General features: G+C 44.4%; 2 protein-coding genes across 3 annotated transcripts; one reads left to right on the forward strand and one right to left on the reverse strand.

The window, feature by feature from the left end:
* Positions 1-220: 220 nt before the first annotated feature.
* On the reverse strand, positions 221-31,025 carry AIFM1 (apoptosis inducing factor mitochondria associated 1). 2 transcript variants are annotated; one of them, XM_070784619.1, is made up of 16 exons: positions 30,741-31,025; positions 22,644-22,774; positions 17,919-18,018; positions 16,559-16,683; positions 16,301-16,431; positions 14,719-14,809; positions 9,911-9,995; positions 9,251-9,327; positions 8,252-8,360; positions 7,398-7,505; positions 6,976-7,064; positions 6,383-6,523; positions 4,617-4,759; positions 3,032-3,156; positions 815-1,011; positions 221-488 (listed from the first exon to the last, which is right to left on the reverse strand). In XM_070784619.1, the coding sequence occupies exons 1-16, from the start codon at positions 30,844-30,846 to the stop codon at positions 417-419; spliced, it is 1,830 nt and encodes a 609-aa protein (XP_070640720.1). In that variant the 5' UTR covers positions 30,847-31,025; the 3' UTR covers positions 221-416. The 2 variants fall into 2 exon arrangements, with proteins under 2 accessions (XP_070640720.1, XP_019811563.1); XM_019956004.2 differs by lacking the exon at positions 22,644-22,774 and adding an exon at positions 23,959-24,101 and having other exon boundaries at positions 30,741-31,022.
* A 4,732-nt stretch (positions 31,026-35,757) lies between these two features.
* Positions 35,758-46,380, forward strand: RAB33A (RAB33A, member RAS oncogene family). Its single transcript, XM_019955397.2, has 2 exons — positions 35,758-36,890; positions 45,793-46,380. The coding sequence occupies exons 1-2, from the start codon at positions 36,633-36,635 to the stop codon at positions 46,246-46,248; spliced, it is 714 nt and encodes a 237-aa protein (XP_019810956.2). The 5' UTR covers positions 35,758-36,632; the 3' UTR covers positions 46,249-46,380.
* Positions 46,381-55,235: the final 8,855 nt, after the last annotated feature.

Raw genomic sequence — 55,235 nt, forward strand, 5'->3', positions numbered from 1 at the left:
GGAGAGGGGTCAAGTTCTGCGGGAAGAGGCCATAGCAGGTCTGTACAAAGAGGTCTGGAAGGCGAGAGAGTTCAGGAAACTGAAAGAAGCTGAGAGTGTGAAGCAAGGAGAAGGAGGCCAAGAAAGATGGTCTATTTGGGAACGCTTCCAACTGGCCTGCTCTCTCATTCGCACAGCTTTCCTCCCTTCACCCACTCGCTCCCTTTCAAAGAGAAGAGAATTTAGAAGAATCAGGTTTTATTTAATGATGTGAACATTAAGAATTTGCCTACATGGTTGAAATATTCACAAAGGACTTGATCATTCATACCCATACATTCAGAGGAAGTCTGCTGAATAAAAAAAAATGCTCCTTTACTCATCTAAGCTGTTCTCAGGGACAGCCAAGAGCCTGCCTGCTACTCAGGGCGAGGGCTTCAGTCTTCATGAATGTTGAAGAGCTTGGCTACTTCATTGAGATCTTCATGTTGCTCACCGTCCTTAATAATCTGAGGGACAGAGGAACAAGGAGTCTAACTCACTTCGTGTGTGTGCGGGCCAGGCCAGCCCCCACTCCACACCGGGAGGGAGTTGTGGGAAGGGCTTTCTGCAAAGCCCAAGTGAGGACGCCACCCAACCATGTCCTGAGTGAAAAAGAAACATTCCTTTTATAAAAAAAGAAAGAAAGAAACATTCCTGAGCCAAGGTGACACCTTGTTCTGCTCAGGCCCAGTCTGACCTGGGAGGACAGTGCCTGGCAGGACAGCTGATGAAGTCCCAGGAGCAGCTTCCGCCCACACCCCTATCTTCCTCTCAGAGCTGTGCCGGCACCTACCTTCCGTGCTATTGGCATCCGGTTGAAGATGTTCCACAGCACGATCCCCACCACCACTTTGTCCCTGAGGTAGAAGATGACACCTTTGCCGTAGTCCTCCCCTTGGGTGGGGACCTGGGGGACTGCAGGGTTGCTGGGAGGAACAGGGATGTCCGAGGCCTCAGACTCTGTCTCGCTCTCTGATCGGATACCAGTGCCTGTGGTCAACCCCCCAAACAAACAAGCAAAGTCAAAACAAAACAAAGTCACTTATTATGCGCTTGGAAATTCTAGAAGGCAAGTATCTTTCAACACCTGCTTCAGGCTGCTTCTAGATGATTTGTTTTTCTACGCTGCCTCAGTAAACACTGGTCTTCTCCAGCTCCTCTCCATTGACAGAGCCAACAAAAGCTCTTCCTTGCCAGTTGCTGGGCACTGGGTCAGTCTGACCCCAAACTTTCTATCTCATTTTAAATTGACTCTACGGATATTTCCTGGTATCTTTTTCAAATTACAGAAGACTTATTCTTGTCGTCTGAGAAACATCCTAGAGCTATGGTCAGTACAATAGCCACTAGTTAGGTATAGTTATCCTAATTAAAATTAATTCACAATTGAAGTTTAATTTTCATTAAAATTGAACAAAAAATGTAAAGTCCAGTTCCTCATTTGCCAAACCAGTTCATTTGTGAAACCCAACGCTCCCTGGTGATCTAGTGGTTAGGATTAGCTGCTCTCACCACTGAAGCTCTGGTTTGATTCCCAGTCAGGGAAGCCTTTCTTCTTGAGCTTCCCAGGTGGCGCTAGTGGTAAAGAACCTGCCTACCAGTGCCAGAGTCATAAGAGATGTGGGTTTGATACCTGGGTTGCGAAGATCCCCTGGAGGAGGGAAATGACAATCCACTCCAGTATTCTGGCCTGGGAAATTCCTAGGATGTGACTGAAGCAATGTAGCACGTTTGCACTAACCACATTTCAAGTGCTGAAGAGCCATATGTGCCGAGTGGCTAATGTTTCGGACAGAAGACAGAACACTGCCACTATGGCAGAAAGTTCTCTTAGCATCATTAGAGACACTCTGGCCAAAGCAGAAGGCACTTCTAAAGGGAAAAACCGTAGTGCAAGTGTTTCCTCCTGGGTGGGGTGGTGGCAGCAGCCTGGGGAGAGGGTACTTTGTCTTCTGAGAACCAGGCTTCAGGTAATACTGCCTGGTGGACAGAGCAGTGACCTGCAGTTTATAAGTCCCTGGGTCCTCCTCCGGGGATCCACTTCCCAGGAGAGGTCCAAATTAAGGAGTAATAATGTAATCCACTTAGATTATACATGAACAAGACCCTTATATCCATATGTCTTGCTTTCTCCTTAAAGAGCAATTTGTCCTTAAAATGCCTCTAATAGGAGGACACAGAGGTTAAATAACTTCAGCCAAGGTCACGAAGGGAGAGAGAAGAGGCCTGGGAGTTAATGAAAGAGATGTGTGTGGGAGAGACATTCATTTCAAGAGAGATATTCTTTGCTTCCTGTCTAAAGAAAACCTGGTGTTCAGATCTGACAACTGGAACTAGAGGCGGCTTAAGAACTACCTGGGCTTCCCAGGTGGCCCTGTAAAGACTCTGTCTGCCCATACAGGAGATATGGGTTCAATCCCTGGGTCAGAAGATCCCCTGGAGGAGGGCATGGCAACCCACTCCAATATTCTTGTCTGGGAAATCCCAGGAGCCTGGCAGGCTACAGTCCATGGGGTTGTGAAGAATCAGACATGACTGAGCGACTGAGTATGGAAGAACTACTCAGCCCAGTTCTTCACTGTCCAAGGCACAAGGAAGGGAGCAGGTCCCACACTAAGGTTCTTGGGCCTCATTCTTGGGATCAGCAGGAAGCAAAAAAAAGAGGGGGTGGCACTGAAAAAGTACAAGTTTTCTTCATCACACCAGTCTTCCTAGTCCATCCAGAAAAACTAGACTTTCAGTCATTGAGTTACCTACCGTCCAGAGTCTAGGATAACACCCACTATAACCATCTATGCTCTGACCAGGATACCTGATTTCACCAGCTCTCAGACCACTGAAGAGTAAGGACTTTGGGTCTGGTGTGTTTTAAAGCACACCATGAAGAGTGGCTTTCACAGGTTCCCCCTGGCCAATACAGAAAGCCCTTGTTTGGGAGGATTTGGACCACGGCTTAATACTCTTCAATACTCTTCAATACTCTTCACGAGAAGAGGCTGGGCTTCCTTACCTGACTGCTCTGTGGCAGATTTGGGGTTGTCCTGTGCAGTTGCTTTTGCAAAAACACCGACTGTGGGCAAGCTACTGTCCACCAGACCAATCGCTTCATAGCCAACATCGGGGCCCAAATCACTCCTGAGGAAGGACAAAGAAGGTATTCTGTCAGAGTACTGTCAAGAATGGTGTGGCAGAATGTTTTCTCTATGACAACAACCATGCTTTCGTGCCAACCAAAGAACCTGGTGGCAAGAGAAATCCCAAAGTGATCTCTCGCCTGCTAGGGCATCTGGGGACAACTGTGAGAAAGCACGATTATCCCCAACAGTTTTTATTTTTCCTTAACAAGCCACTATGCATATTGCAGATCCATACTGTAATCTATATGTTTTAAAATTTTATCATGTGTTTATACCATACACCACATCTGGGGCGGGATGACATCCCCACATTTACTATTCACTACTTCCCTTTACCTCTTTTCAAAGCTGCCTTTTTGAAACTTTAAAGAGTGCTCCATATCTATGGAACTCAGAATGTGAGATATTTTGTGGTTTTATTAACTGATAAACTTCCTTACTTTACTTTGCATCATTTCCTCTTAGCTTCCATTTTTTCAAAGCTGAAATGCTTTCTATACAGAGGCACCTTGGCTCACTTGGTCATTTTATTTTCTTTGTTCTTCTTGGAAACTTTTCCTATCATCATCATGCTAGGAAGTTCATGGAATATTGGTGGCAGAGGCACGCCATGGTTTTGTAATCATCTCAGTGACTTGAGCTGTTTTGTTTCTGGGGCCCTATATTTTGTTATCTTCTTGGCCAAAGAAGCTCATTGGACTGGTGTCTTCAGGGAACAGTCTACAATGACTTCTTGGATTCTGTTCATGGAAACTGACAATTGTAGAGCTATTCTTTTCCTAAGTATATTATCTTACACATGTTGACCCCGAGATCCATCTATTATTTGTTTTGCTGCCCACTCATGAAACTGTGTGTGATCATCCTGAAATGTACTGCCATCAGCTGAGAATTTTCTCAACAGAAACGGCTTAGAGGTTTCTGAAACCTTGAAGTTTTTTTTTTTTTTTTTTAATGTATCCCATCTTTCAAATCAACAAGATGAGAGTGGGCCAAACAGGGCCAGCTCCAGTACTCAGGAATATCCATCACTAACTTTTCATTATCCAGAAAGCTGCCTATATTTGTCTGACTCTGAATTGCTTATTTTAAGAGTTACATGAGTGGGCTGTCTTTGTCCGTAGGTTGGGCTCCTGAGCATCAGCAGCAAAGAACAAAGAAAATATACTTCTGTCTTTATCTAAGAGCACACTTCTGTCCTACCTACTGTAGCTCCAACTCTGAGTTATTTTAGCAGAAGTTCTAGTGCCATCTCCATTCATTCACCTGTTCAAACTTAGGTCGAATGGAGTCCTTTTACCAGAAGATGGCTCAGGGGTAGAAAGCACAGACATGAGATGCAATTTTTTTACCCTCTGTATGAAGCTAACTGGCCCACAAGGAAACCAAACCATATGCTTCTGGCTCCATTAATTCTGTGTTCTAACCGACTGAGTCCTCAAAGCACAAAACTATTACCAGAACATTGACTGATGCCAGTACGGCTTAGCAGCTCCAGTCATATTCTCTCCAGCCAATCTTCCGCTCACAACAGCATGATCATGGTGCTCTACCCGCCTTCTACCCAACTTTATATCGTAGAAACATGCGGCATCTCCTGCCTTTGGAGACAAATATGTTACATGACACATGATTAAAGAAAAAAAGCAAGTTAAGGACAGAACATAAACTTTGGGGGTTCAAAAAAATGCTTGTGATGTTAACTAACATTTTCCATCCACAGGTTGGAATCATACCTACAGTATCAAAAACAGATACGCTTCCATTTTTAAAAAAACATCAGATGCTTCCTCAAAGCTAACCTCAGTTCTGCATGCTCCAGCTTGCACTTTCTTCTGGTTCTGCCCTTTAGCAGAAACAGGGTATTTAATAACCAGGATTTGCAGAATATTTTTTCCTGTGTGGAAACCAGTTTTTAGATGTGACTGCCTCTTACCTAGAAATCTTTTCCAAGGTGAGATTTTTTTTTTGATCATTCAATATTCATTCATTCATTCAGCAAGTATTTCCAGAGTATTTACTCTGTACAGCGCATCATACTGTCTGGGCTGCAGAGACATGCCTGACACAGACCCTGCCCACATGGAGTGTACAAGCACTGAGGAAGGTGTGGCACTGTTGCACTGATGGTGTGCCATACAAGAGGAATGCAGTGAGTGAGCTCAGGGTTTCAAGCAGAGAGAGAACCCCCTGCTGGCTGGAGGTGAACAAGGCCAGCTTCACGGAGGATGTGGTGGCTTGTTAGCTCTCTCACTCTTTGTTCATCTTTGTGGCTATTCAGATACCCCCAAAGCAACCTAAAAATCCAACATATGAGCAGTGGGGAGATAAATTCTGAGATCCACCAAATGGAGTATTATACAGTCACTACACTGTTCACAGAATTGGAAGCAATGTGGAAAAAACTTACATTTGAACGTTAAGTGAAAGAGAAAAGAATACAAAGGTTTATACGTAGTATGCTTGTCATGACTGTCTACAACAAAGAAAAACACCTATGTGCTAGGAAATGAAGGGAAGGAAATACACCCAAATATCCGTGGCTGCTGCCGAGGACTCCCTTTCTCCTTTTTGGCTGCGTTTTCCACACAGATTATGTATGGCTTTTATAACAATTGTAAAAAAATCCAGTACAATGTATCTTTAAAAAAAAAAAAAGAGCTTTAAGGGAAAAACACCCTTCAAAGTTCCTACGTCCTTGGTTGCAGAGTCCATAATCAAACACAATACACTTGTTATGATCTAACAATAGGGAAATTACCTCATGTTCCTACATACTATAGTCCTGTTTGTGTTGTAACAGATTTTTAAAAACACCTAAAAATAGTACTCAAGGAAAATGAAAATGGAGTAATTTTCCTTTCCAGAGAATGTTACAAAACTGGACTCGTGTTCAGGCAAAAGGAACAGCAGATCAGTCTGAAAGCTGCACACACGCCTATCAAGGGGATGCTGATGGCTGCTGCCAACAGCGGAACCGGGAGAGGCCTACTTCTGTGGCCATGTGCACCATTCACTTCCTTTTCCAGAAGCCTGTGGCATGAGGCCAGACCTGATCCTGTAAACTGAACAGTTCACAAGCTTCTGCTGTCTACCCTCAGCTTCCAAACACAGAGACCCTTTTTGAGCAAGCTGCTGCTAAATCTCTGAGCAACACCAGGCAGACTTGCGCCCAGGCCCGAGCCAACGCACTGCATCTGGTCAGGCCATCACCGCACACTTACCACCCAGATGTTAGAGCGGGCCTGGAGCTCTGCATTTACCCGGAAGCCACCAAAATCAGAGTCTATCTCTAATCCACCAGTCTTGGCCAACTCAACATTGGGCTCCAGGCCCACGGCTGCCACTATGTGGTCAGTTTCTACCTGAGGACAGAAAGAATTCAGTCAATGATCACAGTTTCCTCGTATACCTATGGTTGGAGCAACTGTATATCACGTCACTAAAAATTGGGGCTTTATCAAAAAATCACTGATTAACTCTGATAAAGAGGTTCTAAGTTCCATTTCATAAAGTGTCACGCCTGCACACATACATACCCCCTTCCATCCGAACAGAAATCTGCCACCGTAGAAGGTCTCAAAAGTGTGTGACATACACAAGAAGGGGATATGGGAAATGGTTCCCAGGTGTCTATGCCGGCTCCCATCATTTTTATTTTAGTAGAGGACAGTTCATTCAGAAAATTATGACAGGTCAATGGCAACTGCCAAGACAACTAATCTATGGGTATCAAATGAAGGAGTAAGAATGAGGAAACAGGGCAGGGCAGGGCAGGGTTGGAAGGTCTTCTGGCAGCCTGTCTTCCCCTCCTTACCTTCCGGCCATCTTTCAGCTTGATGAGTAACCTGCCAGCGCTGACTCCAACTGATTGCACAATAGCACTAGGCAGCACCTTAACCCCCTCTGGAAGGCAAACGAGACATGAGGCTGAGCCTGTGAGCCCACCACCCTCACAACAGACGAGAGGCATCCCCCACAAAACCAGGACTCGTCAGCACCACGGGCGGCCTTGGAGAGCCACAGGCACCCACACCCACAGTTCATTTCCGGCACTTCCAGGAATCTGCTGCATCAGATTCATAACACCTACATGAAGCCAGCTGACAGGAGAATGGTGGAAACTTTTCACCTGGCAGCCGGTAAGGCTTATGTACAGGGGGTTCCCAAAGAAGCAAACTCTGCCAGTTCTAACTAACTCCAGACAAGAGTGGGAGCATATGGAAAGAGTGTCTCTACCTCGTCGGACTTTTTCCATGGTCCAGTTGCTGAGGTATTCGGGGAGGACCTTCCCCATATTTCCTTTCTCAGGAAAAAGCTGAATCACTTCTGTGCCTGAGGCTCGAGCTGGGAAGAAGAAACAGAGTAGGTAAAGCAGGAGGCAAAGGCCAACCCCAGGAAGAGAAGTAAAGGGGCCAGCGATAGCCATCTACTGCACACAAGGCAAGGCCACGACCTGGGCCAGAGCACCCATTTCTGGGCCACTAGGGCACAAGGGCATCCATCCACATGGCAAACACAACAGGTGCCAGAACTTGTCCCGGGATTCAGGGACATACAGTGAAGTCGGTGCACATACACCCAGGCTTACACAAGTGCCTTCCAAGCTCTGAATAGTATGCACCCTCCTGAGAAGATGCTCTGATTTCACACAGCTGAAAAACCACGGTAAGAAAACAAATGACTGCTGTGAAACATTCGAACTGGAACTCACAGATAAGTCAAGCTGCGAACCATCATGTGTCGGAAAGAAGTCTTTGACTTTTACGGGGAGCAGCAGTTCAAAGATACATGCAGTTCTTTAGTCTACACTGCCCCTACCATCTTAATAACTCACTTTCCTTAATATTTTATTTCTAAGGAGTTCTGGCCTAGAGGTGAGAGGAAAAGGAAAGAAAGCAGCACTGCTCAGCTGCTTGGATGAAAGCCTTTCAATCACTAAGGTGACCCACATCAGAGCTAAGCTCTGTGATTAGTTTTTCATCATGTAAACATTAATCGACCCCTTTCTACTGATGCTGGCAAATGCATCTCTGAAAAGCATGTGCTATAAGGCCAGAGAAAGAAAATGGAGGTCACTCCCCAATACTCACCCTTTCTGCCAAGAGCACAGGCCAGTTCGCTACCAAGAAAGCCTCCACCAATAATCGTAATTGACTTGACTTCTCGGGAAATCTTCTCTAAGGTTCTAAAGTCTTCGATCTGTAGAATCACACCAGTTTAATCCATTGATTTCCCAAAGGGGTATACAATGATAATACTAGGAAATATTTTCTGATAAATCTTTGACAACAGTAATTTGCACATAAAATCTTCTCCTTGTATGAAGTGGCTCAATTACAGCTTCTATTTTATTGATGCAAATTTCTTTCTCCAATGTAACACTCTATTAACAGTAGTTCTCAACTGGGGACAGGCATGCCCCCTCTCCCCCAGGGAATATCTGACATTGTCTGTGGCGTTTTTGGCTGTCACAGGTACTACCTGAAGCTAGTGGGTGGAGTCCATGGACACTGCTAAACACCCTACAGTCCATCCCCTCACCACAAACAGTTATCCGGTCCAAAATGCCAAGAGTGCCAAGGCTGACAAACCTTGTTGTATTAAGAATTTAAAGGATAGTAAAAATCTTTCCCAATACCTATAGAAGTGGCTGGAAATTTTCAGTTTTCATAAGTAGAACATTGTGTTAAGACGCAACTCCTTCCTCTTTTTCACTTAGGTACTCTTAACTTTTCTCCCCAAAGTCTCCACAGTAGCATTTGCAGTGAAAAATGCCAAGGGGCTCTAAGGAGTTCCAATGACTCAAGTGCATCAGAAAAAAAGAAAAAAAACAACTGTGGAAGGGACATCGGAAGGAACTATAACAAGCAATAAAAAACGCTAAATGTATTTTTTACCTAGGAGCTCAAAACTCTTGAGTGAGGTATTTGAGGTGCAGAGAGAGGAAGTGATTTGCTCAAGGCCAGATAATAAGTCTGCGGAAGAGCCATAGATAGAACCCGGATCTCCCAATTCCCAGGTGGGTACTTGGGGCCACGAGATTATGCTACCTCTTCAAAACCGACAAAAGCACTAAAGCTGACAATTACCTTTCTGAAAAGTGTTGTTCTACTCTTCACCTCTGCTCCAGCCCTATCAATGGCAGAGAGACTTCTTGGAGTGCCTCCTGGAAATCAGAGGAGAAAAACCCTTTAGCCCAACAAGCAGAAGCTGGCCCAACAGAAGCATCAACTCGCAACAAGGCTTTGTTTTCCTTCCACTCGTCCCCGCAGTAGGCTTATATCAATTTCCTTTGAAAAGCAGATTTGAGAGTCTCTCCTCAAAGGGCCCACCCTCCCTGTAGATGGCCAGAAGGCCTCACTTTTTGCTCCCATTCTCTCCTACTTTTTCACGAGGATTCACCAGAAAGCACAGTCATGTTTGTTGAAGCAACTGCTTCAAACCCCTCTCTTGATTTCTGGTTGAAAGTGGCAATGAAGCCATGAGGTTATATCACTTTCAGGGCAGAGGACAAAGGCTAAGAAGGGAAAGGCAATCCTTTTCAATAGCCATCCCTGCCTTTAGCAGAGGGAACAGTAAGGACTGTCCAGAGGGGCTATTGCTCAGATGCTTGTAGTTAGATAGCCATGCTTTGCACCAAGGGAAGACATCCACTTCAGAGTCTGGGTTTCAGTTTTCTTAGTAATGTCTTTACAGTAAAACTCAAGGTAGCTCTATCAGGGAATGAAGCTATCTCCAGAAGTACTCACCTGTTGCAATCAAGCACTTTTCGTAGGTTATTTGAGAGCCATCATTAAGTTTTGCCACATTGCCTCTCACATCCAGCTGTACTACCTGGTCCCGCCAAACATACACACACAGAAAGGGATAAATTCACTTTAAAAATGTTTATTGAGATATCACTCATACAACATACAATTCACCATTTTTAAGTGTACAATTCAGTGGGTTTTAGTATATTCATAAGTTGTGTGGCCATCATCACTATATAATTCTGGAACACTTCCATCACCCTCCAAAAAAACCTGAACCTGGCAGTCATCAGCCCAATGAGAAGAGTTACTTCTTGACCTAAAGTGATCCTTAAGAAACCTAATTACTGGTACCAATTTCTTCAAGGAGTCATAATTTCCTAAGTGGCCAACATCACAGTAAGTTCCTAGTGTCCCAAAGCTCATGCCCAATTTGTGGGAATGGAGAATAGGGACAGACTTTTCTGCCTGGCTCTTTGGAACCCTTCTTTAAAAAAAAAAAAAAGTGGCAGCTCTGGGTCCTAGTTGTGGCCTCCAAACTCTTAGTTGTGGCACGGAGGATCTAGTTCCGTGACCAGGGATTGAACCCGGGCCCCTTGCATTGGGAGCACGGTGAACACCAGCGAAGTCCAGGGACCCTTACTTCTTTGTTAACAACTCTCTCCTATCCTTAACATTCTTGTAGGATGCTTTCTCCCAATTTCTAGCTTTCACTAAACCTGAGCTCCCCCCGCCGGCACAGGACAGCTCATATGTAGAGATTGCTCACTCGCTCACACTCCTCCCCATCACAAGGAAAGGATTATAGCTGCTGATGGTTCCAAGGTACTCTCGTGCCCTCATTCCCTCTGAAGGACACTGACCTATATCCCCTACAACTCAAGTGTTATCCGGCCTGCTCTTGGTCACCCCTCAGTCACTGAAGTCCTCGGCACCTGGCTCATATTTTTCCTCTAAGCCACATCCAAATCCTCTCTCTCAAACTTCTACATCAAATATCTCACGCTTTGGTCACAGTCTGCCATCCTTCCAGCTTTCTCTCAGTCCCACTGGCACCTTTCCTTGTTTCTGATTTTCTCCATTTACCCAGTGGGCTGTTCCATTCCATCTAATCTGGGCCAATGGTAGATTTCTCAAACTGTGCTCTTGCCAGCATCCCTCATTTCCATGCACCCTGCTCCTTATGATGAAGAGCTTGAGTTTTGCAGTCAGGGAGACTGGGGTTTCTGGCTCCACTCCACTCCTTACGAGTAGTGAGACCATTCATTCAAGACATATTTATTAAACACCTAGTATGTGTTGGGCTTCCCTGGTGGCTCAGATGGTAAGGAATCTGTCTGCAATGTGGGAGACATGGGTTCGATCCCTGGGCCGGGAAGTTCCCCTGGAAAAGAGAATGGCAACCCACTCCAGTATTCTTGCCTGGAGAATTCCATGGACAGAGGAGACTGGTGGGCTATATAGTCATGACGTCATGAAGAGTTGGACATGACTGAGTGACTAGCACTTTCATGTGTCAAGTGCTGTGCTAAGTGCTGGGGACACAATGTTGAGAAAAACTGATACCTTGCTGCCTTCAGAGTGCAGCAGCCAAGACAGATAATTTAATAAGCACTGTAATTAAGCATGAGAAACGCTCTAATAAGGACAGTGCAAGTAGTGCTAGAAACATATGACAGGTGCACTGGGTCAAGCTGTCCAGGGGGCCATGATATAAACAGATGGGATGGGTGAGTAGCTACTTTAGCCACCTTTGATTTGTCCTGGATAAGCTCCCTCCTCAATCCAACCCATTGACTCAAACCTCTCAGGTAACCCACCTGGTATCCTGCTGCTGCTGCTGCTGCTAAGTCGCTTCAGTCGTGTCTGACTCTGTGCGACCCCATAGATGGCAGACCACCAGGCTCCCCTGTCCCTGGGATTCTCCAGGCAAGAACACTGGAGTGGGTTGCTATTTCCTTCTCCAATGCGTGAAAGTAAAAAGTCAAAGTAAAGTCGCTCAGTCGTGTCCGACTCTTAGCGACCCCATGGACTGCAGCCTACCAGGCTCCTCCATCCATGGGATTTTCCAGGCAAGAGATCTAGAGTGGGGTGCCACTGCCCTCTCCAACCTGGTATCCTAGTTTACTGCAAACACAAGTGAAGCCATTAGATGTGAACTTCCTCAGCTTCCCATAATAGTTCCCACCTCCTAACCCCTGAATACAGACTTCACTTCCTCTCTGCCAGTTACTGGGATGAGGTAGCCTTTCTGTCTCGTTTCTATGCCTGACTCTTACCCTTCCTCTCTCTCCTGTTAGTCAGCCACTCACTCCCCCATCTCTCTCGTGACATCTTCTACCTTAGCCCACTGACATGTTTAAGTCTGCCCCATCCTAAATGTACCACTTTTGATTCTATGTATGTCCTCCTCCAGCTGTTGCCCAATGCCATCTCCGTTTTGTCATTTAAACTTTCTGAACGAGTAGTTTCTCCTCTTTTCTAACTTCACAATGATATCTGAACAGCTAAATGTAATGGGTCATTTTAGAATTCCTTTGTTAGCAGATTCTTTTGCTGTGGTAATACCCTGGCTCACATCCTCCTCCTTGAAACTCTCTCCAACCCTGGCCCTGGCCCTGGGCTCGTCTCATCCTGCCCTTTTAATACTTCTTTCCTAGTCTCCTTTTAGGACACTTTTTCTTAAGCCTGTTTCCTGAAATTTGGGTTCCACAGGGCTCCATCTTTGCTTCACTCCTCTTCTGACATGACTACCTCAGTTCTCCATGGGGGGGCCTCACTTACTCTCATGGTCTCAATTCTGACTCGTACGTGGACGATTCCCCATCCATATCTGAGCCCAGAACTCTACTCTGAACATTACAGTCATGTCTCCAACACTGCCCTTAGGGCATATCCACACAGATATTCTAGTTCATACTTAACAGTCCCAAATGAAATGTCATGTCCCCCTTAAACTAGGTCTTCCTCTTGCAATGTCTCTTATGTGGGGGTATACTACCATCTACCACACAAGCTGAAAATCAGAAAGTCATCTTCGCCTCTCTCCTCTTTCATGTTCTTCCTCCAATCGGTCACCACCACACCCCACCAAGTTTGACTTTATGCTTTTAGTCTGTTCCCTACTCTTCATCACCTTTCTGTTAGGAAGCTATACAATGATGGTATTAAGAGCTTGGGCTCTGGAATCAGAATTCTCCAATCAGAGAGATCTGGGGCTCAAATTCTGCCTCTACTACTTATTAACTATGTAATCTCAAGCAAGATACTTCACCTCTTTTAAATCTCCATTTCTTTCTCTATAAAATGGAAATATTAATAGTGCCCACCTCATAAGATTATTGTGAAGGGCACCATGATGTAATTGAATGCACATAAAGCATTTTCATACTGTGCTTACTTCTTCTTAATCACCATCAGCACTATTGCCCTTATGTGGACTCCCACCATCTTTCACATGGATTATTAAAAAAGTCTTTGAAATGGTCTCTTTCTAGTCTTGTTTTCCTGAAATCCATTCTCTTCACAGCCAACCGAGTGATTACTTAAAATTCAACCCAACTGCTTTATATTCTTGTCTAAAACTCAACAACTCCTCAGGGTCAATGCCATAAAACTCAAGATCTTTCACACGACAGAGCTCAACCATCAGGCCCCTAACTTCCTGCTTTCTCATCTCCTGTCACTCCTTAGCTTCCTGCTCTATCAGTCCCGAGCTGCTTGTATTTCCCTGCACCAAACACGCTTTTTCACCCCTTTGTGCCTTTGCTTATGTTATTCTTTTTCACTTGAATGTTCTTCACTTTTCTCTAAGCTGGTGAATGCTACTTCATTTCATCATATTCCCCATTCTATAGAAGGAGACTGCTTTCTCCAGGAAGCTTTTCCATCATTATACTGGGCACACTTCCCAGTAATTCCCACAATACACCAAATTTCTTTCTTATTCCAAATCTATGTTATGATTATCTGCTCACATTTTTGCCTAATACTGTTAGCCCCTAGAAGGCAGGGCCTGTGTGCTACACATAGGGGATACTTAATACAGTCTTCTTACCAGCTTATCCACCAACCCATATCCATCTTCTCCACCTAACATCCCCGTATAGGAGAAATGAACCTGTCCTTATCAAAGGTCAGTACTTCCACTCAAGCTCTGGATCCCATCTCTTCTGGGCCTTGCTACTTCTGATAGCCCTTCCCTCTCTACTGGAATGTTGCCAGTAGTTTACAGACACATTCTAGACTTCCCTCCTGTTAACAAACACAAAACAAAATGCAAGCAAACAAAACCCTCCCTGAACCCTAACAGTCACTGCCCACCCCCGTATTCCAGTCACTGCCCACCCCCGTATTCAGGCACTCACCTTTGTAAAATCCAACAATATTTTCCATGCTGATGTCATGCCTGAATTTTTTTTACTATCCTGAATAATATACATTTGTCAATCTCCTGTCATCAATAATCCCAAAGAAATGTTAGTGTGGAAAAACAGAAAGAAGGAGGAAAGGCAGAGGAGCCAATCAGGAGAAGGAACAGCCTCAGAGTCATGGTCTCCAATGACCTGACTTCCCTGGGAAGGTTTAGCTAGCCTGCTACTCTAGGCTAGAGACAGTGCTTTCCCCTGGGAGACACACTAATTAGTACCGACTGGCAATATTAAACCTTAAAATGACTTGCTCTTTCTTTGATGAACTACAGTGACAGACAGACGGAAGGGCCAGTGGGAATGCAAGTCACCATCCTTGCTGCCCCTGTGGGCACATAGGTGGAGCTTGACTAAGAAAGCAGCCTACTAGCTCACCTTCTTCCCAGTGAGGACGGCCACACCACCATTTTCAACACGAGGCAGGTCCTGAGCAGAGACGTAAAAAGAAGGTGGCTGGAAATATATGCTGTACAGAGAAAAGAGAGAAAAAGTTATAAGTACGTGGAATGGCTATCAACTTCCCCCAGAGGTTCAGAAAAATTGGTTCCACCACGGAAAGCTTTCAGGAATATTTTCTCAAGTAGGTGCCCAAGGGCACTAAATCTTGGTCATGGGAACAATCTGGATACATTCTTGGCTCCAACAGCTTTGCTGGAGGGATGGTTCTGGTATCTAGGGGGTAGAAGCCAGGGATGCTGTGAAACATCCAACAGTATGCAGACCAGGCCCCTAAAGCAAAAAAGTATCCAACCTTCCATGTCAATAGTGCCGAGGTTGAGAAATCGTGCTCTGCATTTAGGTTCCTTTCAAAGTCAGGACTTGAGGAGTGGCCGAGGTGCTGGTACTCACATCCACCCACACAAGCTGTCCAGGATGGCACTGATCACTGGACAACTTGGTCTAGCTCCTGAGATGATCTCACACCAAATAGCAGATACCGTCTATGAGGGATTAATTAAGGGATGGGTAACCTGGAGAATCCCATGGACAGAGGAGCTGAGGAGAGTGCTACAGTTTGTGGGACTGCACAGAGTCAGATGCGACTGAGCACAACAACCTAATTGGAGGGCTTCCCAGGTGGCTCAGTGGTAAAGAATCCACCTGCCAATGCAGGAGATGCAGGAAACGTGGGTTCGATCCCTGGGTCAAGAAGATCCCCTAGAAGAGTAAATGGCAACCCACTCCAGTATTCTTGCCTAGAGAGTCCCATAGACAGAGGAGACTTTAGTCCAAGGGGTTGCAAAGAATTGGACACAACTAACCAATTAAGCATACACACATAATTGGAAGTATGCATCCTGCTTGATAACAGGACATGATACAAGTGAGGGAGGCAGGTAGATTTATAAAATTTAGTCCAGTGTCAAAGGGATCCACTAACAAGGAAAAAAACTGATACCCAAGAACATGGTACTGGACTCAGGAGATCCAAGGAGCCTTTTAAAGGAAAGGGCTTCTTGACTTGTATTCCTAAGTCTCTCATGCAAAGATTTTAATAAAGAGTTTCTTCCTTAGTGTTCCCACTGTATCCCTGCAATCTGAATGTCTCCTGGGGTGTCAAAGAAAGTGCCATAGAACAGTGTCTTTTGTTCTGCTTTTATGGGACATGCCTAGGCAAGTGTGAAGACGTGACAACACAGGCTGAGCTGCTCTTCGAAGTCTAATACAAGGTCCTGGGAACAGGGGCATGAGTACTTCAGAGGCCAACATTATAACTTCAGCTATTGGTAGCACTGGTTAACAGAATCCAGGACTCTTGCCACTACAGCCTGATGTTCGCTCTAAGCTATACACTTGCTCTAAGTGTGTACTACAGCGGACTCCGGAGTGCTGCCAAGTCACCTGTCTTATGTGCTGTGTGCAGTTCCTGCTAAATCCTGTCTTACTCTCTGTGCTGAAGAGACAGTACAACCAGCTGAAGTTGCTGGTTGGGCCCATTTTACATAAGTGAACACACCTTCGCTCTTTTCCATTCCATTGTTTGAATCGTAGTGTCTTTGTGACATTCGGGTCATCTGAAAACCACAGTTCTTTTGAAAGAGGAGGTCTCATGTAAGGCAGCTCAGGATCTTCAGATACAATCAGTACCTTTGGACACAAAATAATGATACTTATCACAGCCAAGTTGTTTAAGAGGCAAATGTCAAAGTGCTCATGTTGGCTAAGTGCTTGTGGACCACACCTTCCATGTCAAGCAAGACAGTGTGTGCCTTACCCTGGCTCCAGGATCCCGAGCCCGGATGGATCTGGCTGCAGCAAAAGCAGCAGTGCCTCCACCGATGAGCAGGAACGGAACATGACTTGGTATCCTCACTTGGGGTTCTGGCTCTCCTTCCAGAGCTATAAGCAGAAGATCAGACAAGGTGAGTATTTTTTAAGTCTCAGATGACTCCTTGCCACTATTAAAAAAAAATCACCTTGAACTTGACTCAATCCTTTATATAAAAAGCTAGTAAAACACTGCAAGTACATTAATCTTAACAAACGTCACATCTTCTGAAACGACAGGAACAGGAAGCATCCCTGTGATAAGTGAAGAATACTCAAAAAAAGAGGTGAATGATGTGGCCAAGGTCATTGACTCACTAAGCCTCTCAGAACTAGAACCTGCTGCTGCTGCTAAGTTGCTTCAGTCGTGTCCGACTCTGTGCGACCCCACAGACGGCAGCCCACCAGGCTCCCCTGTCCCTGGGATTGTCCAGGCAAGAACACTGGAGTGGGTTGCCATTTCTTCCTCCAATGTATGAAAATGATAAGTGAAAATGAAGTTGCTCAGTCGTGTCTGACTCTTAGCCACCCCATGGACTACAGTGCACCAGGCTCCTCCATCCATGGACTTTCCAGGCAAGAGCACTGGAGTGGGGTGCCACTGCCTGCTTCAATGTTTAGCTATTTCTCAAATATACTAGAAAGTATATATTCGAAGGCTTCTGTCCTGCCCATTTAATTTCTTAATGGCCAACAGGAAAATATCAAGTTCAGTTTCACCTTTTATTAGTAATAATGGGGGAAAACTGAGCAGATCAATTGGGGATTACTAAACAGTGTTCAAGAATAAGGAGGTGTTATGGAGGAAAGTGATGGAAATGGCCTACCTGGAGTTGTGGGGTTTATTAAAGGATTAAAACATTCCTGAGAATGTTTTCATTCATTTTCATTCATTTTCAAGCCAGAAGTGTGGGATGGAAATGATGGCTAGTGCTACATGCTTTAGGCAAACAAACACATCTTGAACAACTCTGAACTCCAAAGACTCACAAGGGGAACAAAACAGACCAAAAGAATATCCTCACTGGGGGAAAAAAAGGCTTTCATCTCTTTTCCAATAAGTATCTTTGCCAAGCTTGCATTTTTTAATTTAAAGCTTGCCTTTTAAGAGTTTAATATAAAGAAAAACAACCAATCACTAATCACTAAGTTTATTCTCAAACCTAAATTACAGTCAAACACTTGTAATACCATAGTTTCTGGAAGTTTACAATCTCACAGTATCATCATGTCCACAAGATACCTGCAAAACATAGCAAATTGTCTATAATTTTCCCTTTATATATTGAGTCTCAAATCATACTCACCAGATGATGTGGCTCTTTTCTGTTTCTCTTCTGGTGTCAGCCCTAACCCTGAAATTCTTTCATTGTATCTTTTTTTGTCATCTTTTATTGTCTTGTAGGCCTGTAGACCCAAACATGGAGAAAATTTATTTCATCATACAGCTAGCTAGCACACATCATAAGTAACATTCATTATCTTTCAATTAAATGAGAAGCTTTTGTCTATATGAAGTTAGTTCTTCTGTGTTAGAATCACTAAGGCAAAAATGTTTTCTTAAGAAATAAAAAAAATATTTAGTGTGTACACACTTGGTGTGGAAAGAATACAGGTAAACAGATGAAAATGTTCCAGTTTCAGATTTCCTTAGGCTCTATGTGAAGAATTTTCCTCATGTTTAATTCTGAAGGTACAGCTGAAGAAAAAAGAAAAATACTTTATACTGGAAGAATAAAGTGCTAGGAAGAGCTAAACTTTATAAAAGAGGTTTTGGACTCTGCTGGATACTAGCTGTGAAACCAACCTATAGGGTCCTGGGTAGGAAGCTGGGCCATAAGTTATCTTGGAAGATGTCCCAAGTTATCTAAGTATCACAGGACTTAGATAACGTCCTGAAGCATGACCACCAATAAGCCTAGTCTCATAGAGCAACCCATCTTTCCCTCAAAGGCCTGTTCTTTAATGACACTCAGATACTTAATGGGCAAACATCTCACTTAAACAACTACTGTATTTAAAATATACTATCTGGTGGCAAGAATACACAGAAGAACTGTACAAAAAAGATCTTCACGACCCAGATAATCACGATGGTGTGATCACTCATCTAGAGCCAGTCATCCTGGAATGTGAAGTCAAGTGGGCCTTAGAAAGCATCACTACGAACAAAGCTAGTGGAGGTGATGGAATTCCAGTTGAGCTATTCCAAATCCTGAAAGATGATGCTGTGAAAGTGCTGCACTCAATATGCCAGCAAATTTGGAAAACTCAGCAGTGGCCACAGGACTGGAAAAGGTCAGTTTTCATTCCAATCCCAAAGAAAGGCAATGCCAAAGAATGCTCAAACTACTGCACAATTGCACTCATCTCACACGCTAGTAAAGTAATGCTCAAAATTCTCCAAGCCAGGCTTTAGCAATATGTGAACCGTGAACTTCCTGATGTTTAAGCTGGTTTTAGAAAAGGCAGAGGAACCAGAGATCAAATTGCCAACATCCACTGGATCATGGAAAAAGCAAGAGAGTTCCAGAAAAACATCTATTTCTGCTTTATTGACTATACCAAAACCTTTGACTGTGTGGATCACAATAAACTGTGGGAAATTCTGAAAGATATGGGAATACCAGACCATCTGACCTGCCTCTTGAGAAATCTGTATGCAGGTCAGGAAGCAACAGTTAGAACTGGACATGGAACAACAGACTGGTTCCAAATAGGAAAAGGAGTATGTCAAGGCTGTATATTATCACCCTGCTTATTTAACTTATATGCAGAGTACATCATGAGAAACTCTGGACTGGAAGAAACACAAGCTGGAATCAAGATTGCCAGGAGAAATATCAATAACCTCAGATATGCAGATGACACTACCCTTATGGCAGAAAGTAAAGACGAACTAAAAAGCCTCTTGATGAAAGTGAAAGAGGAGAGTGAAAAAGTTTGGCTTAAAGCTCAACATTCAGAAAACGAAGATCATGGCATCCAGTCCCATCACTTCATGGGAAATAGATGGGGAAACAGTGGAAACAGTGATAGACTTTATTTTTTTGGGCTCCAAAATCACTGCAGATGGTGACTGCAGCCATGAAATTAAAAGATGCTTACTCCTTGGAAGGAAGGTTATGACCAACCTAGACAGCATATTAAAAAGCAGAGACATTACTTTGCCAACAAAGGTCCATCTAGTCAAGGCTATGGTTTTTCCTGTGGTCATGTATGGATGTGAGAGTTGGACTGTGAAGAAGGCTGAGCGCCGAAGAATTGATGCTTTTGAAGTGTGGTGTTGGAGAAGACTCTTGAGAGTCCCTTGGACTGCAAGGAGATCCAACCAGTCCATTCTGAAGGCGATCAGTCCTGGGATGTCTTTGGAAGGAATGATGCTAAAGCTGAAACTCCAATACTTTGGCCACCTCACGCCAAGAGTTGACTCATTGGAAAAGACTCTGATGCTGGGAGGGATTGGGGGCAGGAGGAGAAGGGGATGACAGAGGATGAGATGGCTGGATGGCATCACTGACTCGATGGACGTGAGTCTGAGTGAACTCCGGGAGCTCGTGATGGACAGGGAGGCCTGGCGTGCTGCAATTCATGGGGTCGCAAAAAGTCGGACACGACTGAGCAACTGAACTGAACTGAACTGAACTGATCTTCTCTATCCTTTCAAATTGAAGGGCTAGGTTTTTTTTTAACACAGCATTAGAACTGACTAGTTTTCTTTTTTTAATTCAGCATCAGAATTTATTGAAGATATTTTAAAAAGCAGTAGGCAAGAACGACTTTTTTTCATTATAACACTTTTGCTCTTTTTGTAACCCACAGGGTCAACAAGACAGAAATTTAAGTGACCATATGTCAGCTGAAATCCCACATTATTAATTAATTGGAGGAAAAAGTAAGGATAATCAGAGGAAGTAGCATAAAAACATGTTTTAAGAATAATATGATTCTCTTACAGAGTAATCCACTAGGCAATGTACTGCATTAAGGAACCTGAATTCTCAGATTTGCAATTGACATTTATCAGCCTGGAAACATCTAATATACAACATGAATGGATTAGAAAATTAAGTGCTGTATGTTAAAAGATAATGGTTATTCCTTGAATTTACCACTAAATTCATCAAATTCATAAACTGAATTCAAGTAACACTAATTTCAGGAAGAGTTTTTATTTTAAATCTTGGCAATATATACAAGTCCAGCATTTACTCATTCCTTGAAAAAATATTTAAGAAAGGGATTTCTACCTAAAAAGATGGCTTTAAGCTGATCACTGCGAGTGAACAGAGAAGTAAACTGAGGTCATGTTCACACTGAGACAGATATCCAATAATAGCCTAGGCCCTCTCACACCTCCTATTGGTTCACACATCAGGGAAGAGGAGACCAAGAAATACCTTGAGGTTTACTGGGGAAAGAACAAGAAAGAGGTTTGTCATATATTTATATATTTAGCTTTTAAGTAAATGTTCTGATATAAAAATAAGTTACAGACCTACTAAATAAAAATTAACTTTTCCCCCAAGGGTCTCTGTCTCCCCAGTTTGCAGATTTCCAGTCAGTGACATGAATACATGTCAGGTTAAAAAAAAAAAAAAAAACTACAAAATCCTGAAATACGTTAGCAGACAACTGTTCTAAACAGATGAATATAATGGCATCTATTCCACTTAAACGAATATGAAAGGTAACAGTTCATTTTCTGAGTGAGGCAATGTGGTCCTATCAGTTGAACAATGGCTCAACTACTAAATCTCATTAAATATTCTAAAGGCCACTTTGGCTCTGTGTGTGTGTGTGTGTGTGTGCACGCGTGCGTGCACACTCAGCAGTGTCTGCCTCTTTGCAACCCCATGGACTGTATGTAGCTCACCAGGCTCCTCTGCTCACTGACAAATCTAAGTCACCTCAGATCATGTTTTAAATGATTTAAAATGGAATCTAAAACAAAACACAATAGTTTGATAAGTTGTAGGTAGACAAAAGCTTATCATTTAACCTAAAACCACCATAATACAGCAGCTTTATTATTACCAGTGTTGGATAAACACAGAGGGCAATGAGGCATTTAACTGAATGGCTTGAGAGGAACTTGTGCTTCACAGACATTTCTAAGACAAGAGGAAGCAACAGTATGAGTGGCCCTGTTCTGTGGCCTGGCATTAAGAGATTCGCCTGGCCAGCTCTGTGGAGGCCATCCAACTCTGGTACAGCAACATGAACCAGAGGTTTAATGGGTTTCAAATGTTACAAACATATCAGATATGAACACCTAAAATCTATTTCTGAATGAATGGGGTGGAACTGATGGGAAAAGTTGAGAGAGCTATGAAATGGAAAAGTTAAAGGCTTAGAGGGTAGTATCTAAATAATGAGAGAGGCATTTAAGAAAGCAGTTGACACAAATGCATTAGCTTATACCACTTCAGCCACTAGTTTGACCAAATTACATACAGATTACAAAAGGGACACTGCCAAATGAACTTAGTTGAAATAGAGGCTGGGGGTGAGTGTGGAGAACACTGCAATTTTTATGGCTTTTTGGACCTCCTCAGAAGCATTCAATAAAATGCCCTTTCGCAGTAAAAGTAGGGTTAATTTGCTGTTTCCCACAAAACACAGAAATTATATTTTACCTAAAATGATTCAAAATGGATGATGTTCAAGTCATCTTTACTTGCTTACTCAGTGTTTACTCTTTGAGACTATCTTGTTAGGTATGCAGCACTAAAGCACAATATAATTCAGCATCATAAAAAAAGAATTATGAAATTGGCAAAAGTTTCAAAGACAGGGTTGATGACAAGGATTTATAGCAATCATTAAATATATGGCTTTAGATATTTCCAGTAAGACTTTAACAGTTTGAAGAATAAAGGACTCCCTAGTGACTGACAATGTCCCTTTAATAAATACCTAGAAAGCACATGCCATGAATGTTTCATCATGTTCTAATGGATCAAGTTTTCATTAGTGCCATGGTCTCACCCACCCTACCCCCAAAATATATTTGAGTGTAAGTATCTTACATAATAAACTCCTGCCCCAGTGACTGTTGCTCCTACAATTAAGAAGTATACTAGGCTGCTGCCATCTTTCCCAGAAGCACCTGTAGACGCTAGTGATCTAGAAGGGGGTCCTAGATGATGACACTGCACAACTGTAGGTAAAGATAAGGCCAAGAAAGAAACAAAGGGAAATAGAAAAAGCACTAAGTATTAATGAAGAAACATTCAATATAAAGGCAGGGAAGTGTTTTTGGTTACCCTGTGCTAAAAAGAAAAACAAATGCTGTTCCAGGATTGGAGGAGAATGTATATATCCTCAAAGTCTGTCACCAGACAGAGCTCACCTAGTTCTTACTCTGATTCACCTCACAGCTGGCAAGAACTATCTACTTTGCTTGTGCATTTGGAGTTAGGTCAGAGAATGATCATCTAAGTGACGTCAAATAATTTTCATGTCCCCCCCCTTTTTTAATGCAGTGATCCAGTAACAAAGATAAGTTCACCCTCTTACCAATGTAGAAAGAACTAAAATTGTAATGTTGTTCAACCATTTGCTCTCAATAAGTAAAATAAACAGCTTCCTTCAATCAAGGGCATTACTAAGTGTTATCTAAGTTGGTTCACTCAACCTTACATGATCCAGCTTTAGACTGATCTGCTTAGTCACAGTAAACTCTGCCAAGTTAAAAATGCCCACAGAATAATTCCTCTGTCACCAGCTAAGCTGATCACAGTTCATTTAAGGGGATATTATTGTGGTAATACTATATAGCAGTTTAAAGCACATTTCTCACCTCACACAAACTCCATCTTAAACCTGGAGTATACTAGACCTACTTCTAGAATTTAGTCTTTGGATGAGGTTCCTGGATAAGTTTTTCTTTCAGGGAATGCTGAACTGAAGATTATTGTTTTTAAATGTTTATTATCCCAAGCCAAGGAAAAATACAATATTTGGCAAATGGGTCAAAATCAAATATTGTGCTAAGGAGCTGCAATGAATTTTGACCTTATTCATAGGTTAGTGCATTATATCCAAGAGAAAATATACAATTCCATAGATTAGTCAAATCTAAGGAAACGCAGAAGCTTTCAAGTAAAGAGTAAAAAGACAAGTGCAAAGAGCAAAGATCATCAATGAGAGATGAAATTTCAGTCATTCTCAAATTGGTTCTCACAGACTATTAGATAGTAGGCACTCTAAAGAAGGCTCTTTGGAAATTCTTCCAAAAAGAGAAAGGAGAATTAGTTGTAAAAGTCTTAAAGCAGAGTAGTACTGAGTCTATTAATGGGAGCTGTTTGGCAGCTTCTTTACACAAGGTGCTTTTCTACTTACATATGCACCAGCTCCTATTGTTGATAAGCCCACAATAAGGACTAATACAGAATTATCGATTTTGCCCCCTGATGGACCAGAGCTAGCCATTTGTCTTGTCATCTGGAGTTCTAGAGGAACATGCCATCGCTGGAACAAGTTGCCTAAGGAACACAATTTATTAAGACACACACACATACAAAAATAAAATAGTTAATACATGTTTATGACTAAATGTCAATGCATTGCACAAGTAAAGACTTAAATGCACATTGGGCTGTGTCATATTCACTGTTAAATGACCAAGGGGAAAAAAAACTTAAAACTGTACACACAAATACAACAGATATCAGAATGTACACTCTAAAGTTGTTGGAGTTTTACAAGTATAATTTAATGCTGTCCAGGGAGGAATTTATCACTTCCAGAAAAGGTAATGAAAAACCCGGGCAGTTCATCAAATACGTCTCTCTTCACATCTTCACCGTAAATGAAGCAAACATGGAGAGATGACTGAATAGACAGATATAACAAGTTAACTACAGGCTACCTGGGACACTCTAACAATCACTTAAGGAGTAATTTAAATGGCTGGCTCAAACCTTGCACACATAGACTCCAGCAACACAATCTAACCAGAAAAGACTTTAGCCTTGTGTGAAAGGCAATGTGTCCTGGAAGACAGAAATGCTAAATCTCAGAAGAAAACCACAAAAAAAAAATTAGGTAAATTTATCTCCCCCAAAGAACTGAAGAATTTTGGATTTTATTTTTTAGAATGACAAAATTTAAAATATCCACTGGCTACTTGGCTCTTAGTCCTCCAAAATAATACAAAGATTATGTTGATGTAGAAACTCAGAATGCCTATTAAGAATCTGAGGATCGTAACAGCGTTCACACATGGAAATGTCAGAGTTTCACAGACTTCTTTCTCCAGGAGGATGCTGGCATTTTCAAATGAAGGAAGACGGTCCCAGCACCTTCCCTGCTTGTGACAGTCTTCATGTTGACTACTGACCTAGAACAGGGGTTTGCAAATTTTTCTGTAAAGAGGGATGGTATGGGGAGGGAGGAGGGAGGAGGGTTCAGGATGGGGAACACATGTATACCTGTGGCGGATTCATTTTGATATTTGGCAAAACTAATACAATTATGTAAAGTTTAAAAAATAAAAAAATAAATAAAATAAAAAGAAAACAACTTACAGCACATTAAACAATTAAACAAGCTCCTGAGTAAAAAGTTTGATATGATTTTATTTTGCATTTTGTGATGACACAGGAGTAATCAAGGTGCTCTGGATAGATGGGATCCTCCTCCAAAGTTAACAAGACATGGGGAAAAAAAAAAAAAAAGAACCAGATAGAAAATATTTTCAGATTTGCAGGCCACACAGTCTCTGCTGTAACGACTTAATTCTGCTGATGTTGTGCCAAAGCAACCACAACATAAAAATGAATGGGTGTGATTGTGTCCCAACAAAACTTTGTTAGTGGACACTGAAATGTGAATTTTAAATAATTTTCAAAAAATTGTCTATTAAAAATTTTTTGAGCCATCTCAAAAATGTAAAAACCAATTTTAGCTCAAGGGGCATAGGAAAGCATGTGGGTTTGGCCTGTGGACTGTAGTTTGCCAATCCTGATCTACAGCAGTGGTTCTAAAACTTGAGTGGGCATCAAAGTCCCCCAGAGGGTTTATTAAAGCATGGAAGGCCAGACCTACACCACCCCCACCCCAGAGTCTCTGAGCTGGAGGATCTGGGATAGGGCTCAAGAAATAGCATTTCTAATGTGTTCCCAGGTGATACTGATGCTGCCAGTCTACACTTCGAGAATCACTGGTCTAGAGGCAAGTAGCTATGTTCTGATGTGACCAAGCTTTAAAAGACAAACAGAACAGCGCTGGTAGCTGGTCCATATGTACTTGCAGAAATTCGAAATAGGGAGCTTTTCCCCAGCTTTCAAAATTACAGGGCTCAGAGGGGTATAAACATGTCCAAAACGCAGCTGCATTCTCTTACCTGAAATCCTTGGGAACACGGGCATCCCAGAACTTAGAATTATTAGGTGCTAAGTATATATTACATATACCATATAGTAAGTAACACCCAGCACAATAAGGGGCAGCAACCCAGTCACACGCATTAATGTTTCTATGACCGATCACAATGAAGAGAATAAACAAAAGATTCTAAGTTAACTTCTCTCCAGTTCAGGTTCCAAAAACTTGATTTTTTTAGTCCTATTTTCTTTGCTAAATTATAGATAAGAAACTATGGATCTATATTCTTAGAACTGGAAATGTATTTTTCTCTACTGTTTTTCTTTCTTACCTGTTTTAGAATCTTTCATCACTGAATGAAATAAAATGGCTTATATTTGGGAACAACAACAAATCATGAAAATAAAAACACGGGCAAGGGTTGAGAAGCTTATCTCAATCTGGGCAAGCTTTTGATTTTCAGAAGTCCATAAAAATGATGAAGCATCAGAAATAGAAACTGACAAATCTCAGAGCTTAGAAAATGAAACTGGGTAGAAAAAGTTCCACATGGTTAGATATAGTACAATGAATTTAGTTGTCTCTTACCTCCATCCCAAGTTTTTTTTTAACCAAAAATAAATGTTTTTAAAATTCCACTTATTCCTCTAGAAGATCCTAAATCTAAAAACCATAACAACTTTGTTTTAATATAATAATTTAAGTTCAGCAGTTTTTGCCTCAATTTGAAAAAAAAAAGACATTTAAAAGCAAATTGACTTTTAAAAAAGGAAATGGGTTTACATTTACACTATTGCTTGAAAAGAAATATAACACAATACAGTCATTAACAAACCAACTTTTTATATATCTAGTGACTTTAATTTTGTAAAAGGTGATAATATGGTATGGATATTCATATTTCCCTCGAGTTTTCTTTTACCTATAAAATTATTCCCACACCTTTCCTACCACAGCCTCAGAATTTTAGGAAATCTTATATAAAGACTGAAACATGCCTTTTCACCTGTCTTACTAATGTGGGAAAGCCCCCTTACTCCTTGACTTCTCATTGCACCAATCTACTTATTTTAGATTTTCTGCAGTCAGACCACATGTACCAAAGTAGAGCTTTCTTCCTCACACTTACGATTTTTTTAAACTGATCATTTATACATAATACTATGATTGCCATTTTTGTGGTAATTAGAACCTCTACCATGTCATATAATTATCATTTCTTTGTAGTTGTTGGAATAATTAAGATCTAGTTTCTTAGCAAGTCTGATACTATAATACAATATTATTGTCTATATTCATTATATCATGGAAAGATTCAATTCCTGTAGGAGTTTGCTCAATAAATATTTCATGAATTAATGAATAAGATAAATAGAAACTCACCCCAGTTCTACTGATAAGGACTGAACATTTTGAAGAAATTTTTGCAAAGAAGTTTTGAATACCACAGGCTAGCATTAGAATAGTATCTAAATCAACAAATTCACTGCTGTAGATTTCATAATCTCCTATTTTTCCATACACCCAGAAGCCCTTTTCCACAAATACATCCATACAATTGAGGCACCCAGAAATTTCAAGTGGTTAGGAGGTCTAATATTGTCTTGAATCTTGTTTTCTGAACATCAAACTTACTCTTCTGACATGTCTAAAACACAGGATCGGACAAGCCTAGGTGATCTGTCCATTGCAGCTAAATGCCTCTTGTGTGAAACACTCCGAAGAACGGCACCAGAAGAAAAATGATTTTGATGACACACAAAAAATCTAACTCTATTCTCCAAAGTTAAGTCCTTCACAGTACTAGGGTTCAGTCACTGAGGATTTACCATGTACCAGACTGTACAAAATGCTGAGGACACAAAACTAAATGTGACACAATTCCTGTCCTCGGGTAGTGTATAGTTTAGGAGGGGAGAATGGCTATAACTATTCTGAATATCAGAAAAATGGGCTTGACACAAATCACAAGAGATTCAAGGTTGCTCAGTTTGGCTTTTTAATCCTTAGGTCAGTGGAACAGAAGGGAGTCATTATTCATTCAGAATAGCAGCTTCCAAACTTGCCTGATCATTCGAATTACATCAGCAGCCTTGTTAAATATAAATTCCCACGGCTCTCTTCCAAAGATTATCATTTGGTACAGTTGGGGTTGGCCTTCCACTTTAACTTATTCAACCAGGCAAGTTTTGGAAACATGAAAGTTACAATATACAGCAACTCCCTTAAAATAATAGCAAATGTCTATAAGAAAATGTTGACTTGCTAAAATTTTCTTCTGGAAAGTTCTGTCCCAGCAATAGGAGTAGATAAAGGCTTGTCTTCTAGGCTTCAAAAAAGTGTCATTTGGCAGTGTCCAGGAAGTCTGGATCATTGCCCACAAGGAATCCAGTTTCTTTTTTAAGAGAGTGAAAAGGGTTCTGAACAGAGCAAAATGTTCAAACATCTGACCCTCAGGTCGGGGGTCAGTGATGAGTTTGATCACATCGATAGCACAATGTTTGATAACCAAATAAAAAACTACAGAACAGAAAACATCTATTACCTACCTAACCCATATGCTCCTCAATTCTGAATGCCGACACAAAGTGGTTACTATAAATTACCTTCAATCATTTCTGGAAAGAGGCAGAGCATCCAAATATAGTAAATAACCAGATAGTAGCAATTATCGTTTTAAGGCAAAAGGCAATATATAATGCAAATGAACTTGACAATAGTGACAGATGTGGATGACATGTTCCAAAGTAGGTTTAAAGTTTGCTATAATCCTGGCAAAAACTAGTGGGGAGGGAGGGGAAAACAGGAAGGGGAAATGGCCTGTCTACAAACATGCCTCTCCCTGATCTATGTAAAAACCTATGGTAAACTATGGCTACTATGGGCAAAAGAATTCAGATTAAGAGCAATTAGTCATCAAGCCACAAGACAAAGTTGATTCCTACAACGACAGAATCATTTCTTTTTGAAATTGTAACCCAACCCCCACCCACTGCTAAAGATAATAAGGTTATCCTCTGGTGCTTGGCCAAAGGACAAATAACTGTATACAAAGAGATGGATGGAATCTGTCGAGAAGTCAGAATATACTCTACAGCAGACTGCCTTAAAACAAGTCATGCAATGGAAAAGAACACTTTTAGTGAGTATTTTTCAATAGTTCTAATATCACCAACCATCTCAAACCAAAGGTGGATATCATCTTTGCAAATCCACACTTAATTGATGAGAACGTTTGTTCAGACTTCAGAATGCTGGCAAAAGTTGTGCGTTTTAGGCAAAATAAGTACACAGAGTTTGAAAGCCCAGTCTGCATGAAAATCTTCAGCTTACCTAAATTTCTGTGTAAATTTCTGTCCAACTTAAATACAGCATCCTCAATTTAACGCACAAAACCCATGCAGATGACATCATAGACAGGATGCTAGTTTTTCAAACCTAATCTAGTTTTTCAAACTTCTGCAAAGGCAGAAGTGCTAAGTTTCAAGAGCAACACGCCTTAGGACATACCTCAGGTACACCCATCAGGAAACATTTTCTTGAGGGATAGCAACTGGAAAAACTATTCAAATGTACATTTATAAGACTCTCACAATCTAAGGGAAATATTTTCTACTTTTTAAAAAGCACCCAGCAAGCAGTTCCACGTTGAAAAGGCCTCAAGGCAGTTCTATATTGACACTGCTAATATGAATATCCTTGGGTGACCGTTCAAAGATTATTGATGAAAAAATAAATAAACCAACAAAACCAAGCACCTTGTACTGGTGGATAATTCTTTACCCCCTTGAAGTTGTGCAGGTTGAAAACTGGCAGGTTCAAGACATGTTTAGATAAATTCAAGGATATCTGATGCCCAATGGGCTTAAAGGGGAACCAGATTTATCCTTAAGAGATAAAACTTTAGCAAAGAGATAAAACCAGATTTATCCTTTTGAGATAAAACTTTAGCAAACAGTGTGGAGTTGGGGCAAGAGGATTAGGAACCTAGAGACCGGCAAACTATCCTCTGCTCTACCTATTAATTAGGTATATGACCTTGAGCAAGTAATTTCACCTCTCTGTGCTTCGGTTTATTATCTATAAAACGAGTGGGTTGAATTTTACCATGAAATCCCTTCCAGCTCTAAAATTTGCTGAAACAAGTTCACGGGCGGGCGGGGTAAATACAACGTGTTCTGCAAACTGTTTCTTCAAAAGATTAGAGACCATCAAGAATTTCACTGACCAGACAACTCAACTCAAATTAATTCTGGGCCAACTCTTTCTGGTGGCTGGCGCACAGCGGACAGACTTCTTACTTGCATTGCACTATTTCTGTTTCCCAAGGGACTCAAATCTGTGAATCTCATCTGGGGTTTTTAAGGTTACATGCTCATTTACAGAAGAACTGAGGCGTAGGGCTTGTGTCCTGCTTCAAGTCTCACAATCGACAAATGACAAAGTCTACTTGACCTCATTGCTCTAAAAAGGCGAACTGGGGGTGGCCAGGAGGTGGCACTGGACAATACAAGGCAGCCAGCTCTTCTGTTACCCCTGAACAGTAAACTCTCACAGGAAGAGGCCTCAAGCCGACTACCGGACTCAGATCCTTTGAAGGTCAGGTCGGCACGGCTTGCGAAACTCACGGTTTGGATCCCGCCAATTCGGAATTCACAGGATCGATCGTGAGTGTGTTTAGTTTTTTTCCCCAGGGATGGGGGTAGGGTGGGGGGGAGCCCTGAGCGGCATAGGGAGCCTGTGAAACCCAGGCCCTTGGTCTTCAAGGTGGGGGTTGCCCGGGATGGGTCAGTCACCTGGGAGCCGGTTCCTCTGCCTCGGGCCTCGGACGCACACTGTCCGCACCAAGGGCGCCAGCTTCTGCTTCAAAGCACCCGCTGCCAGGCCTCCACACCGGAACATTTCGGCAACCGCTACCCTGGACCTCCTCCTCCTCTCCTTTCTTCTTACGCACGTACCAACGGGTCAAACACCCTGGGCCCTGACCCGCTCCCCCAGCTCCCTTCACACGCACTCTACGCAGGCTCCTCCTCCCAGCTCCGGGTGTGCATTGGACAGCTAAGCCGGCCTGCCAGAGCTGGAGAAGGGGACTCGCGACTGGAGGCCTACTGCGCAGGCGTGGCGCTCCAGGCCGCATCGCGATTGGCCCGCACGGGGAGAAGCTGGGCGCAGGCGCCTAGCTGTCCGAACACTTGGCAAGACCCCAGGCGCAGTTGCTTGCAAGTTTCCAAGGGCTGGGAGTACCGTGTTCCACTCAGCGAGCTCAGAAAGCTGTCTGAGGAGGGACCGGTGAAGCCGCTTTGCTGGGAGGTGGTGGCCGGTGCTGCCGCTGTGTCGATGGCGGGAACCTGTAACGGAACCTCACAAAGCGTGGCCCCAGCACAGTTTGTTCTTCTGTTTAAGCCACTGATTACTAGGTCCTAAGCCTTCCGGATTCTCTGACGGTAGTCCACTTCCAGTTTTTCCGGAGGTCCAGCCGGGGCACCTGGCTATGCAGATTCGGAGTGGACTTCCCTCTTTTACAAGTTGCTGGCGCTTTCCCACCCAGCCCTTGTTTCCTGGAGGAGGAATCATTACGGCTCTTCTTTTCCAAATCTGTCGTCGTGCAGTTCTGTGTCTTAGACGCTGTCCCAGGTGCTGCGGATAGTCTCCTGCTATTATGGCTTCCGTGCTTGAGAGCAGGATGCTGGCAAAGAGTTCGTGTTTCACCAACTTTCTGTGAGAGAAATCCTAAGCAGGATTTTAAGAATTATGGGAGGAGTAGGATGAGGGACTGAGTGTAAATAGGTGTTTTTGACTCCACCAAATGTAAAAATACAAATGCAAGAATATATTTTTAGCAGTATGCAAAACATATGCCTTTTTCAAAGTTTTGAGTTACATATTTTTAATTGGCATATATAATTGGAAATATAATTGCTTTATGATATAAATAAATATGAATTTAATAATGAAATGTAAATAATGAAATATAATAAATACAATACATTATTATATAAATATAACATTGGAATATAATTGCTTTACAGTGTTGTTAGTTTCTGCTGTACAACTTAAATCAGCTATATATATATATATATATATATATATATATATCTATCTTCCCGACCTCTTGAGCCTCCCTCCCCACCCCCTTGAGTTACATGTTCATTTAACAAGTATTTATTGAGCACTTGCCACTTGGACTGTGCCATGAAAGGAGCTCTGGGGGATATGAAAAGTATAAGAAGTGGTCACTGTCTAGTTGGGAGATGAGATATATTGGTCATTTAAATAATAATATCTGATGTAGTTCCAGAGCAAGAGAAAATCTTACGGGATGGAATAGCTAAGGAAGGACTTCATGTAAAAAGTGTTACTTGAGCTCTGTCTTGAAGAATGAATAGTAAAATTAACATAGACAGTGGAGGAGAAGAAATGATGTTTCAGATGGTGAATACTTTGGACCAAAAGTAATATTTTCAGTGGTTAAGCATCATTGAATTTGGATCCAGTCTGCTCCAGGTTGAATCCTGGGTCTGCCACTTGGGGCAAGTCACTTATGCCTCAGTTTCCTCATCTACCAATCCCATAGGGTTTTTGTGAAGATTAAATGAGATAATATTTGTAAAGTATCTTAGAGGAAGCACCATGCTGTTTAAAATGCTTGGAAGAATAAAACAAACAAAACCCACCACATTTTCATGGGACAATGGCAGCGAGTACATACTAGAAAGTAAATAAGGACAGGTGAATGTGGTGGGGCCAGATTCAAACAGGCAAAAAAGTTTGGCCCTAATATTGTAGGTGATGAAGTTATTATTTTTAGTGGAATTAGGGATCGAGAATGAAATTACAACGTCGTTTTAGGAAGTTTAACCCAGGAAACAATATTTATTGGGAGAAAATTATTCAGGATCCCCATACTCATTAAGAATAGATTAATGTCCAGAAGTGCAGGTAATAGTTTTCTTTTAAAGTAGGGCTGTTTGAGGGGGATAAATATTGAAAATATCAATTCCACAATAAGGTAAAAAATTTCTATTTATTTCATATTTAAAGGCCTTGCAGACATTGACATTTATTACTATTTCTAAAAGTCAGTAATGAACAAGGATTGATTAAATACAAAGTTAATCCTATCTGGTGGTGAAAGAAACTTCGGAAAACACTCAAAATCTTGACAATCAGGTACCTATGAAAACAACTGAGTGTATTTGAAAGACGATCATTTAATGATGCAACATTAACACAAAAAAGACATTGTGCAGGGCTTCCCTGGTGGCTCAGTGGTAGAGTCTGCCTGCCAATGCAGGAGACAGGGGTTTGATCCCTGATCCAGGAAGAGCCCACATGCCAGGAGCAAAATAAGCCGTGTGCCACAAATATTGAGCCTGTGCTCCAGAGCCCACGAGCCACAACTCCTGAGCCCATGAGCCACGACTACTGAGCCCATGTGCTGCAACTGCTGAAGCCCACATGCCCTAGAGCCGTGCTCTGCAACAAGAGAAACCACAGCCATAAGAAGCCCGTGCACCACAACTAGAGAGTAGCCCCCACTCGCAACAACTAGAGAAAAGCCCAGGAAGCAAGGAAGACCCAGCACAGCCAAAAATAAATAAAATTATCTTTAAAAAGGCATTGTACAGCAAAGTTATTAATACTTTTACAGTAGGTGCAATGAGGTACTTTTCTTGGCCTCTTAATAAAAAATGATATTTTATCATTTTGGCAGGGGGCAAAAACAATGTACACATATGAGTAACTCCAAAAATACGAGTGAAAGTTCCTCAAAATCTCACTCCACAGACTTTTTATTAGGGCATGGGCACATTTTGATATACCACATTCCCAGAAATCAATGTTTCTACCTTACAAATATAATGAGAGCTCTCAGACTCAGTGACAAGTTTTTGCTGGAAGCATGCATCTAAATAATCTTATGTGGATGTAATATTTTTTATATCTCTCAGAAAGATAGCATTAATTATGGCTATAATTAGCAAAACTTACTTTCACTCTTGAAAGTGAAAGTGAAGTCGCTCAGTCGTGTCCGACTCTTTGTGATCCCATGGACTGTAGCCCACCAGGCTCCTCCTTCCATGGGATTCTCCAGGCAAGAATACTGGAGTGGGTTGCTGTTTCCTTCTCCAGCAGATCTTAGTGGGTTGCTGTTTCCTTCTCCAGGGGATCTTCCTGACCAAGGGATCAAACCCAGGTCTCCCGCATTGCGGACAGATGCTTTAACCTCTGAGCCACCAGGGAATACTTTCACTCTTACCTCCTGGATATATTTGTGTGTGTGTGCGCACGTGCGTGCATGCTCAGTTGTGTCTGACTCTTTGTGACCTCATGGAGTGCACCCCGCCAGGCTTTTCTGTCCATGGGATTTTCCAGGCAAGAATACTGGAATGGGTTGCCATTTCTTTCTCCAGGGGATCTTCCTGACCCAGGGATGGATGCCAGGTTGCCTGCATTGGCAGGTGGATTCTTTTACCACTGTACCACCTGGGAAGCCTAGTTAATAGTTATCTCTCTCTCTCTCTCTTTTTTTTTTTAAATAGCTACTCTTCTGTAGATAATGATCACCAGGAGCATTAGCTTCAAATACAGAGGAGAATTATCTGGCAAGCTATTTAGATATCAACCAATCAAAAACAAAATACAATGAGGATTGCTATTCACACTATACAATGATAATAGGTATTCATAATGATGACCTTGGATTAGTCAATGAAGATTAAGTCCTTCTCGAAATGGTTTTAACATTGAATAGTATAATCTAGGGTTTTAGAAATGGGTGACCTACATATGTGCTAAAAGAGTTAGCTATAAATATATCTGCTAACTCAGCTTAAAAAGTTTACTAACTAGAAGACTCCATTTTCCCAGCCATTTTGAGTAACGAGGAAATGGCTGAGCAGTCACATTCCAATTTGCTTACAGATCTGTCACTGATGCTCTGAATTGTTTTCCTTATGGTGGGAATGGATTTAGTCCTGTTCATCTCTTCTGCAGCTCAACCTCACACCCAAATAAGATGGCAACTTACGTGTGCTGCTGGAATCCCTGACCTTGATGGCATTAGCAAATAACTCGAAAGTCGGTGCTCTTGGTATGTGTCATTAATATCTCAGCATATGAAATATGCAGGAGGAGGGATAAAGTCTTAAAAGGAAATGTAAACGGGCACATTTTATTGTATGTAAGTTGTACCTCAGTAGAGTTGATTTCAAACAAATTCTGAACCTGCAAATCACTTTTGGCAGAGGGAATTGGTCTTGACCGAGATGTGTAATGCTCGTTAAGCCTTGAGAAGCTGCCCCCTAATACCGTAAGAAAGTTCTGTTCATTTATCATCTTCCAAGCATAATCTAGGCTTCTGGCAAATTAGAACCAACCACTTTGTTCTACATTCAGTTGCAGAGGGGTGAACGCTCCTAGGGGTTTCTACTTCCTTTTGAAACTCCACCATTCTGCAAAGATTTGTGATTGTACGAAGAGCTCAGGAGTGCAAGACACTGTGAGGTTTACGCCATGTCCCAGGATCCCTCCACCTGGACCTGTCATGGTTAGCCCCGGAAACAAAGTCCCCTTTTGCTGAAGCTGCCAGCACTAGCTTCCCCCTTCCCTTACCCCACACACCGGCCCTCTGCCGCGGCGGGCCTTCCCCATTGGCCAGCCAAACACAACCGACTGCAGCAGCCAATGGGAGCCACTCTCCTGAACATTCAGAGGATGGGTGCTCGTGGTGTGATGAGGGGAGGTTGGCGCCTGGCACGCGCCCCCCTACATCTGGCAAGTCTGTGACAGAAACAGTAACTCGCCCTACACACGCACACCCGTGCTCCTGCCTTCCTCCTCTCAGCTGCGCGGGCTCCCACAACCCATGGCGTGTCTTGGCAGCGCCCTCCCCGGCTCCCTGGGGCGCGCGAGCGCACCTGCTTTCTCAATAAGACAGAGCATCCCTTTATCTTAAGGCTTGGGAGGGGGGGCCGCGGAGGCGGGGCGCAGCTGCCCGCCGCTGGAGAGGTGAAAGAGGTGTCTCCGCCCCACATCCCACCCTCGCCGAGTAGTGTCGCTCCAGGGCCAAAGTGCTCTAGAGACGCCCGAGGGTGCAGCTTTCTTTGTCCTCCCCAGCTGTGCTCTCAGCCCTCTGACCCCGAGCGCTCTGAGAAAGTGGGAGTGGGGAGCCCGAAAGCTATAAAATAAATGGGTGCAAGGAGAAAGGAAGACCATCCCGAGCTGGCGTGTGCGGATCTCCCCACCCACCCTCTCCTCCTTAGGCTTCTTCCCTCCGGTGTGTCCCTAGGATCCCGGCAGGGGAGGGTTTATGCAAAGGCGCGGTGGCGGCAGAGGCGGCCTGGGGAGCGCCGTAGGATCGCAAGCCCGAGGGCACAGGCGCAAGGAGAAGGTTTGCCCGCTCTCCTCCATCTCTCGTCCCCTCCCTGGCTTTTGTGTCACTGTCTCTGAGCTGCTAGGAGGGTGCGCTGGAGGAAGGGGGCTGGGGTGAGAGGCACCCCCTTCACGCGCGCGCGCGCGCACACACGTTGCCGGCGCACGCACACACGCGCGGGTACACACTCACAGACACGTACGCACACACATACACACGCACAAAGCTCGCTCGCCTCGAGCGCACTAACGTGGCCGTTTTCTTTGTGTGGAGCCCTCGAGGGGGGTTGGGGCCCCGGTCTGGTCCGGGGGAGATGGCGCAGCCCATCCTGGGCCATGGGAACCTGCAGCCCGCCTCGGCCGCTGGCCTGGCCTCCCTGGAGCTGGACTCGTCGCTGGACCAGTACGTGCAGATTCGCATCTTCAAAATCATCGTGATCGGGGACTCCAACGTGGGCAAGACCTGCCTGACCTTCCGCTTCTGCGGGGGTACCTTCCCGGACAAGACTGAAGCCACCATCGGCGTTGACTTCAGGGAGAAGACGGTGGAAATCGAGGGCGAGAAGATCAAGGTGATTCGGACAGTCAGGTCCAGAAAGGGAGGGATCTGGGAGGGGGTCTTGCCAGAGGTATCTCGTGGTTGTAAATGTCCGGCGTGTGGCCGTGTCGCCGCTTGCTGAGCCTAAGACCCTCCGCAAGTCCTCATCCCCTTTTGCCTCTCTCAGTGGCCCAGTTCCCACCTCACCCCCCACCTTTTTTTTTTTTTTTTTTGAGGTCTGGAGGGAGTGGTTGCATTCATGCCCTTTGCCCTTGCCTGACAGCTCCTGCCAGGAAAAGCCGGTTCAAACCCATCCTCGACCCTGAGCCGGGAGCAGCGGCACCTGTGGGCAGAGGGAGGTATGAGGGATCTCCGTCCTGGTCTGTGGAATGGATCCCAAAGCACTTCACATATCTTGAGGTCTCTTCTACCTCGTGAATGCCAATAGGTTGCAGAAACCTGCTTTGGCTAAGCCCTCAGGCCTTGGCAGTGGGCAGGCCTGTATTTTAAAGTGCTGTATTTTAAATTAAATTTTATAGTTGAGATTAGGGCTGGTTTGGAATAGGAGTGGTGTGCAGTGGTTCTGGCACAAAGCCATGAGCCCTTTTAAAGAAATTGACACAGGGTTACCTGCCGGCACTTCATAACAGATAAAACTAGTTTTTTTGGAAGAGCACCCCTCAAATGATAGCTTCTTTATTTGTCTGGGGTACCTAATGCCTGTTACTCATTCTGTTGGTATTGTCTTCAGTGGGCCTTTGTAAAGATGCAGAGCAACTTGTTTGAGGGCTAAGGAAAGTATCTTGGTGCCCCCCTCTCATTAGTTTGTCCATAAGTACAGATATTCTTGTCTGACCATTTGTGCTCGGATCAGAAAAGGCGGAAACTCAAGAGGACAGGAATATTTCAATGTGCAGAAGATGGAGGGAGGGAGGACCTGGCAAGGGCAGCTTCGCGTGCCAGGGGAGCAGAGGGGGCAGGGTTATGGGCAGAAAAGACACCTCAAAAGGCACTGGGCACTGAAGACCAACTCCTCTAGAGCCACATCTGGCCTTTTCTCAAGCCTGTGGTCAGACACTGTCAGGTGAAGTTAACCCTCCATTTCCATTGGGCAAACAGCCCAAATGACCACAGGACCTCTCTTCTGAGTGATGTAGAGAGAAGGGCTGACTAACTGGGGAGGGTGATGAAATGCTCTAAACTGTACAAGATTCCCGACTCCTTCGTTATTAAAATGAACAGGTTTTAAAATGGCTTCAGGGACTGGTCCAAGGCACTTGATGTCAGGAAGATGGGTAGCTCAGTACTGATAAGGGAGTGCTCTTGAGAACAACTGACCCCAGGATCAGGAAGATAAGGTACTGTTTTGAAATAGTGATCTTTTTTGCCCCTCTCATTTTGCCAGGCGGTGAGGGGGAGGGGCAGGGCGGGGGGCATTGCTACATTTCCTTTTAAAAGTCAAAGTAGGTATCTGTCTCCATCCTTTCCTAGGGCTCTTATGTCAATGTCTGTTTGGCTAGAACTTCTTTAATGTAAGGTTGTAAGACTCTGGAATTTCTAAAACATGCCTTTTAAAATCCAAAATAGAAATATACTTATGGATGTGTTCTTAAACCCTCAAAACCTTTCGAATTTAATGCTGTCGCTTGTTTAACATCATGTCACATTGAGCCAAAGAGTCGTTTACATTTAAGAGAGGGGGAAAGAAGTCCACTTGAAATTTAGATGAAAGAAAAAGGAAATGTTTGGGAGTCTAGGAAGGGAGAAGAAGGGAAGAGGAGAGGAGGAAGCCAGAAAGTGGAAGGTGAAAACGAGTGGAAGAGGGTCACTGTCCAGTGGCCTTGGGGGAAATTTTGCAAAGATTCCTTCCATTCTAACATCCAGTACTTAGTCAAACTGGATTTTACAGTGTCCACCAAAGATTCCAGACCTTTTCCCAGAGGGCAGAGCCTGTGACAGTGTGACTCACAAGAGATGGAGCCCAGCACAGCACCACGTGCAGATAAGTGCTTAATACAGGCTTTTTTGGGAAGATGATATTTTCAAGAGGACGAAACCTTGTGACACTGCTGATGGGCGAGCCCTCTGAGGACAGATTCTGAAGGGGCTCAGGGTAGGGTGTGGGAGCAGCGGGATGGGGGCCCTGCCTCCAGCAAGGCTGCTGCAAGCCCAGGGCCCAAGCCGGCAGGTGAGACCGGAGTGTCTTTGGGGAGATGGCAGAGCATGGCAGCTAGCACAGGCACTCCAGGGGAGACAGTTTTGCCCCATACTCTGGCTGGCCTGAAGTGTCTCAAGGAACGGGTACCAAACCCAGGCTAGGAGGTGACTGTCAAAGGCTTCTCTTTTTGAGAGAGAGAGAAAAGTCCCCAAACTTAGGCAGCCCTAGACCGCAGGTTCAGCAGGAGAAGGCTGTCAGGCTCTAAAATGGCAGTGCTGGGACTTCCCTGGTGGTCCGATGGTTAAGACTCTGCACTCACAATGCAGGGGGCCCAGGCTCAGTTCCTGGTGGGGGAACTAAGATGCTGCATGGCATAAGGCATGGCCAAAAACCAAACAAACTACAACACCAAACAAAATGCCAGTGCCATCTGTAGGGCCTTGAAGCCCCATTTGGTGTCAGCTGTCTGGAACCCCCTCACGACATTTATAATCCAGTATTTCCTGGTTCACAAGAACATCAAGAAAAGCCTGCAGCGAGTCAGCAATAATCATAATAACAACAACAGCAACTTCTATTTATTGAAGAAACAAAGAGCCCAGGCTAGGCACTTTTCATGTACTATCTTATTTGATCTTCTCAGCAGCTCTATGAAATTAGGACTATTATTACTGTTCTTGTTTTATAGATAAGGAGACCAAAGTTAGAGAGATGAAATAACTTGCCCCAAGGCACATGGATCTGAGCTTCGGTCTTTGACCCTGGAGCCCCAGCACTGCGCCATCTCACTGTCCTGCCTTCCCTGTGATAGGGCCAGCATTCAGCCACAATTCAGAGCCCATGTGTTTTGTCACTGCTCTCTCCTCCGGTCGGGCAATATCTGGCTGGGAGGGATTGTGCACAGAGGGAGGTGGCATGCCAGGCAGCCAGCCTTATGGGATCCCAGGGGCCCAGGGTTTCAGCCCCTGGACTCATGAGCCTTCAAGAACGCCCCCTTCAGCTGCACTGCAGACGTTGTGCTGAGTACCTAGGTTTTCCTTTCTGTCCCTTGACTGTCTTACCTTGAGTGTAAGAATCAGAGAATGTTCAGAGATGGAAGAGACCTTAGAGCATCTCTAATCCAACTGCCTTGTTTTACAGAGAGGAAACTCAGGCTAAGAGAGGGAAAGTGACTTGTCTGAGATCACCCAGGGCCCGGCCTACAACTCAGGTCTCCTAATTCCCTTATTGGTGCTCTTTCCACACACTGTGCTGCCTGGCTTAGAAAGTGAAAGTGAAGTTGCTCAGTCGTGTTCAACTCTTTGCGACCCCATGGACTATAGCCTACCAGGCTCCTCTGTCCATGGGATTTTCCAGGCAATAGTACTGGAGTGGATTGCCATTTCCTTCTCCAGTGGATCTTCCTGACCCAGGGATTGAACCCAGGTCTCCCACATTGTAGACAGACGCTTTACCGTCTGAGCCACCAGGGTGGCTTAGAAGAGTCTGTAAATCCCCACACTGGGCCAGCACCGTGGTCCATCCAACCCACAAAGTTACCTGGGACAGGGATACAGTGAGACATCATAGGGGAAAACTGACAGGCCTTCTTGACATCAGCCTAGGAAGGATGGAGGCCTCCCCCAACCCCCAAGGGAAGGGTGGAACTTCCTTGAAAGAACTTTAAGTGTCGTCTTACAGGTTTAGCTAAATCATATCGCACCTGTCTCAGTCTAAAAGCATTGGAAAATGCCGAACAGGACTGGGTGTTTGGGGGTGGGGAGGTAGTAGAAGGGAGGCTCAGTTCTAATTTTTGAGCCCCTCTTTGTAGATTTTCATGGAAGCATCTTCTCCTGTCCAGTTGGGTTCCTCCTACACGCCAGGCACACCCTCTGACCTAGCCTCTGGACCAGGCATCCTGCGGTCAGCCATGGCTGGGGACAGGTGCCACTCAAGACTGTGGATTTCTCTTCCTCCGCACTCACTTGGAAAAACACCCTCATGTGTGTTACATTACCGAGTGGATGGAGGCTGAACTAAGTGTTCCCTCAGAAGCTGCCTGCAGTCAGAATGACATCATGTCTTCCTTAGGGCTTCTGAGCTTCCATCTTCTGCCAGTTAGCTTAATGGTTAATTAGCCATCAGTTTGGTTGTTTCTCTGTCTCCACTGCTGCTTCTCTTGCTGTGTGTGAGTTTCTTTTTGTCTCTCCGTCCTCCTTTGCCATTCTCTGTGTCAGCCTGGCGTGTGAAGCTGGTTGTATCTCAGATGCAGATGGGATGGGCCAGCTCTCTGAAGAAAGACTTGTCTTAAACTTTCCCCGTGACCCCCTCGGGCATCCTCCAAAGATTACAGATATACTTTCTCCCTTTCTCCATTTCTACCCTCCCTCACCGGCCTCCAACAGAAGGATATTCATACCTCATACCTTATGTGTAGAAAGATACCAGGTATCTTCTCTAGGGAAAATAAATACCTGAGTCACCTAAGAGCACGTGCAGGGGGTGAGGGACTTGCTCAGGCAGCCGTAGCCCCAGGAAAATGGTTTACAAGGCTAGAGGTGTCTTTGGCAGCTCCCCTGTGCCCCTCGATGCTCCTCTAGTGTGCCCGTCACTTTGGGCCCAACCCCAGCCACCAGGACATGTTGCTGGCCTTCCTCTCTCTTCCCCCTCCCCACTGGTTGCCGTTGCCTTGGCTCTAGCTCATCGTCAAGAAGCCAAGCTAAAAAAAAAAAAAAGAAGAAGAAGCCAAGCTGTCTCATCTTGCTTTCCAAGATGAGAACCAATGGATTAAAGGAGCAATGCTACTAGGACAGGGCTTATGGGCCCCCTGAGACAATGGCAACAACTAATATTTGCAGAACACTTTGTATTGTGCAAAGGTCTTTCTCACATGTTATTTCCTTTGCCTAGTCATTGACTCAGTTAGTGAAAGAAGGGGCTGGAACCCGCATCTCCCAATTCCATATCCACTGCTGCATTTCCAAGGGTGCCCACTCAATGAGCTGTCTGGCCAGACTTGGTGGTGGCGGTTTCAGGCCAGGGATGAAGGGGGACTGTATTGGGCACTGTGTCCTGTGCTTATGAGGATGCTAATCCTCACAGCATCCCTACAGGATTGCTGTGTTTATCCTTAGTCTCCAGAGGAGGACACTGAAGATAAAGTAACTTGCCTGAGGACACCTAACTAGTAGGATGTGATTGGGTTGGGATTTGCACCATTGTTGGTTTGACTCCACTAAACCCCACTGGTCCTTGGAGAGAAAAAAAGGGTCCTGGGGGCATGTGTGTGGCTTAGGGGCAGGCGCCAGCGCTGGCCACCGTGTGGATGCTGTGCCCACAGGGGAGAGGGGGACTGGGTGAGGGAATGCCAGCTGCCAAAGGGGGAGGAGCTGCTTTCACTGTCCAACAGAGGCCAGGGGTTTATGAGGGTGCCGAGAAGGACTGGGACACCAAACCCTGAAACAAAACAAGGTCATTCCTGTTTCAGAGAGCCTGACTGTCGTGCTCTCCCTTTGTGATGGCTCTTGAAGCCACAGCACCGGTTCTTGTGATTTTCTGCTGTGAGTAGTCTGCTTCCTGGCTCCCCTCTCACCAGAGAGGGGTTGAAATTCCAAGCCCCCAAAATCAAAGGTTCAAGTCCCCACAGGCTTGGGTGGTGTGCATCATTCTGAAGCCCTACCTTAGAAAAGCCAAACAGCCAACCTACTCATCCCCAAACACCTCACACACTCCCACCCGTGTTCCTGCTAGTGGCAGGTATTTTTAGAGTCCTGAGCTCATGGTGTTAAAGCATCTGCCACACGCCTGAGAGCTGGTAGGGATTCAGCCTTATTCAGAGGCAAGAGTTACGACTACCGGAGGGTAGGGGTGGGGAAACCAGGAGCCAAGTGGTAAGGATATTCTCTGGCGATACCTTCCCTCTTTCCACTGACCTCCATTCCTCTCCCGGCCTGCTCTCCTCTTTCTTCCTGCTCAGAGCACCAGAGAGGTGGAAGAAATGAGAATCCCTTCTGTCTCTGCTTGCCAAAGCAAATCAGCCTTTGAGGACTTAACGTTTTTCTGGGTAACCAAAGTCGAATGTTGTCTCTGAAATCCTTGGCAGATACCTAGGATGTCAGATGGATTGTAGTTTTGGTGACTTGGGCCAGTACTGCTTTTTTATCAAGACGACAATATTAATGACAAGCATGATGATGAGGGACCTGATGCAGAAAAAGACTGCTTACAGTCTGTCTGGAGGGATGCCAAGAACACTGATGAAATGACTAGAGAACAAGTATGTGCGTGTGCTCAGTCACTTCAGTCATGTCCGACTCTTTGTGATCCCATAGATTGCACCCTGCCAGGCTCCTCTGTCCATGGAATCCTCCAGGCAAGAATACTGGAATGGGTTGCCGTTTCCTTCTCCAGGGGATCTTCCCGACCCAGGGACTGAACCCAACCAAGTCTCCTGCATTCTTTACCACTGAGGTGGATTCTTTATCACTGAGCCATCTGGGAAGCCCAGAGAACAAATAAATATATTCTAAATGGTGTGGTAGAGACTCAAAGTACAATAAACGTTCCTAAGGAAAGAGAACTGAAAAATTGGAGAAGGTTTTAGGAAGAAGGTGGAATATGAGCTGAGCCTGGAAGAGTGGGTGGGATTTGGGTAGAGCAATCTGGGGGCAGCCGCTTAGGTGGACTAGTAGGACCAGAGGTACAAAGGACAGAATGAACCAGGTGTAGCTGAGTAGCTGGAAACTAGGTTGGGTGGGGTCGAATGATGGCAGACAGAAACGTTTCTATTTTGATACCATATGCAGTAGAGGGCTGTTGGAATTGGCTGAAGAGGAAGATGACACGCTGATACAAGCAGCGATTTAGGAAGGCTGATTTGAAAGCAGTATGCAAGAGCCACTGGGATGAAGGCATCTAGAATCCAAAAGACTTTGCTGTAGTCCAGAAGTGAGGAGAGGAGAATCTGACCAAAATACATGGAAATCTGAATAGAAGAAGGTGATGACTTGAAGATCGTGCCAAAGGAATATGGCACCCATCTCCATAAAGGAGATGAAGGGAAAGCCTGGATGATGAAAATTGATGCTCAGAATGATGACTCTAGTGCCCTATAAGATGTTTACCCAGCAAAAAGATTTAATTGTATTTACTAGATTAAACTTACTGACTGCTAATTCCAAATAAAGGCTATACTTCATTTTAAGAACCATAGTAGTCAATTAGTGACTATTACCACATTCTCTTTCATAACTTAGAATTGTACAAGGCCTTGGGACAGTTGTTCTCAGCATGATTTCCCTTGTCCAAGACTTTGGATATATAAAGGAAACTAGATTGGGCTGAATGTGTGTAGACTCCAGAGCATCCCCTGGGAACTACATACATCTTTATGTATGTTGCTAATTGGCATTTATCCCAAAAACTAAGATGCAGAAGAAAATTCCAATGAGCTAATTTACCTTTTACATAAGAAAGAAGTGAATTTAAAATAAATTGAGCCACAAAGTGAGATTTTAACACTGACTTTATTTTCTTTAAAAAGTCATACAAAAAAAGTTTAAAACCCCAAAGTGATGTATGCTTACAGTAGAAAATTTGGAAAATACAAAAAAGGAAATAAATATCACCTAAAATCCCACTGTTCATAAATAACCATTAATATTCTAGTTTTGTACACTTCCGATCTTTCCTATGCATATGTCTATGTTTAAAATTTTTTTTTAATATTGGGACCATAGTGTACAAAATATTTTATATCATCCTTTTTAAGCTTGTATTTTGTGAGCATTTTTGCACCATTTAATTTTTTTTTTTTTGGCTATGCTGTGCAGCTTGTGGGATCTTAGTTCCCTGACCAGGAATCAAACCTGGGAGCTTGGCAGTGAAAGAGCACAGTCTTCACTACTGGACTGTCAGGGAATTCCCATACACGATTTATTCTTTGCAAAGAATATTTTAATGGCTGCATAATAGCCCATTGTGTAGATGGGTTTCCCTTGTGGCTCAGCTGGTGAAGAGCCCACCTGTATATATGCATACATGCATTTTAGCTGTTTATCTCCTAGTGAACATTTAGGTTGTTTCCTGTTTTGTAAAAATTGATTAAGATCTCTGTACAGAATTTTGACCGCATCTCTCTTTTTGCTTCCCCCTCTAGTTTTATTGAGATGTAATTGATGTACATTACTGTATAAGGTTAAGGTATACAGCATAATAGTTTTAGTTACATATGTTGTGAAATGATTACTGTAGTAACTTTAGTGAACACCCATCATCTTATACAAGTACAATAAAAAGAAAAAGCAAGAAAAGAGAAAGTTTTTCCTTGTGATGAGAATTTTCAGGTTTATTCTCTTAACAATGTTCATATATATCATACAGCAGTGGTAACTATGGGCATCATGCTGTATATTACATCTCAACTACTTATTTACATTATTTGCTATTTCTTTTGTACACATTTCTGGATGGGATTCTAGGCTCTAAAATTTTGGTACATTTTTAAGCTTTTGATAATATTGCCAAACTGCCCTCCAGGAAAATTGACCAATTTACACTCCAGGTTTTCAACTAAAAACCTTAAGATTTCCAACTCAAAATCTTAAGAAAGACTTAATAAACGCTGGGAGAAACTTCTCTCTCTACTTCGAAAAAGACCATTCTGCCAATTTATCAAAGAACCACTTCCTGTGTCAGGGCTTGTCGCCTCATTTTATAGTGCCACAGAACCATGTTTTGTCCTATCTCTAGTTCATGTTTCCTCTTCTGACTCCAAATGTTGGTCTTTCATATCTTCCAGGTTCAGGTGTGGGACACAGCAGGTCAGGAACGCTTCCGCAAGAGCATGGTGGAGCACTACTACCGCAACGTGCACGCTGTGGTCTTTGTCTACGACGTCACGAAGATGACCTCCTTCACCAACCTCAAAATGTGGATCCAAGAATGCAATGGGCATGCTGTGCCCCCACTAGTCCCGAAAGTGCTTGTGGGCAACAAGTGTGACTTGAGGGAACAGATCCAGGTGCCCTCCAACTTAGCCCTGAAATTTGCTGATGCCCACAACATGCTCTTATTTGAGACGTCGGCCAAGGACCCCAAAGAGAGCCAGAATGTGGAGTCAATTTTCATGTGCCTGGCTTGCCGATTGAAGGCTCAGAAATCTCTGCTCTATCGTGATGCTGAGAGGCAGCAGGGAAAGGTGCAGAAACTGGAGTTCCCACAGGAAGCTAACAGTAAAACTTCCTGTCCCTGTTGAAACCAAATGGTATAAATACAAGAGCAATTATCACTGGAGGGTTTTTTCTTTCCCTTTTTTCCGTGCCTGCGTAACACTGACACCTGCTTGTTTCCATACAAATTGATATTAAAATAAAATTTGTATAGATTATCACATGCCTTCATGTCTTGCTTTCTTCCAAGAAGACATTTCTGACTGTGATGAGCAGAAGAGGCAGCTCACCCTACTAGTTAGGCACCCTTTCTATCAGTCTTCTATGCCACCTGAAATGCTCATCCTTTGAGTCACTTCTTCAGGATTAATTCATTCTCTCATATGGTGTCATCAGTGGGCAGAAGTACCCAGAGGGGGTGGAATACAGGCCAGGTATATGGTTCTTGAGAGCCAGTGCAGGGGGAGGGATAGAGAAGTTCTAAAAGGAGACATTGACTCATCATTACTTCCTAGGTTCCCTGGATGTTGAGACTAGGCTGCTCTCCTTTTATTTCCAAAATTTAAAAATACAAAGTGTAGGTTACCCAACAGGCCCAGTTCTTTCCCATGCCCTTAGCTCCTGTTCCCCATTTTTCACTGAGCAGCCCCAGGTACCAAAAATATTTCTTTCCCGCTGCCCTTTCTTGAAGAGGGCAGGGTTCAAGTTAACATCGATCTATGATGTCCCCAGCTCTTTGCTGGGTGCTCTGGAAGAAATATAGCAGGAGGATCCAACCTCTACGTTCAAGGGCCCTCTGATCTAGTTAGGAGAACAAAGTACACGCCGAAACTACTTGGGAACAAAAATTAGTCCAGAGTATTACCAAGTGTAAGACTGTGCTATGGAAATTGAGAGCATTATGTATTCAACATCATGGAGGGGTCACCAAAAAAAAAAATCACTGAACTTGTGTTGGTTGTTGAAGAAAGTGTAATGTTTGGATTGGTAAAGAAGAGGGGAGTGGGCAGAAGTAGGGAGGCAGGAATGAGCCTGTGGCTTGAGCAGGAGGGCAACTAGGAGTCTGGCCTACTGACAGCTGAGCAGCCCTCATGGGGAGCCAAGCTTGGAGAGGCCCATGCCCCAGGCAGGGCAGTTTATTGCTTTTTGAGCCAATGGGAACTTTTGGTCACTCTCCAGCAGAAGTCCTATAGGTATTTCTTGTATGTCTGGTCCTGTGGATATGACAGCTCCTCGTCCAATGGCTAAAATAACTAAAAGTCTGTCTGAAGGCATATCCACAACAGTCCCAAGGATATTTTTTGGCTTAGGGGTGCTGCTGAAGGCAGCTCTCTTGTTGGAAGCCCAAGAGGAGGGGAGAGGGTTGAAGACAGACAGCCGCTGAGCACTGTCTTTGGTAGGCAAATGCAGCTCTGCCCCGTGCCCCGACAGCAAAGGGCCACAGATGTGTTTCCCAACCAAACAGCCTGTCCGGTCCTGCCTCTTTCACTGGCTAATTCCCCAGCTAGCCCAATTCCCCCTTGACCTCAGGCTCAGCCCAGCTCCCACTCTGGGTCTCATGACTTGGTTTCTGCCTGGATTCTGGTTTTGGGAGTCTCCCTAGTAATCTTGGTTAAGACTGTGTTTTCTGTCCAGTTGTTGCCACCTAACATTTTGCCCCCGAATCTCACCTGAGGAGCTGGGGTCCTGTTGTCTATGGGTGAACTGCCTGCTGAACCCTCGTCACTGTGCTTCTCCACAGTGGAACACCCCAGGACCTTGTCTGACTTCAGATGCCAATTCCTCGTCCAGGATATGGACGACTGCTGTGATGTCTTTTGGCTCTTGTGACCTGGCTGCAGAGTCAGGCCACCTCTCAGTGGCTGCGAGGACACTTATCCATTCACCCTAATGGGTGCATTTTAGTCTGAATCCTGGCCCACCTTGATCACGCCCCTTTCTGCTTTAACAAGGTCAAGACGACAATATTCCAAAACCTCTCTCACCATCAGGACTGCCTCTCTTAGACCCAACACCTTTCCAGCACTCAACAAACGTTTACTGAGTACCTACTATGTGCTTCTGTTCTCAGCCCTGGGGATAGACAGGTGAACAAAATAAAATCCTACTTTCATAAAGGAGACAGACACTAAACAAGAAATGAGATATATAAATGAGATCATTTGACAGAGTGATAAGGACTCTAAGGGCAATAAAATGGGGTAAATGGACAGAAAATGTGGGAGTTGGAGGAGAGCAACATATTAGAGTGCTTACAAGAGGCATCTTTGAAGAGAGGACACCTGAGATGAAACCTAAATGAAAGAAAGCAACCAGCCATGATTGAAGAGAACCTCAAGCAGAGGAAACAGCTAATGCATGCCAAGGCCCTGAGGCAGGAGTTAGTGAAAGTGAAAGTGTTAGTCGCTCAGTCCTTTCTGACTTTGCAACCCCATGGACTGTAGCCTGCCAGGCTCCTCTGTCCATGGGATTCTCCAGGCAAGAATAGTGAAGCGGGTAGCCATTCCCTTCTCCAGGGGGATCTTCCCAACCCAGGAAACCTGGGTCTCCTGCATTGCAGGCAGATTCTTTACTGTCTGAATTACTTTGTGCATTTGAGGAACAGAAAGGAGGAGGGTGTGGCTGCCACTTTCACACTGGTTGGGCCTGAACTTAAAAGTCAGACTCTGAAAACTGCCCCCAGACATTTACCTTTTGGTCCCTCCAAGGCTCTGGGAGTTTCGCTGCCAAAAGCAGGCCCTCTCCACTCCTACCTGCCCCATCCCGGCCCTTCACACAGGATGATGTTGCTCTGGCTTGGAGACCTGGAGACAGCCAAGAAGTCCAGGGGCTCCCCACAGTGGCCCCAGGAATCCTGAGAAGCCCCAGGCTCCACCCAGTCTTCCAGCCCCAGAACTTCCTGCTGGCAGCAGCAGGCCGGCCTGGTGGTCCCCAGGTCTCCCACAGACTGAGCAAGAGAACATGTGAATGGGCTGTTACCAGGGTGCACCCAGAGGAAAGGGGACACAGGAATCCAGAGAATGGTGACACCCTTGTTGCTGTGAGGGTTATAAGGAACAAGGGGCTTCAAGGGATGCGGGCTTCTCGTTCAGCCCCAGTGAGGCTCTGAAACAATCCATGATGGCCAGCATCTCCCCTCTACAGTTCGCCTTCATTTTCCAGAGCTGTACCCTTGAGTCTTCACCTGTGCTACAGAGATAAGACTTGGAGAAGTCACTGCCAACATTTCAATACCGACTGGATGCCAGGCGCTGTGCTGAAACACTTTATATTCTTTCAGTAGCTCATTTAATGTTCCTTCAACCCTATGAGATAGGGATAATACCTTCCATTTTACACATAAGAATATGCATGCTTACCTGTCCGAGGTAGTACTGTCTTACTTCATGTCTAGCCTCTTTCTATGATGTTACACCATCTTCAAGTCCCTTCCAACCTCCAGGATCTCTCCCCTTGTGGGGATGGCAGGTTCCCTCCAGTCAGTCCCCCAACCCAGGGAGGCCTGAACAGGAGGCCATTCAGTATCCAGGAGGCCAGAGAGGGACTTCCCTCCCTGAATGAGACACCTCCAGGAAACCCGAGTGCTGGACAGAAGTGTCAGCTCTGGGCCAAAGGAGTCCCTAAGATGCCCTTGGCTTGGACAGTAGCTGGGAACCACACAGTTGGCTGGACTCTGCAGCTCAGCCTTTGGGTCTGTAGAATCTTGTCACTGGGACCCCCAGGACTACTCCCCCACCAATATCTGAGCATGTGCTCAGCTCCCGACTCAGCCTGAGGACGGGCTCTGGCTGAGCTCAATGTGACTGAGAACTCTGTCAGGAAGACCCTTCAGTCAGAGAGATAGAAGCTGCTCTAAGCACCGCCATCTGGAGCCATGCTGGGGAGGAGACCTGGCCCCCAAGTGTAGCTGCCTGCAGCCCACCCTGCCTGTGTGCAGAGTGGGGACGGAGGGCTTGGAGACAAGCTGAGAGCTCCCTGGGAAGCAAGGTTCAGCTTCTCCTGTCACTGTGAGTGGCAAACGCAGTGGCTATTCTCTGATCACATCTGAGAGTATAGGGGACGTTCCTGCTGGTCCAGTGGCCAAGACTCCATGCTCCCAATGCAGGGGGCCCAGGTTCAATCCCTGGTCAGGGGATTTGAGCCCACATGCCGCAACTAAGGGTTTGAATTCTGTGACTAACAGATCCTGCATGCTGCAACAAAGATTGAAGATCCCGCGTGTGGTAACTGACTAGGCACAGTCAAATAAATAAATATTAAAAAATCCCTCAGAGGGGACAGAGTTGCTACCTTAACTTTAGAGGCCACCCTCCACATCCCCTCAGTGGGAGGGGCCTTGCTCCCTCAGGAAGGGCTGGTCCAGGCCTCAGTGCTTTACACCTACTTCTGACTCCATGACCGCTCATGGCCCTAAGGGCTGTTTTGGTAGCAGGACTGAGATGGGAACACCAGAGATTGCCCTGGATTAGTAGGTCCCCACGGAGAAGGCAATGGCAACCCACTCCAGTACTCTTGCCTGGAAAATCCCATGGACGGAAGGGCCTGGTAGGCTGCAGTCCATGGGGTCACTAGGAGTCGAACACGACTGAGCGACTTCACTTTCATGCATTGGAGAAGGAAATGGCAACCCACTCCAGTGTTCTTGCCTGGAGAATCCTAGGGACGGAGAGCCTGGTGGGCTGCCGTCTATGGGGTCACACAGAGTCGGATACGACTGAAGCGACTTAGCAGCAGCAGCAGTAGGTCCCCAGTGCTGATTCAGAGCTGACTGTATGAAATCCCTTGGCAACATGTTATAGTATGGATTCCTAGGGCACCAGCCTAGACATTCTGATGTATTAGATCTGGGGGCCACGCCCAGGAATTTTTTTTAACATGCACAGTTGATTCTGATGTTCCTCCAGGTCTCTGTGTCTCTCGCCCCCTCCACCCCCGCAGGCATCCTGATAAACCCTAAAGTTTACAACTACCTTTCCTGAGCCATGCTTTCAAAATTAGTGATCTAGGTAACCACAGAATCCAGCCTGGTGATCCTTTCCTAGGATAAATGAAACTGTTCCAGACATAGCAAATGTCCTTGGGCTGTTTGTCTGAAATAGAAGGCAAGAGCCTCTTAACCATGAGAGGAAAGTGAAGAACTAATTTGGAGCATTAACAGTTCAACACTATGAGGACCACTCTGGACACAAGACTGATAATTCAATAGAGATTGCATGTCTGCTGTGTGCCCTCTGCTGGTAAAATTAGTGAAGGCTGGAAAGTGTTTGCTGTGCTGTGCTTAGTCGCTCAGTCGTGTTCAACTCTTTGCAACCCCATGGATTGTACCCCGCTGGGCTCCTTTGTCCATGGGATTCTCCAGGCAAGAATACTGGAGTGGGTTGCCAGGCCCTCCTTCGAATCTTTCCAACCCAGGGATCGAACCCAGGTCCCCCGCATTGCAGGTGGATTCTTTAATGTCTAATGGGTGCTGACCATGTCCTGGTGTGGAAGCCCATACAGAAGGAGTGAATCCTGGTCCCAGTGTGGGCACTTGGACACCTGGAGCTAGGAAGGCTACTAACCAAAAAAGAATTTTAGGTGTAATAATGATACGTAAAAAGTGAACATATTGACTTTATATAATTTGATGAGTTTAGACATATGCACATACTCAGTGAAACCATCACCACAATCAAGGTAATAAACATATCCATCACTTTTTTTATTTCGAACTTATCTTCCCTCATAGCTCAGTCAGTAAAGAATCTTCCTGCAATGCAGGAGACATGGGTTCAATTCCTGTCCTGGGTCGGAAAGATCCCCTGGAGAAGGAAATGGCAACCCACTCTAGTATTCTTGCCTGGAGAATCCCATGGACAGAGGAGCCTGGCAGGTTACAGTCCATGGGTCCCAAGAGTCAGACACAACTTAGTGATTAAACCACCACCACCACCACCATCAGTTTTTGTGTCAAGAACACTTTCCCTAGTACTTTAAATTTGTAAAGAGGGTCAGTTCAGTTTAGTTCAGTCACTCAGTCATATCCGGCTCTTTGCAACCCCATGGACTGCAGCACACTAGGCTTCCCTGTCCATCACCAACTCCCAAAGCCCACTCAAACTCATGTCCATTGAGTTGATAATACCATCCAACCATGTCATCCTCTGTTGTCCCCTTCTCCTTCTGCCTTCAATCTTTCCCAGCATCAGGGTCTTTTCCAGTGAGTTGGCTCTTCCCATCAGGTGGCCAAAGTATTGGAGCTTCAACTTCAGCATCACTCCTTCCAATGAATATTCAGGACTGATTTCCTTTAAGAGTGACTGATTTGATCTCCTTGCAGTCCAAGGGACTCTCAAGAGTCTTCTCCAACAGCACAGTTCAAAAGCACCACAGTAAAGATCTCATGTTATGAGTTACTCTTAGAACTAAGCTCCCTTACTAAGTCACTGGGCTGAACTCTCCTAAGGGAAATTTGTGACCCCTGGAGAATGCTCAGTCTGGCGGCAAGGAAGGAGGGAAGACATTGAGAAGCATTTCACCTGTCCAGGGAGATAGATTTTGAATCTAGGTAAGTAAGTAACCCTGGGAGCCTGAAGAGAGAGCCCTGGGGGTACAGGGAGAATCCCCTAAGCCATGACACAGTTGAAATTGGTACAAATGGACCTTATGACCTGAGCTGACTCCGGTTGGTACTTAATCTCTTCTCCAGCAATAAAATAAGTATGTATTATGACCCGCTACATTTAAAGTACTGGAGGAAGCATCAGATACAACCGTGGATAAGAAACCTGGCTTATCTGATCCTTACCCACCAATCCCAGGTGGAAACCCTGACGTTGCAGATAAAGGGGAATTATCCAGGTATTGGGGCTTCCCAGGTGACACTAGTGGTAAAGAACCCACCTGCCAATGCAGGAGACATAACAGATGCAGGTTTGATCCCTAGGTTGGGAAGATACCCTGGAGGAGGGCACGGCAACCCACTCCATTATATTCTTGCCTGGAGAACTCCGTGGACAGAGCCTGACAGGCTACAGTCCATAGTGTCCCACAGAGCTGAGCATGACTGAAGCAATTTAGCATGCACACAGGCACCCAGGTATTTCGGTCCTTCCTGTCCTTCAAGGGATATTATTCCATGGGGAGGATGATGTCAAATCTCACCCAGTTTTCAAGCTCTCTACCTCCAACTCAAATAATGACAATTATTAATGGCAGCTAAACTTTACGGTCTATTCTGCACTGCTGAAGTATTCGGTTATGTGCTTAACATGGACTATCATGTTTGATTCTCACAGTAACCTCTGAGGCATGGAATTAGCAAAGTCACTTGCCCAGGCTCACACCGCTGCCCAGTGTCAGAGCAGGGGTGACCCAAGTCTAACTGCAGAGCCAGAACCACATCGCTAACTTCTCTTGTCTCTGTTTCTTTCAAGCCTGGAAGGAAGCTGTGCTCCTGGGCCTGAGACAAAGGGCTCTACTCCTGTTGCATCCAGGACAAAGTAGTACATTAATTGGGAGCTGATCCTATATGCCAGGGCTTGACCTGGTGATATCACCCTAGAATCAGGTTCAGTTCAGTCGCTCAGTCATGTCCGACTCTTTGTGACCCCATGAATCGCAGCACGCCAAGCCTCCCTGTCCATCACCAACTCCCGGAGTTCACTCAAACTTATATCCATCGAATCGGTGATGCTATCCAGCCATCTCATCCTCGGTCATCCCCTTCTCCTCCTGCCCCCAATCCCTCCCAGCATCAGAGTCTTTTCCAATGAGTCAACTCTTCACATGAGGTGGCCAAAGTACTGGAGTTTCAGCTTTAGCATCATTCCTTCCAAAGAAATCCTAGGGCTGATCTCCTTCAGAATGGACTGGTTGGATCTCCTTGCAGTCCAAGGGACTCTCAAGAGTCTTCTCCAACCACAGTTCAAAAGCATCAATTCTTCAGTGCTCAGCCTTCTTCACAGTCCAACTCTCACATCCATACATGACCGCAGGAAAAACCATAGCCTTGACTAAACGGATCTTTGTTGGCAAAGTAATGTCTCTGCTTTTTAATATGTTATCTAGGTTGGTCATAACTTTCCTTCCAAGGAATAAGTGCCTTTTAATTTCATGGCTGCAGTCACCATCTGCAGTGATTTTGGAGCCCAGAAAAATAAAGTCTGACAGTTTCCACTGTTTCCCCATCTATTTCCCATGAAGTGATGGGACCAGATGCCATGATCTTCGTTTTCTGAATGTTGAGCTTTAAGCCAACTTTTTCACTCTCCTCTTTCACTTTCATCAAGAGGCTTTTTTAGCTCCTCTTCACTTTCTGCCATAAGGGTGGTGTCATCTCCATATCTGAGATTATTGATATTTCTCCCGGCAATCTTGATTCCAGCTTGTCCTGCTTCCAGTCCAGCGTTTCTCATAATGTACTCTGCATATAAGTTAAATAAGCAGGGTGACAATATACAGCCTTGACGAACTCCTTTTCCTATTTGGAACCAGTCTGTTGTTCCATGTCCAGTTCTAACTGTTGCTTCCTGACCTGCATACAGATTTCTCAAGAGGCAGGTCAGCTGGTCTGGTATTCCCATCTCTTGAAGAATTGTCCACAGTTTATTGTGATCCACACAGTCAAAGGCTTTGGCATAGTCAATAAAGCAGAAATAGATGTTTTTCTGGAACTCTCTTGCGTTTTCCATGATCCAGCAGATGTTGGCAATTTGATCTCTGGTTCCTCTGCCTTTTCTAAAACCAGCTTGAACGTCTGGAAGTCCATGGTTCACTATTGCTGAAGCCTGGCTTGGAGAATTTTGAGCATTACTTTACTAGCATGTGAGATGAGTGCAACTGAGCGGTAGTTTGAGCATTCTCTGGCATTGCCTTTCTTTGGGATTGGAATGAAAACTGACCTTTTCCAGTCCTGTGGCCACTGCTGAGTTTTCCAAATGTGCTGGCATATTGAATCCAGCACTTTCATGGCATCATCTTTTAGGATTTGAAATAGCTCAACTGGAATTCCATCACCTCCACTAGCTTTGCTCGTAGTGATGCTCTCTAAGGCCCACTTGACTTCACATTCCAGGATGTCTGGCTCTAGGTC

Source organism: Bos indicus, chromosome X, assembly GCF_029378745.1.
Source record: "Bos indicus isolate NIAB-ARS_2022 breed Sahiwal x Tharparkar chromosome X, NIAB-ARS_B.indTharparkar_mat_pri_1.0, whole genome shotgun sequence".
NCBI lineage: Eukaryota > Metazoa > Chordata > Mammalia > Artiodactyla > Bovidae > Bos > Bos indicus.

What these genes read in the sequence shown, in the direction of transcription:
- RAB33A (XM_019955397.2), top strand. Translation starts at nt 36,633, where the DNA reads ATGGCGCAGCCCATCCTGGGCCATGGGAACCTGCAGCCCGCCTCGGCC. An exon ending in TCGAGGGCGAGAAGATCAAG is followed by an intron (nt 36,891 to 45,792) that starts GTGATTCGGACA and finishes CATATCTTCCAG; the next exon opens with GTTCAGGTGTGGGACACAGC.
- AIFM1 (XM_019956004.2), bottom strand. Translation starts at nt 30,846, where the DNA reads ATGTTCCGGTGTGGAGGCCTGGCAGCGGGTGCTTTGAAGCAGAAGCTG. An exon ending in GAAAAGAGCCACATCATCTG is followed by an intron (nt 16,684 to 17,918) that starts GTGAGTATGATT and finishes TTCTGCTTATAG; the next exon opens with CTCTGGAAGGAGAGCCAGAA. An exon ending in GGATGCCAATAGCACGGAAG is followed by an intron (nt 489 to 814) that starts GTAGGTGCCGGC and finishes TCTGTCCCTCAG; the next exon opens with ATTATTAAGGACGGTGAGCA.